At 40.6% G+C, this 69,925-nt stretch overlaps 2 protein-coding genes across 2 annotated transcripts; both read left to right on the forward strand.

The window, feature by feature from the left end:
- Nucleotides 1–2,013: 2,013 nt before the first annotated feature.
- plch1 (phospholipase C, eta 1) lies at nt 2,014–58,708 on the forward strand (the record flags this gene model as incomplete). Its single annotated transcript, XM_080024951.1, has 23 exons — nt 2,014–2,092; nt 21,552–21,698; nt 28,152–28,395; nt 28,972–29,101; nt 31,293–31,463; nt 34,490–34,583; nt 36,118–36,321; nt 36,993–37,113; nt 39,281–39,452; nt 44,060–44,167; nt 45,468–45,623; nt 46,365–46,427; nt 47,788–47,882; nt 49,373–49,470; nt 49,653–49,832; nt 50,316–50,423; nt 50,646–50,770; nt 50,903–50,987; nt 53,446–53,592; nt 53,959–54,038; nt 54,177–54,236; nt 54,726–55,116; nt 55,956–58,708. 23 exons carry the CDS (start codon nt 2,014–2,016, stop codon nt 58,706–58,708), a joined length of 5,811 nt encoding a protein of 1,936 aa, XP_079881077.1.
- A 2,028-nt stretch (nt 58,709–60,736) lies between these two features.
- LOC307248384 (extracellular calcium-sensing receptor-like) lies at nt 60,737–65,147 on the forward strand (the record flags this gene model as incomplete). Its single annotated transcript, XM_080024783.1, has 12 exons — nt 60,737–60,742; nt 60,940–61,202; nt 61,587–61,825; nt 61,951–62,042; nt 62,189–62,368; nt 62,496–62,618; nt 62,806–63,345; nt 63,463–63,672; nt 63,791–63,908; nt 63,998–64,191; nt 64,332–64,613; nt 64,725–65,147. 12 exons carry the CDS (start codon nt 60,737–60,739, stop codon nt 65,145–65,147), a joined length of 2,670 nt encoding a protein of 889 aa, XP_079880909.1.
- Between the last annotated feature and the right edge of the window lie 4,778 nt (nt 65,148–69,925).

Raw genomic sequence — 69,925 nt, forward strand, 5'->3', positions numbered from 1 at the left:
ACAAATTCCACCATCCAACACCTAAACTCACTATTGTAACTTTCTTCTTATTAATCCGTGCAGAAAATAATCTCTTGATGATGACAGGAAGTCCAGGAAGTCGCTGCTCCAACAAATAGTCCCGCAAATACCCTTCTTAAAAAACAATAATGGGCCAGTTTTACACCTCAGCATTTATAAGCATTTGTGAAGCTCGCTGACTTGCACATTCTGCTAACCTCTTCTTGCCGTGCGACTCCAGTGCTTATGGTGGATTCGTATAATCTAGCTGTATTGCGGCCTGACATGCCATTGAATCTTCTCAAATAATGTCTGAAGTCAGGTGCCTCTGCTCGGCTCCTATCTCTAATTTGGACTCTGTTATGAAAACAAACAGTCATCTAGAAACATTATTCTATAATTAAGCCACAAGGGGCCGTGCTATACTGTGGGCTCTGAGCAGTTAAGAACGAGATTTTCCATGCTTATAACTTGAACAAAAGACCTTCTGAACATTATGACATGAAGTCAAAGCTGCATTTGGCTCCCCATCAAAGCATCAGAAGGCACTTATTATAGTCTTAAAAGTCTTCTTTTTTTCAACTTGTCTCTGTTGCTGTTCATTAAACACCATCTTTAAGTAAATGTGATGCTTTTGGCATCTATGTTTTGTCATTGACTTTTAACTTTTAACTTTGTTTTTTTTCTGAGAAAGGACATTTTCTGCACCACTACCAACTTTAAAGTCACCACAGTACAGATGTAATACGTAATCAGTAATAATCAAGTTTTGCTGATTATACTTGGCACAGATGTAGTGTCATGAGTGTCAGAAAGCGTCCATATGGTCTGTCTGTCATACACACCACATATATTATAGGCGTCTGTGTTTTAAAGTGAGGTGATGGCAGGGTCACAGGAAAGTACTTTCACCTCAAAGATACTCGACCCTTGAGCTGTACGTGTTCCAACAGACAGACAGACAGCCATCCTCACCTCAGGTCAGCCGGCTCTGGTCTATAACAGAGGCTCCAAGGCTTTCGCAGGTCTATAATCTCCTGTCTCTGTGTGTGACTGTGTTAGGAGTGGGAAGCAGTAAATCACAAAGACGGATGAGCAACAGGTGGGGAAACACTAAGCGGTCAGACTAGTGGTCTGAGGGAAGCTCAGTGGGAAATTGGGGAATCCGGGAATAACTGAGAGGAGAAAGATAAATGAGAACACATGGAGTGTGATAGATGTATGGACATTCAACATTCAGAGTGGACTAAAAGGTGGACAATGAGAACTGGCTAGGTGAATGGGCCTGATAGGAAGACTCGCTTAGTAAAGAGCATGATCAAAAAATCTTTTCATGGTGGATATGTAAAGACAAAAGTATGGCCCTATAGGTAGCCAAACAGCTAAGCTTACATCAGTGACGGCTTGTATTGTAATGTAGTACGTCTGTCAGTCCGTCCGCCAAACCGGGCCATTGTGAAAGCAATATTTCATGAAGGCTTTGAGGGATTTTTCTTCAACGTCTGCCCAAATGTCGACTCTGAAACAAAGATTAACTGATCAGATTAAGGAGGTCATAGGTCCAAGGTCAAGGTCACTGTGACTTCAAATATCGTGAGCACAATATTTTAAGAATGCATTGAGGGACTTTAGTCAAATTTATCACAGACTTACTCTTGAACTCAAGGGTGAGATTTTGGAGGTCAAAGGTTACTGAAACCTTACATATTGTGAGGTTGCAGTGACCTTATACCATATTGTATCTTCTTAGGAGCTTTATCTTCTTCAACATGTTGCCTACCACCAATGTATACTTTCACCGTTTTGGTGCTGATGGTGAGATGTTTCTGTTATACACAACATGCATGCAATTTCTTTAACACATTATACTGTATATTTTATTAAAATACCTTTTTTGATTTTTTCAATTCTTGCAAAATGTTTAGAAACCCAGTTGAATTTTCTCCTCTTTTTATATACATATAGGTCATCCGGTTGTTAGTGGTTCTGTGCTGTGCCCCTCGTCTTCTCACCATGAGCGCCTGGGTGGTGAACAGGAAAGGAGAGCCACAGTACCGTCGACACTTCCTGACAGACAACAGCATCTTTCACGGTAAGTGATCGGACCCACACTCACACAACAGAGCAATATAATGGACAAGGTATACTGTAAAGAATGTTCTGTCTGATAACTGTATGTTATAGAAATGAACAGTAGAGGGAGACTCGTCTCCACTGTGCTTCAAACATTCAACATGCTGTGGACGGCACAGCCAAGACTCACTCTTGTGTCATCAATTATTATTGTTTTTCTGGTACAGATGATGAAATAAATGGTATGGTATTTTCCTCATCCAGCATGGTTATATGTGTATTTTTGCATCAACTTGATAACACTGACACACATGCGCACACCTTGTTATGCCAACACGTAATAATATTGCATATGATATAAACTAAAGGAAATGTGCAAAAGTGCATTCTTTCCCTTTTCATTCTCATTAAAGTAATAAAATAATCCAGACATGAAATGGGATCAATTTGGTGGCGGTGAGGCTGCACAGTGACCGATCGGCTGGGCCAACCGATGACAAATCTCTGATGTCGTTTTGCCTCTGTGTGGCTGTCAAACCTGCAGCATACAGACAACTTATAGCCTCAGCTCCACTTACTAGAGCCAGCATCCAGAGCGCGTGTGTGCTACACATCGTAAGAGTGTGTGCTTTCTGCTTACTGTAATAGAAATCAGGCTTGACTGCTTCCGTCCTCTGCTGTGGATGATGGATTGACCGGATTGATGCAGAGAGTAACAACAAGTGTCTGTTGCCCCCCTTCTGTCATGCTTAGAAAATAAAAGATCACATTGATGGGAATTTCACCCATTTTCTTCATTTGTAAACACATTTCTTCAAGCCAAAAGCTTAATCTGTTGAAAATAAATGTTAAAATATAAATGAATCGCCTAAAGGGCATGATTTGAGGATGTGTTTTCATAAAGACCCACGGTGAGCTTAAATCAACCTCCCAATCCATTTCTTGCAAGATAACATTTTCTGATTCTGATCTAGCCTACATTTATTATTGTAAGGCTGCTGTTCAGTTTTTCATATAGATAAAGTGAAGAGAAATATAACAAATATTTTGGGAATAAATAGCCTCTATAGCAGGGGTGGCCAACCAGTCAGAGACAAAGAGCCACATTTTTTACTGTGTTACTGCAAAGAGCCACATCGTTTTACACGGGTACACACAGTGGCGATTCCAGGAAATTTTGACTGGGGGTGGCCAAGGTGGGCCACAGAGTTAGAGTGGGGTGGCCATCGCACCCCTCAATGAATAGCATGTGATATGCTGTACAACCAATTCAAAGATGATTTATAATCCCAAATGCCCAAATCATGTTAGTATCCATTGTAATGTTTGTCAGAAAACTAAACCCCTGAAGGGGGGTCTGGGGGCATCCCCCCAGAAGATTTTTGTTGTGTTTTTAACATGTAATCTAAGCATTCTGGTTCATTCTGGCGAAGATAATAAAGGAAAAAGTCAATATTTATTTCAGCTCAGATGAATAGTAAAATTAGCAAAACAACATAACTTGCTAGCAGCCAGATGCCTAACAACTGCACAGAGGGACGGATGACCACTAGCTTTTGACCAAATATCTTGCTAAAAAAATAAACCTTTATTTATGAAAGTCTGCCCTTGCTAAGAACATGTTACACTCGTTAACTACAAACTTACATTTTTTTATTCAGATTTCAAAAATCTGCTGGGACACGTGTCTATACACATGCATGGGTGGCACGCATGTCACAAGCACACGTATGCTGTTTTCAAGACCTTTGCTGACCAGAGACCAGTTCTAGTGGCCACAGTCCTACCATTAATTTAGTAATTGAAAATTGAAAACTGATCTCATATCAGTGGATTGGAGTGTTTGTGTGGTGAACTTGGCAACTACCTATCAAAAAAAGTTAAGAAAGAAAAAAAAATACATATCATCTCTGAACTAGGATACATATCAGGAAAAAAATGTAATTAAAAAAATAAAATTAAAATAAAAAATAACATTTGAACTGGGGGGGGGGGGGCACTGGGGTGGCCAGTAAGATTTCAGGGGGGGGGGGGGGGGCGTTTTTATTTTCGCGGGGAGCTTGCACATGCATGCACAAGCATTATTTATAAAAAAAAACAAAAAAAAAACAGGGGGCCCCACACTAGGACTTGAAACGGGCCCCCAGATCGTTAAGGCCGCCCCTGTGATCATGACAGGACTGGACTCCTACAGTACTAAAGACGACAGGGCAGTCATTTTCAACAATGAACATTGTGTGCACTGCCTCACACACAAACTCTCAGTTCAACCAAGTCCACAAACAAAAATATAACAATTTAAAATAGCGTTTTTCTCTTACTATGCATGTTGCTTTGTGGGACTTACTTTTAGCATGGAGAGAGCTGAAGTGGCGCCGAAGATTTGAAGCCTTGAAATGCGCAAATGACACCTGGCATATAAGGCAGAATGGCCTGCCATAACGTTCAACAAAAAATATGAACTCTCCCACTCTGTTTCGGAGCAAACTTGACACAAATAGTTTACTCACGGAAAACCTCCCTCCAAGCTGAGCGGGCAGTTTTATGTTGCGTCCGCACCAAACGTTTGCGAACGTTATGTTGCGTCCTCAATAAAACATTTGCGAACAGGCATACACATAGGGCCTACACATTAATAAAATAAAAAATTAAATAATAGACAACATGTAAAACGAACGTAAGAGCCGCATGAAACGTTTGCGAACATGCACACACCTAGGCCCACACACAAAAAAAAAGTATATAAAAAAAATAAAAAATAAATTATAATCACATAATTTGATATGAACTGAAGAGCCGCACGAAGCTGGGCAAAGAGCCGCATGCGGCTCGCGAGCCGCGGGTTGGCCACCCCTGCTCTATAGCTTCACCAAATGTCATTTTCCATCGATCTATGTCTGTTTCATTCCTCCACATCCCTGACAGTTTCCTTTCTTGTCAGTCAGAACCATTTTGCGAGGAATATACGCCTCTTTTCTTCTCTTCAATGAATCTACACCACTCAGCCTCTTTCCCTTCCTCCCAGTTGTTTTCCAGTCTTGTTTAAATGACTGAGTGGCAGGTGGTTTTTGTTTGGCCGTGGAACATAAATCAGCGTAATAAAGGGGTTGAGAGGGGGTTTGAAACTGTCTGTGATCAGGCAGGTGTGGCTAAAGAGAGGTTTACACTTAAATCAGAGCAGAGTGAGCAAACACTGCTGGAAAGCCTCAAGTACTTGCTAATACACAGAGTGCACGAGGAAAACTCTAAAACACAAACACGCACACGCACACACACACGCACACACACACACACACACACACACACACACACACACACACACACACACACACACACACACACACACACACACACACACACACACACACACATATACACACACACACACAGGGAGCAGTGAACTTAGGGTGATCAGACATCTCTTTTTGTTCCTCAAGACACTAATCAATTTGGTAAACTCTGCCTCTGGCTCCCAGTGTTTAAACACAGCTTCTGAGTAGTATGTGATGTGTGTTTGTGTGTGTGTGCTTATGTGGACCAATGCACATGACTAATTTAGGAGCTCGAAACTGACAAAACTTTCATGAATGAATTGATACAACTTGGATGAGAGACCCTCGAGGCTGGACACACGCAATTCTAAAGCTAAAACCTACACGGTAATTAATGTTTACACATAACTTGCGCCCTATCCGTCTCTCTTTCTCCGTGTCTCTCTCTCTCTCTCGCTCCCTCCCTCTCTCCCTCCATCTCTCTCTCTGGGGACTCGGAGCGCCAGCAGAGAATCCCACATCTTCCACTTTTCCTGCGCTGTCTCTGAGGAGACATTGATATCTAAACTGCTGAGACAAACGGAGACATGATGTGGGTCATTGCGCTGGAATTCTAGCCCGATCCTACCAGACCATCGTAGGCTACTTCATTTTATTTGTCCAGAAGAAATTAAAATTGAGCGGAAGTATGTAGGCGGGCGGTGCCATGCTACTGGAATTCCTGCGCAGTGAGGACCCCCCCCCCCCCCCCTCATAATTCACCGATTAGCTGATAAAACAAAAAACAAAAAGAGATCAGTTTGAAATCGAATTCAGAACAGTCGCCAAACAGCTAATAGATTCGCGGGAAAAGCTTGATGGAATGTCCATATGGCCAACTCTGACGCTTAAGCCCTTGGTCTGCGCACTATTATCCACTCTGCCTATTGGCAACAACTCTCCGACTGTGGCTTTGCCTACTGGTGAGAGGAGAGCATGTGCGCGCAGGGGCTGTGGATGTGACGTGAGAGCATTGATGGTTTGTGAATCCACTTTGCAGACCAGTCAGAGCGGCACAGGCTGAGGAGCAGCTCTGTTCCTGGACTCATTGTCTTTGACAAACAAAAAAAGTGATATTTCATCATCATGGCACGGTTCATGTGGACTAGTCATGCATGTTTCGATGGCATTTCAATACATTCCAACTGGGAGATAAAATGATGTCCGAAACGCACGGAGGGACCCTGTGATAGCAAAAACTCCAGACAGTCCTAAATGGCAGAGCTTGAAGTTTGCAGAAATCTCAGTTTGGAGAAGGGTAAGTGGATCTTTTAAAAAAAAGACGCTTTTTGTTGTTTGGTTATTTCGTCCTTCAGTCCTGCATGGAAAGGAATACTCTGTGTGTTGCACGAATTCCTTTGGATGCCCATTAAGCCCATGCGTAATTTCTCTATTGCGCTTGTTGTTGTGGAAAATGTGCATCACCCACTCTGCTTCAAGCACTCCGGTAAGGAATCTGTATTTAAGATTGTCAGTTTGCACGATGGATTCTTTGTACAATAATTCACGTGTATCGACTTTTTATGGGTAGGCCTACAAAACCTCAGAATTAAATAGCCCTACACAATGTCAATCAGTCGATTTAGTGAACTTACAAACGATGACTGATTTTGTCAGTATACATGACATCCAAGGGCAGCATGTGGAGCGGCGGGAAACTGTCCCTGGTGCTGAAAAAGCCCCTCTAGATGTATCACTAGGGGGCAGAAAAGACTCTTGATGTGTGGATTTGACAGCACCCTGCCCTTAATACATTATAGAGCACGTAGGTGTGGACCTGCCACGTCCTGCGTCCTCCGCATTGTTCCCATAAATATAAACATCAAGACGATGGTTATATATGTTCTGTCACTGCAACACCTTGGTGACCACCCAGCCTTACCACATGCCATAGCTCAGTAACAGAGGTGGATTGAATTGTTGACAGGATCAACAGAAACACACAAGGAGGGCATGTTAACACCAGACAATGTGACCGAGCTGAGGTCGAGGTTTGTTGCCAATAAAAAATTGAAGCCTTGGCAACCCCGGGCTATTAGAGCAACCCTTTGGTCTCTCTCGTACTCTAACACAAATATGGCACATCCCTGGCACTTAGAGAGCTGGATGTGTCAAGCTGTCAATCTTCACCCCGGCAGCGCCTGTGTTTAAAAAAATATATATATATATCTGGGTGAGCGTTGGGGTGTGGGAGGGCCGGCCCCTGTTCGCTTCTCTGGAGCAGAGGGCTACTTCTTTATTCATTTTTTGGCAACACTTGTGCTAAGATGGGTCGCATGGCTCCACCAGCCCTTGCTGAGTGAGAAAAGGAGAGAAGATGATGGAGGGGGAAAAAGGTCTGGAGGAGCATGCATGGCTGCTAATCCCCTCCACATGGAGGAAATGGCTTTTCCATGTAAAAGGGGCTTTTCCTTGTGTGCCTCCCCTGAACTGATGATGATGAATCTCAGCACGTTCCCCCCTTTATGTCTCTGCCTCTTCCTTTTGGTCGCTCCAGGGCAGAGAAACTGCACACAGACACCAGGGGAGAAAGAACATGCTCAAATCCTCTCAGCTCTTCTCCTCTTTTTAGAACATTTCTTGGCATTTTTCGACGTGTCAAATTTAGGCAAACATGGAAATGAGCATCATTTTGGTATCGATACTAAAACAGAGTATTGAAACCTTTTCACTCTGCTCATATCCTTGCTAAAGGTCCTTCATAATCCAGGGAGCTTTTATCATGGATCTTTGATTTTTCAAGATGGACCATCCTTTACATTGCATTTCACTGATGATGAGTTACCTTATCTCCCTGCGCGTTGACTTAGTTGCTGGCAGATTGCGTTTGTTCTTGCATATGAAACAGTTTTCAGAACCAAAGTGAACATGAATATAAAACTGAAGCTGGACAGGTTTTAAGTGCATTTAGAGAGCTCTTTATATCCTTGTTGAAGCCATGAATGGACAGCTAATTATCTTTAACTAGTGGCTTTTATTTCATACCTCCATTCTCTAAGCAGGTAGTAAGCTCCTCTGAAACCTGGTCAGCTTAGTCAGCCAACACTTTGATGCTTCCTTTGTTTCCTTAAAATGTAGTACCAGGAAGGAAGTTGCATTTAATTTGATCATTAGATCAAGCATTGTGTATGGCGGTCCCTCATCCAGCTGGGAGCAAGTGTGAACATCGCAGGAACAGTCAAAATCAATGTATATCCAATGTGAACTACAGTCGCCCCAAACACACACACACACACACACACACACACACACACACACACACACACACACACACACACACACACACACACACACACACACACACACACACACACACACACACACACACACACACACACACAGGCTTTATAGTTCCCTCCTTTGATGTCGGTGCTGAACTCCCCCACTCGGGGAGCCCCCTGTAGCATCTTGGGGGAATGTATTATCATGCTGCAGTTGTCATGTGTTTATTCATATTCTGGTATCGCTCTGCACTGCTTTGCCTCTGACTTGAGCGCTCTGGATTAGGGGCAGTCAGTGACTGTGAGATAAGAGTGTGCATGTGTATTCCTTCTTTTTGCTGATCATTTCCTAAAAAATTTTGACACCAGTAGGAGGGTATACCAAAGTATTTTTGGCTTCTTCTTCCATATAGATTTTGTATAATTACTGTTACTAGAATCATTTACCCAAGTATTTGAATAATTAGAACTGAGTCAGGCCTTCTTGAAAGCAGGTGTTTACTTGCAAACAGCAAATGCAAGGGTCAAACAACATGTATCACAAGTGGGCTTACATGATTGAATACCAAGAAATGAACAGTGTACAGAGATTATATGTCCGAGAAATGTGTAGGCGTATACACTCGGTTTGTGTGTCCAGCCCGTTTTGCTGGCGAAAGCAGAAACATTTTTAATTAGGCAGATAACAGGATATGGGAAATTTAGGGAGTCTTTTCTCCTCAACTATTGTGCACATGAATGCGTCATACCTCTGTATGTGCCAAAATCTTATTAGGCAGTTTCTTCTTCAAGGCTAAACAACAACTTGTAGCAAAACACTTTGGAGTTCTTTAAGTTTACTGGGACAAAGTTCAATAGGCAGAAAGCATGTATTGTGCATTAAAATATTATACAATCATAAAGCAAACTAAATTCTGTTAACATTCCACCCTTTTTATAATATTTAATGCAACTTTTTGCAACACTTCAAAGCAAAAGGGCAAAGCATATGAGTAAATATATTTCAGTCAAGCAGAATAATATCAAGTACATCAACATCACAGTTGTGAAACTCAAGTTTGTGTACTGGTGCAACATCGTCTATGTACAGTTTCAGAGAGGACAGTCTTTGTAGAAGCCAGGGAACAGGAACCAAGATCGTCTTGATGGTCAACAAGTCCTTTTTGTGGCATTTTGACGCAAAGTGTCCTCCATATCACAGTCACTGGGGGAATGGTTAGGCATTACCATAACCTATTCAGATTGTTCTTCAGTGTCCAATTTGTCCTTATTGAAGCATGGTCAGCTTCGTCTTCTCCTTGCATCTGAAACAGAATGAATTTGAGCAGTAACATGTTCTCAAAAGAAATGCTCATCATTCTGCCAGGGTTGTTTCTAAAATATCATCCTATCCATTTTGCTTGCTCTAGATGTCATAATTAACGCACAACAACATTTTAGGATAGGTTTGATTTCATTCTTCAGTTCACATTTTTTTTTTTTTTTTTTTTTTGGAGTTCTTTAAGTTTACTGGGACAAAGTTCAACAGCCAGAAAGCATGTATTGTGCATTAAAATATTATACAATCATAAAGCAAACTAAATTCTGTTAACAATTACTTTGCATTAACTAGCTATTAATGCAGTGTGAAGGATTCCCTTTTTTATTTATGTTATTCATGTTCAGCCCGCAAAAACCAAATGTTGAAGATGTCCTCAGCTAAACAAATGGCCAAGAGTCATGGTAGTGGCTCTGTGTGAGGTTCTACTTTAGCTTACATTGGCACGCCTACAATAATAATGCTTGCTTGTTGATGTTGGAGATATAATTTGTACTATGTTCACTCTGTTGGGTTAGCTTGTTACCATTCACACAGCTGATGGGAATCTTAGTTTTTGGTATTTGGTCGCAAACAACAGTATTGATCAGGTTGAAAGTTTGAACTCATGATGGCAGTAATGAAAAGTCTTGAGAGGAAAGGTGTTACAATTGGTATTTGTGCACCAAATGTCATAGCAATCTATCCAATATGTGTTGAGATATTTCAGTAAGGAAAAAAAAACCTTATGATTGAAGATTGAAGTATTTAGACTTGTCATTCTATCCTGAATAAACATTACCATGCGAGACGCCACTTTCTTGGCCACCACACAGGTGGACCTGCCATTGTCCTACCATACTGACTGATTGCCCCTTTTATTTATCCAGAAGTCATCATCGGTCACAGAGCTATAAGGCTGACTAATTCAATTTCACAAGCTGTTAAATGTCCTGAGAGGAACAATGAAAGTGTAGAGACTAGATGATAACCTTACATTCAGGAACGTCTGGAAGAAGAAGATAGGAGGGGGATTACATGGTGTAATTTGAGGTTTATAATCTTTCATTTCCATTGGTGTAGTGATATTAAAAACCATGCTGTCCTTATCTGGAACTATGTTTTTCTATAGGCCTATTACTTGACATTTCTCCTGGATAATTCCAGTGTTTTTAACAGCATTCATATGCTGAAATGAATGGAATCCAGTGGTTGTCCGGAAGGTAGCATGTCAAACTGAAAATGTGGTGGGTGGTACACTGAAAAAGGTGACAAATTCTTACTCTCACTGGCAAACAACAGACCCCACAGGTACGACTTATTAACAATTAAGGTAAAATATTAAAGTCTAAAGAGATTTTTTTTACTGGTTTGCAATGGCTTGTAAACTAAATGTTATGGCCATGCCCATTTGTTTCAGTGCCTGAAGATTTGGCTCATGTTTGCATTTCTTACGTCGCATTTTATGGCACTAGAGCCCCCTGGGATTTCCATTTGAGTAAAATCATAGTACATTTTTTTATTGTGTGTTTTCTCTCAATAAGGGGGTCTTCTTAATTGCCCAATCCAGGACAAGAATATGTTGGTACACATAGTGGAATGTTGGCGACAGGGCGAGTAGGATTATCCCCAGGAGAGAAAATCCTTTGAAATGAAAGAGAGTACATGACTGACAGATGTGTAGACAGTCTCTCTCTCTCTCTCTCTCTCTTACACACACATACACACACACACACACACACACACACACACACACACACACACACACACACACACGCACACACAAACACACACACACACACACACACACACACACACACACACACACACACACACACACACACACACATTAACCCATTAAATCTTACTTTTAGCAGTGTAGAATTATCATGCATGTTATGTCATCGTTCTTATCCTCATATCCAACCACCGGACCCTAATGAGCCCAGCTGATATGCTTATGCAGGGACACACATCTGTCGCGCACTTTTCACAATCATTCCAGAAACCAACCAACAATACTGATGAGCTGATGAATGATGAAACTCAATCTGTACACTGTCGGGGAAGGATGTTTTTGGACAAACTGACAACAGCAAATCATCAGAGAGAGGTGCAAGTGGGAGTGGAGAGGATATGACCAACAGGAGACAGGTAGAAACGTGTGTGTGTGTGTTGGTGTGTTTTCAGAGGGAAGACGCTCAGTTGAAGGGGCCGCCACAGATCAGAAGACAGTACAAAGGAAGCATGAACAGCAGGAGTTTTGGGTTGCTTTATCGTTGGTTGGAGTGAGGAGGCTTTTTGTTTGAAGCCAATCGGGAAGGTCCGTCAAGTTTGATGTGAGCAAAACCAAAAGTTTTTTTTTCAAGCTACAGGTGGACCTGTGTTGCACACTAGGACTGGGCTAAGAAGGACCCCTACTGCCTCTTTATTTTCTGCTAAGGAAATGAGTTCTTGTTTTGGACCCAATGCATTTTCTCCGCATAAAGTCCGACCCACCTTTATTTATGGTACTGGTGAAAACTCGGCTGTGTTAACTGTTGCAACTCTCCTGGCACGTAACGTCTACCATATTGGTGGCATTGTGGCTGTACCACAGAAATGCAGGCTTACACAAATTGGTAAGTTAATGTGAATGTGTTTGTGACAGTTTATACACCATAACTTAGTGTGCCTCACAGAAGGAAACCCATTAAAACTGACACATATAGATGAGGTTTTCCACTTTTTAACACATATATTGACATATATTGTCCAGAAAACCAGACTGAATCTGTTTAAAAACATTACATATTGATCATATTGCTGGCTGGTGTCTATTTATAACACTCATGTTTATGTATCAGAATATCCCCAGGAGGATCGAATTGCTCATTTTCTGCTCTGAACCTGGAGAACGCTCGTCTTGATGAACTGTTGCTCATTACATGCAAGAGAGTTGTTTGTGTGTTGAATCCTGTGTGCTTAAGCAACAATTATATATATATATATGTTAGTCATTTCCTTTTCCGGGGCTAGTCAGTCAACCAGAACTGAAGAGCATATTGATTAAACTTCAGCGCACAGAACAAACCTTGAGGACATGAAAGTTGGCAGTAAGTGAAAAATGACAACACCACAACACCTGCATTCGGACAGTTTTATTTTGGTTTGAAAGCTCTTCTTGTTGTAATTAACTGTCGAATTGGCTAGTTAGGAGCCGGTGCCTTATGTCACATGAATACTGCATGAAGGATCAGGCAGATGCTGCTGAATATGAATTTAGGTAGTTATGAATAAATTATGATAAATCTGTGGACCCGTGGTGGTCCATTCCAGCCATTGCCCACTAACCAAATCTTAACCGAGATCTCATGCAGAGATATTCAATAATTGAGACATCACATCTAACTGATTATAAAACTCATAGAATTGAGGCTGCAAGAGTGGCCGAGAGGAATCATGCTGCGGTTAAAATATGACAGTTAAGATTGGAAATGATGAATGGAAACGGCGGTTGATTCTGTCATTTGCCCATCCTGTCCTGACCTTGTATTGTATGGATCTTAGTGAGCCAGGCTTTGTTCATCGGGTTATCACAGAGACATCTCTATCACCTACCCCATTATAATACGTTTGAATTGCCTGGGCCTCTGTGGCAAGACACAGCTTTGATCTGCTCTCTGCTTTGCACCGACAGAGATGATGAGTTTTTACACGGGCACACACACGTACACGCACAAACACACACATCAGTGATTGCATGGAAGCTAAAATGTAGAGGTTGCAACAAAAAAAATATGATTCACAATGTAGTTTTCTTGGTTTTGCCTTGCTGAAAAAACCCATTGTTTTACACTCAAGAGTATTTATGTAGGCTATGGCTGTTTTTATTTATTTAAAAAAAAAAAATATATATTCTGTTAGGTTGCACGGATAGCAGTGGCAAAGCACTGACATTGTAGCCTCAAAGTATGAAGCCTGGCACCATGGAATAACCTCCACAAAAATGCCAGTTGGGGTGAAGGACATTGGCGACCGCCCCCCCTCGTGGCTCAATGGTTGAAAAAGCGCACTAAAGTGCCCTCAAGAGTGGCGAAAACGAGAGGAAATGCCATATTGGCTGCCCTTTTCATGTGCAAAACATGATTAGGTGCCCTCTAGGGTGCCCCTTCATACAATAAATTATGATGATATGCCCTCTAGAACAAGAAAATTCGATGATGTGCCTTAATGAGTGCCCTTATAGTGCCCTTCTGCCCATCTGGTGCCCTTTTAGTGCCCCCTATAGTACCCTGATAGTCCCCTTCTGCCCGTCTGGTCCTTCTAGTACCCTGATAGTCCCCTTCTGCCCGTCTGGTCCTTCTAGTGCCCTGATAGTCCCCTTCTGCCCGTCTGGTGCCCTTCTAGTGCCCTTCTGCCCGTCTGGTGCACCCATGGTTGAAAAAGTGTTGCTAATATCTCTATGGTGGTGAAAATGAGAGAAAGTGCCTTATTGGCTGCCTTTTACACGTGAACAAAAATGAACGAGTGCCCTAGGTTGCCCCTCCATACAATAGGCCTAAATGATGATGATGTGCCCTCTGGAGCAAGAATATGGCAAACCGAAAAAAACATGTTGTGGTTAGCTAATGAGGTGTTCCTCTCTTTGGTAGCTGACGAACGGGGAATGCGAAAGAGGCGTTGCTTTCATGTGGCGTCGCTATGACAAATGGCTACATCGAGTGGTACTTAAATCTCCACTGGATAACGAAGCAGAAAGCGGATTAAGAGTATGTCAGTACCCATAGTGGAAAAGCGCAATTAGATGCCAAGTTAGAAAAACTTAATATTTTCAGTTTGCATAATCCGTTTAAAATGTTTTTACATTTTTTGAGCGTTCAAGATCATTCAAGTGTAGGTCATTTCATACAAGAGAAACAATAATGGTCAGCTATCACCTCAACATGAAGGAAAACTTCCTTCAATTTTTCCGTAGCTGGCTGTCAGCGGTCAAAGACTGTATGGTAGCGGCACATTGAATTTTTCACAGTCTAATTTTTACTTAAATGTTAGTAAAGATGAAAGTAGCAAGGCATCCTCCTTTCTTTGGCTAAAATGTGCACAATGATGTGAACAACTCATTTTGGTGTTTATAAAGTCGCTAGAACAAGGGGAAACAGTGTCTTTGAAGCTAATTTTTTTCTGGGGGAGGGGAGGACCCCTAGAACCCCCATTTAATTGTATGAGCCCAACAATTTTTTTTAAGTGCTACATGGAGATGTAACAAGTGCCCCGAATGTGACCTTAAAGGCAGGCTTTAAGGCTCCATTGGGGGAACAAAACACCATCAAGTTAGAAAAGCCACTATGTCCGCTGGTGGGGCCCCATGTTGTCCAGAATGTGCCCTTTTTATTTTTTCGCCCCTGCCCTTCAAACAGTCTGAGTCCGCCACTGTTTGAGGTGTGACACTTCACGGTCCTTATCCTGATGCCGAAATGTCAATGAGTAACAGGTAACTGGAGAAGATAAGAGGAAAAACACACGGACAACCATCAATAATGTGCACTCTATCAACTCGAAGAAACAGACAACAGACACTTGAACATATGTCAGTATTTCTGGAAGATGGCTTTGTGCTGGCTGTTGATTGAGAAAAACAGGGTGTTTTTCTGTATTACCTTTGAGCTTTTCATTGTGATATATTTGAGGTACTGTATATTGGACAGCCTCTCAGATAAAAAAAGAACACTTTGACATATATATACTCCAATGGAATTTGTGGGAGAATGGGCGTGTATACTATCTAGTGATGGTGAACAGCTTTTTTACACTTTGGGCCTGGTTTTTGCACATCAATCCAGGAGAAGTGTTGTTGGAAGCTTGTCTACCTTGAGGCATGGATTCTGCAGCAGAACATGCCTGTTCGCCGGAGCAGAGACTGTGGATATGATCAATACTAACCACAATTGACAGTGACCTCTATTGAATTTCAGCAGTGGCTATGAGAGATAAATAATGCAACTCGACCTTAGTTCTTGTTATGGATTAATTATTTTCCCAGGGTCTCTGTGTCTTCAGTTTCCCATTATTTTCTGTCGCTCTGAAGAGTTAGTCACTACCTGCTTATACTTTTTGAGTAGATTTAAATTAAAGCGGCAACGAGTAACATTTAAATATATCTTAAACAGCCTCATGTTTCCTCTCATAATCATAAATTACCTTTAACAGCAAACGAGACCATCAGTGCAAAGAAAGACGTTTTTATATAGTTTTTATTACTGCATTTGATCTGGTCGTACACCCAGTCCGATTTTCGGTTCACGCGTGCATGCTCTATGGTCACATATCCGCATTGGTCGCAGATTTCAGTGTGGCGCAGCAACGTGAATTGAGAAGCCTATGGCTCCAGGTGAGGGAAGGGGAGCGGGAGCCTTGTTTGAGACAGTTGTTTGTAGTCATAATGACTGATAACGGGGCTGAACCATCAAAGAAAAAAAAGAAAATGCAATGAAGAAAAGCAAAAAGGGAGAGTGATAGGCGGGCGGGAGGGCGTTGCCAGGCAACGTATACACAATTTCACGGAGCGAACCTAGACTGCAGTGTTTACTCCTAAATGAATGAGCGGTAGCCTACTAAAACACAGTTTACTTTGCCTCACCAGCATCATCAGATGACCATTATTCATCTGAAATAGTCATTATTTACAACAACATAAACACATTACCTCATCGTGATCCTAGACTACTAACTAACTGCCATCTCACGGACACGGACTCGTTCAGCTAAGTGAGAGGTGACAATGCAATCAGGTGTGTTTAGCACTTACTGGCATTAGTTGATGCTGTGTCACTAACCACTCTCTGGAAGCCGAAAAGAGTCCGGTTCCTCTTACACTTTCAACACACGGACACGCACCATATTGCTTCCTGATTATTTGATTCTTGCACTCCCAGCACGAGCTAGAAAACAGCTGGCGTCGTAAAAATACTACCGCTTTTGTTCAAAGGTGTCGCCAACGTGCCGACTTACTCGTAGTAGCTTTAAGTGTGTGTTCCTACAATGCGATGAATGATCACATCCTTTCTACGGTAAAATGACTTGAGGGCACAAGTTCCCTTACATTTTGATATAGTCTGTAGTGCAACACAAGTAATGTACTTTTTTATTTATCTATAATAATTATAATGAATTTATGTGGGTATATACAGGTATATACAGCTGGTCATGTCAGAACAGTAATCCCCGGCCTGTGCTTAACTATAGCCCCTTTTACACAGAGATTGCGGCATATTGACGGAACAACATCACTCCAATATGCCGGCTTTGCTTGCTTCTGTGTTATTTACACAGAACCAAGCAACGCCGGCCTGCTGGCGCATCAGTAGCCCCTTTTACACAGCGTTCCGGAATGAAAGAGGTGCTTGTAAACATTTAGCGCCGCGCCGGTCAGCTGCTTTACAACAACAACACTGGCCAGTGAATTGACAGCAGAAGTGCTGGAGCTTGCACTAAGAGGGCCGTATTTTACTGTCCCCACGATGTGCCGGTTGATCTCGCTACACGCTGAGTCCAACATCACTGGGACCAAACTGACAAAATCAATCCGCTCACTGCTTCACCTCTGTGTGTGTGTGTGTGTGTGTGTGTTTGTGTGACAGGTTGGCTGTGAGCGAGTCTCTTTGTGAGGGCAGAGATCTGCCAATCAGACGTCACGTTACTGTAGACAGTGTGACAGCTCCTGGCACCTCCTGATTGGTGGGCTTCCATGAGATGATTACTAATCACAAACACCCATGCTGGCTGATCTCCTCAGCTATATAAGCTGTAGGACTCAGCCACTTTAGGCCTCCCTTCCTTGATGTATGGTTTGTTTTGGTTTGGTTTAGTTAGTGCTGCTTTGCACATACATTACACTCTTCACTCACACAGACACCGCACCCATTACTGATTACTGACATTCACGCACCACTTAGTAGATTACTTTAAACTTGGTTTAAATAAATTATTATTTGGTTAAGCTAATTCTCTTGTGTGGTTTCCTCATTGTCCTTACCTTGAGCCGGGATGTGACAACAGAAATAAAGTATGGATATACGCTCAGACTTAGGATAATGATAGCGGCGGCGATCCGGTCGCAGCCTAGCTTAGCCTAGCCTAGCTTAGCCTAGCCTAGCTTTCCCATTGTACAACTTCCCCTGGGCAGAAATAGACTCATAAACTCTGCAAAATGAAGCGTGGGGGTTTGGATTGAGCAGCGGACTTTATGACCAGCTAGATTATATGCCGTTCCTTTTATTTGGTGATTTTTACGGGACATCAGGCCACCGTGGTTGTTAAACACACGTCCTTCAACTGCTATTATGGTCGCATGTTTAGAACGTAGACTATGGAACGTCAAACGCCCCCTGTTCCGCAACAACAAGCTGGCCGCATTTATACAGAGAAGCGGAACTGATTGTGTCGGGAATCTTACTACCCCCCGAGGTAGTAAAATTCCCGGAACAATCTCTCGCACCTTTCTTCCCTCGTTCCGCAACGGTCACATTTATACAGCAGGGCGGATGGCCGAAATTCCGGCATATTCCCGGCTTTCACTGGCTGTGTAAAAGGGGCTATTGATGTTGTAAAATATAAAAGGTTTTGCAATAATCCTACTCTAAACAGATCTATATATCACTTTAGAAAAAACTATTCCTATTGACAGTGAATTGCTGAAAACTGCATAAAATAGCAGTAAGCCGTACTGAAGCTCTTTCGGATTTGCACAACCCTGTAAGTTAGACCTTTGGTTTGGCTTCACTGTGAGCTGAACTGTCAGGATGCCGTGTCTCGGTAAAGCAATAGGGGAGAACGGGGTAATATGTCATACGGGTTGGTTGTCACAATCGTTATATCCCGGAACCAGAAGGCGCTGTCTGTGAAATTTTGGTATGTAAATATCCAGAATTGGGATCAGAGGTCACCTACATAGTCTCCCTCTGAGTTAGACTGCTGAATTTGAGGTGAGAGGACTGTTAGTGTTTTTCATGTCAAATTGAAAATATTTAGCTCCTCAGTATTTTTCTTCTAGGCTTTTACACAATGGGTTTCATAACAAAACACTTGTTACCCATAAAAAGTGTGAAGGGTAAACTATAGTTTAGATTGTGGTTAGCAAGCTAATTAGTTGTCAGATGGTTGTTGGCCTTGATGCTAGCAAGAAATTCAAGTTGGGGTTGGTCGTCACATTTGTTGGGGGGTTGGTTGTCACATGTTATCCAAAGGCTGCAGTCAGAAAAGGAACCCAATAACGAAATAAATTGTCAAGCTGTTTCCTCACTGACACCCCAGAGAAGGAAAGAATAGAGCAGGAAAAGGCAGCTAGCATGCAAAAGAAAAAAGGGAAACAAAATCAAAACAACCCAGTGCATCCCAAACTAGACCAGCTGCCAAGGCTACGGTAAATTATGTAGGCCTATTTGTCAACTTGACAATGCAATTAAACTTTCAAATTTAGTTCTGCTTGCTGCTTGCCTTCTTTTTAAGATTATTCACATTAAGATAACATTGTGACAAATAGTGTGTGACAACCGACCCCTTGATGGGGTTGGTTATCACAATGTGTAAGGGTGTCTTTGATGATTAATTTCTTCTTTATTACAATAAGATAGAAAAAGTGAGGGTTACACATTTCAAGCCAACACCTTAAGCTTCAATTTAATGTAGGAATGACTATTGAAAGATGTTTAGGTGATGAGCCATTCTCACTAGAGTAAAAAGTGTGCCTACTTACCCCGTTCTCCCCTATCTCTGTTAACCAATAGTGACGTCTGTTGGAGGGAAGGTCAGTTTAGAACCCAAGTTTGCTGTTTTATTTACGTGGCTTCTCGTTTCTCTTCAAGGTACTCCAACATGGCAGGTTGTGTTACCATTAATGCATTCATGATTTTTCTTAATGCTGCCCCTGGAGTGAGCATCTATCACTCCAACAACTCTCTGAATAGTAAATAGACATTTTGTGTCATTGCTAAGCCTATCCTCAGGGCAGAGAGCTGGTTAACAAGTACTCAGCGACTGCTATGTGTGTTTTAGATTGATGAGAGGTGTGACTTTAGCTGACATTGAAGATAACCCATGTCGTCTGAAATAGGCATTTTTATAAAAAAATGTTTTTTTACATTTATATTTACAAATGTCCTGCAACAACTAGAACATTTAGTATATTTCTCATTTCTCCATGGGGCTAACAGACTTTTGTTGTTTTAAAGCCGCAAGAATTGGTGGCGTTAAGCTCCCTCGACAGATTTTCCATGCTTGTTTTCTAACATGGATTTGATTTATGCAGAAAATAACATCTGTGATTGCAGGGTTTTATACATTTACATATTCAGTTGTAGGATACATATTTTACATCTTAACTATGCATCTTTTTGGAAAATATACGATGGAAATTTCATTGGTTCAAAAAGCTGCAAACACTTTTGCTCAGAATCTTTCATCTTTGAAAGCTATTTTAATGTGTGAATGTGGTCTATTTTTTTCATTGATCCAAAATGCTTGAAATGTGCAATGGGAACCCTGCTCAGTGCTAAATGCTATTAGCTAGATATTGGGTTTTAGGATTAAGATTTGAATTACCATTGCCATGTTAGGGATAAAGGTTTGTTGTCAACAACTGTGTTCACACACAAACTATAGTGTATCTGTGTATGCTGTTTCTTTTCCGTCCTTGTCTTATCCAGCTGAGCGCCGTATATCTCAGCCTCTGCTACTTTGACTTTGACAATTCCTATTTTTAACTGGTCTCTTGTGCCTCCTCCAACCTTACGCAAGTACAATATTTAATCACTGAAGTTGCCCTTTAATATAATGATGATGTCATTCCAATGGGGAATGTGTGATTACTCCTGAGTATTGAAGCAATGTTGTCCTCAATGGTTAGCTTATCAATAATCTCATTACAAATAGTCAATATCTACAGAAATGGAATTCCTCTCTTCTTTAGCAAAAGAAAACCATCTCTGGTTGAAACACTATCTATCATGAATTCTTATGACAATTCTGAGGAAATAGTTCCAATAAAATTTTTTCAAAATGAGGTTTATGGACATTGTGGAGTAGCAGTGAAACTGATTTGTGTTTTACATGAAGACTAAATTGCATTCACTCTGTTGTGTGGTGGAATATGCTGAACTCAGAAAGACAAACATCTCAAAACCCAAGTGCGTAAAACCAAAAATGTAAATAAAATATATTTATATATTTTATTTTATTTTTGGTTTGTTATTTAGGTGAACCAATATTTTAAATCTTCATGGCTTGTTTCAGCCGTTTACTCCACTGTGGGCAGCCTTTCATGGAACTCCTTTGTAGCTTCCCACCTGCCTGTGCATGATACCGAGATTTCTTTCCTTGAACAGCCCACAAGCTCTGTAGAACAGAAAAGACACACATTAGCTCTATCTCTCTATGAGGTGTCTATCTTGCTTCCCTCTCTCTGTTGCATTCAGCAGCAGGTCAGTTAGTAAGAGAGAAGCGGCCCTGTGTGTTCACACAGTAGCATCTCTGTTGCAGTTTGGACTCTGACTCGCATCAGCTGCTCGCTACGCCGCTAACTTCCTCTAAGGCCACACACCTGTTCCCTTTGTGTCTGTGTTTAGTGCTCAACTGACCCCAGTGTTTTGCTCTTCTGTGTTTTTTCTTCTGCAGTGGAGCGATGCATGAGTGTGATGCAGTCGGGGACCCAGATGGTGAAGCTGAAGGCAGGATCCAAAGGGCTTGTGAGGCTCTTCTACCTGGATGAACATCGCTCCTGCATTCGATGGAAGCCCTCACGCAAGAGTGAGAAGGCTAAAAGTGAGTATGCATGCACACATCTGCATAACCACACAGATCCAAGAGCCTTGTCCTGAGTTCACTTCTGCTGCTACAGTTTGTAAATGTAATTACACTTAATTGCCAGATTATTATTACAATCCTTCTATATCTTTAAATCATACATTATTAAAAACGACCAGTACCACCGCTCAAGCTGTATAAACAGTTGTTAAATGTCTATTTTTGTTGCTGGATGTAATTTAAAAAATCAAACATAAAATATATATTTAGTTATGAACTGATGGTTGGGAAAGTATTGGGTAAACAAAGATGTTATAGAGTTGCATCATTGGAATTGTAGATTCGAACAGGTTGACCTATACCAGGGACTAAAAATATGGATATACTGTAAATGCTTTTGCTGCTTTGATTTTGACCACTTTTAAGATTCGATTGTGTTTGTTCTCATCAAAAATGATCATGCAAAACAATATCAAACAACAACATCACTATAGGGGAGAACGGGGTAATCTGAGCCACTTTTTACATTTGCTCCCCTCTAAGCAAGCTAAAATGATTTATCACTCAAATTTACACATTTCCCATTAATTCAGGATGTTTCCTAGAAATGGGCATTAGCAGAATTCTTTCAAGACAAAGGGCAGTGAAAATATGATTGTTTTAAAAAAAGTTGTCATGTGGCTCACTTTACCCCAGAACTGAGCCAGACCAGGAAAATCAAGGGGGTAAAGTGAACCAGCTGGGGGTAAACCACTTTCCACTCTGAAACTACCACAACAACACATATTGTAACAGTTATAATCCTGAAAGCTAGCCACACATTCCAGAACTAATGTCGGACTAGTAAAAGAATGATGGGGTTTGGTCAATTAAGCAAAGCTAATTTTCTAAACACTTGAAAGTAACTCTGAACAAAATCAAATACAACATATTATAATTCAAAAGGTTTTAATAAGATTCAATTGAAAGATAGAACCAGTTAGATTAGAACACAGTCTGGGGGTCAGAACACAGGACCCTTAGAGCCAGCTTGTGTCTGGGGGTTAATACATAGGAAAATCAGAACCAGCGAGAACAGCCTGGGACTCAGAACACAGGAGAAGACCCAACTGGATTATAACATCAGCCTGTCATACTCTACAACTAGGCCTACATTCCAGGCCTGAAGGTTACAGGGAAAGATGAGAAGGTACTCTTTCCGTGTGGTTGCCCCAGGTCGTCTTCCTGGTGTATTTCCTTGGCATGATGGCTTTTCTACAATGTGTATGACATTAAAATAAAACACATGTCATGTAATATTACATTAAAATATGTTTAAGACTAAACTTAACTTGTGCCTCGTGGTGGGGGAAAGTGAGACAGTGGCTCACTTTCCCCCACAGCATTTGGCTCACTTTCCCCCACCACCACAATTTGACAAAAAACTACCTTTCTTAGCATTTCAGGCTAATCTTCAGTTATCACATGGTTTCATATGTTGGTAGTTCATCAACACGTATGATAGAAGTTTTTCTACGTGAATACATTTGCTTTGGCACAATAGTTGATTAAGTTGACAGCAAGAAAATTTACTTTTACATGCAAAATACCTATTTTGGTGAAAAAAACATGCTTACCACAGCACCAAGAGGTCCTCTCTTTCAGGGCCATGGGGAAATGAGAGGGGCTTGAAAACATATCTCACATGACCAAAAATGTTTTCCGTTGCCTAGATACAGGGGGTGGCTCACATTACCCGATGCCTCAGATTCCCCCTTTCTCCCCTATATATATATTTTTGATATGTTGAGGCACTTGCAGAGCTCGGTTAAGGTTAGGAAAATGGTGAACAAACATTTGTTGCCCTGTTGGATTTTGAAGTTGTAGAAAGCGATGTGTTTCCAGGACTCAACAAAAGCTTCGGTGAGAAGATCGTTATCACTCGTCATCAAAAGCTAAAAAAAAAACAGTTTATGAAAATGGAATATTAACTTACATAATAAAAACAATTTTTTATATCTAGATGCATTTAAGATTTTCTCTGCCTTTACCCTGCTATTTATTCCAGAATGTCTGATGAATTCCTAAGGTTTTAGGCAGCCGCACCGCTCTGGCTGTAAACAGATTATCATTTCATGGCCGAGCATCAGTGTCACCTTTTTACGTGACTGCTTTTATCTTCTAACCTATACTAAACTAAAGCATGCATCTGTCCACGTGCTTGTCATTACATGCTTATAAATGACAGCATGTGTGTTTATCGGTTTGCATACAATAAGCCTTTAAAGATCCTTTCTATTGACATTATTTAGAGAAATACAACAGCTGTCCATTTCTTTATCCAATCTGTGTGTGTTTATGTGTGTGTGTGTGTGTGTGTGTGTGTGTGTGTGTGTGTGTGTGTGTGTGTGTGCGTGATATCTGTCTTGGAAGGAATAAAATAGGTCTGCCATATATAGTCTCGGTCATAGCAGAATTTGAGAGAAGAGATTATGTAACGAGATGAGAGCACTGAGTGTCATGGTTAAATGGACATGGATTACATTGAAGTGGATTAGGATGAGGAAGGATGAAACTATCAGTTAAATAAAATCATCATATCATCATTAAAGGAATCATTAACTTCTTGTGTCTCTAGTTAACGATTCATTTGCTGACAATAGTAAAAAAATACAATATAGAACTACAGCGGCCTTATCCATTAAAACCGTAACCAAGTGCTGGACAATTTCCAATACAGGAAAAAAAGGAGAAGACAGAATCCTCAGTCAAGTGAAATATAAACTCAGATGACAGCACTTGCTTTGCCTTTCTCTATCATGTGTAAAAATAAACAGAAAAAAAGCGGCTCCTTTAAGCTTCAGAGTGCATCACGCTCTAATAAGATCAGAGTATACATTTTTCATTTTCATTTCATTTAACTTTTATTTATCCTCGAGAGACCAATTGAGGGGTGACCCTCATTTTCAATGGTGTCGAGTTCAAACAAACTCCAAGGAAAAACAACAATGCATACACAACATTCAATGCAAATACATCAAACACACAACAACAGGTGAAGAGAAGAAAAAACAAAAAACAAAAAAACAATTGAAACATTTACATAGTGGTGAAGAGTGGCAGCAATTAAAATGAAATTAAATGGGTGAAAGTACAATATAGCCTAATTAAAACAGTTACAGGTAGAGTTTGGCATATTTAAGATAGTTTGTTTAAATTGATTAAAGGATATGAAGGTATTTAGTTTAATTTGTTGCTGTAAGTTGTTCCAGGAGTCGGGGGCACTGAAGCTAAACGCTGTCTTTCCCAGCTCAGACCGGGCTTGTGGGACATAAAGCATGAGCATGTCAGTGGAGCGGGTCTGATAAAGCCCATCTGAAATTTGCAACATTTCTGTTAAATAACGAGGAGGCTTTCCGGTCAAGGCTTTGTAAATAAAAATATGCCAATGTGCATCATGTCTCTCTTTAAGGGAGTACCACCCAACCTTTTCATATAAAAGACAATGGTGTGTGTCATAAGCATCTCCTGTGATGAACCTTAAAGCAGAGTGAAAAACAGAGTCTAGGAGTTTAAGACATGAATGAGATGCATGCCGGTAAACCACATCACCGTAATCAAGGACAGACATAAAAACTGCCTCAATAATCCTTTTCCTACTAAATAAAGGGAAGGTGGTTTTGTTCCTATAAAAATAGCCAATTTTTTGTCGTAGTCGACAAACAAGATTTTTTATATGGAAATTAAAAGTGAGTTTATCATCTAACCAGATGCCGAGATATTTGTACTCTGTGACTCTTTCAATTAAAAATCCAATCTTTGTAAAAACATTAAAATCATTCAAATTTGTAGTTCTTGCTCTGGAGAAACACATATATTTGGTTTTGTCTGTATTTAGAACAAGCCTGAGGTCTACTAGACAGTCCTGCAGAGTATTAAAAGAGCTTTGTAGGTTCTCAATAGATTGGTGCACCAAATCGGAAATGCAATACAGTACTGTGTCGTCAGCGTATAGATGGGCGTGACAGTTTTTTTAGCGATGAAACAATGTTATTTATATAAATTGTGAAAAGAACTGGACCTAAAATTGAGCCCTGTGGGACACCATTTGTAACAGTTAAGAATTCAGATTGGTATCTTCCCAGTTTAACTGACTGCTGTCTATCAGAGAGATAATCCCTAAACCAACTACATGCAGACTGATCAAAGCCAATGTCATAAAGCCTCTGTAAAAGCAAATGGTGGTCAACAGTATCAAAGGCCTTTGAAAGATCAATAAAAAGTGCTGCACAGTGCTTTTTCTTGTCTAATGCTGCAACAATGTTGTCTACAACCAAAGTCACAGCAGAGACAGTACTATGGCCTGCCCTAAAACCAGATTGGAATGGGCTCAAAATGGAAGCACTAGTTAGAAATGTTTTTAACTGATTATTAATAAGTGATTCTAGAATTTTTGCCAGGCATGGGAGTTTGGAAATTGGCCTGTAGTTATTAAGATTATTTTTGTCACCACCTTTATGTAAAGGAATTACATGAGCTATTTTCCAAATTTTAGGAACTATTCCAGAGGAGATGGAAAGATTAAAAATATGGGTAATTTGTTTTGATATTATATGTGTCGAAAGCTTGATTGAAAACGGATCCAAATTGTCCTCTCCCATGTACTTCTTGGGGTTGATGGCGAGGAGCGCATCTACAACAACACTTGTGGGAAGAAGATCAAGGCTGAAAATAGGAGTTTGAGAGACAGGCGGTACGTTACTACTGGTGGTAGAAGGCGTATATCCTCCATTCTGAAAGAGTTGACCAGCAGCTACAAAATGTTTATTAAAAGCTAAGCCAATCTCTTTTTGATCATTGAGAGTGTGACCATTTAATTTGATCTGAGTGGGAACTGTGCTAGAATTGTTTTTATTATAGTTCACAGCTTTCCAAAATAGTGCAGGGTTAGAGTAGCAGTTTGAGATTAATTCAAGGTAGTATTCAGATTTGGCTTTCCTGACCATGGCTGTGCATTTATTCCTAAGGTGTCAAAAAATTGTCCAATTGGTATTATCTAATTGGTTTATTTATTTATCATTTATTTGTTGGGAAAGAGCAAAAGACTGTAGTAAATAAATTACCATATGTCATGCACTACATATTTACACACATACTCTATCCATCTCTTAAGTTTGTCTGTTAACTCTAATATAACAGGATGTTAAATATGTCTCATTCAGATTATTAATGGCCCTATCCAAGGCTTTTAATGGGTTTTCCCCAGAACAACAAACCATCGTGTTGATTAAAGGCCTACTTCACCGGTTGGAATATGAAGGTGTATTGAACTCGGAGATCCTATGAAGTATAAATGTACAAATTTTTTTTAAATCGGATCATCCTAGCCTGAGAAAAGGCAGAAAGAGTGTTTTATGGTCTCACTCAGTGCGTTTCCATGGCACAACTAGATTGGATTATCACATATATCGAACAAGACACTCGAACGGACCGTGTCACTTGTCTGAGTATACATGGCCTTTCAGGAATCGGATAAATGTCCGATGCATGGCTGTCTCCACTATGCTAGGTGGCGCTGTAGCCCTTTCAACCATGCTTTCAACAAGTGGTTTTAGAGCCACGTCCGCTTCTCTTCCGTCAATAACCCATGGTGTAGCTTATAACGCGCAGGCACACAAGCACAGAACGAGAAGTCCGATATGCGATGTCCGATCCCTGTAAACATGCAGAAGAAAGCCGACAATGAACGAATTATCTAGGTGTTCTTATCCGACTTCTCTTGTCCGTTATTGTGCCGATTTGTGTCCGAAGTAGATCGGATAAAGGTGTTTACATGCAGGTTAAAAGTCCTGTTGAAGTCACATCACAAAAAACTATGTAGATTTTCGGGAAGCTCTTTCTCTTATTTTGGCGATCCAGCACGTCCTGTCAACACTTGAGTGTGTGTGCTTCGGGCATCTCCGCTGCCTCCGCCTGTGCTTCGGCAATCTCCGCTCCCCTACCCCCTCCCCCCCTCCTGCAAACCCCACTCCGTTGTGATTGGTTACCTTCCTTCCGGAACACTTTCAGTGGCGGGAAGCGCGAGCATGGACCTATAAGGGCGCGAGGCAGACGCGAACAGGGAAGTGACAGCATTACCATACATGGAAACATCCGCGTGGTGACGTCACAAAGTTTTATGCGACGTCACAAATTATGAAAGGGTAGACCGCTTTGAAGACGTGACTTCTCGACTGGCTAGAATAGTGTTTAGTGCTCTGCACAGACACCCCAGACGGTCAGCAGGGAATATGTCGAAACGCATGTAAGTCATTATTTGATAATTTAGTATGGTTAAGCATGACTATGAATCATCATAACAACGTTTATAGGTCATAAAAGTCAAAAAGCATCATAGGTCCTCTTTAAGTGTATTTCATCTCTAAGCCTCTTTCCTTTGTAACCAAACTGTTCCTTCCTTTTCACATCCAACCCTGCCTCTCCTCTTGTCAGTCACCATTGATTCGCTGTACAAAGTGACGGAGGGCGGTCAATCGGACATCTTCCATCGGCATGCAGACGGCAGCTTGGACCACGCCTGCTGTTTCACAGTGTACCATGGGAACCACATGGAGTCCCTGGATCTGGTCACAACAAATTCAGAAGAAGCCAGAACCTGGATCACCGGCCTCCGCTACCTGATGGCTGGGATCAGCGACGAGGACTCGCTGGCCAAACGGCAGCGAACACACGACCAATATCCTTTGAAAGCAAAGAGCTTACACACAACTCACTGTTGGTCAAGGCAAGGCAAGGCATATTTATTTATACAGCGAAATTCAGACACAAGGCCATTCAAAATGCTTTACAGGGGCATACAATACATCAAGATTTAAGAGATAGTGAAAACAAAGAAAATACTTCAAGATTCAAAATGAGACTTTAAACATTTAGACAGTGATATAGATAGAATGGCTGCAATGAAAATTACGTGACTGACAATATCACATTTTCTATATAGTCTATTTAACTTAATAAGTCTTTCATAGTTTCAAACTAATTTTAAGATATTAGGGGAATCTGTATTCACAAAACCAAATAGGATGCATTTTGAAGCAATCTTTGCCTACATTAGACATCATTTAGGCCGATCACATCCGTTGTCTGTTCGAACTGAAGTCTCTTTCCACAAATTCCATCCCATTCTTGTAGGCTAAATGGATCTACAACAGCTAGTCAGAAACCAGCCCTAGAAATAATACTTAATCTAGGTGAAATACATTTACACATGATACACCCCTTGTTTTCCTTAATGTGTGTGTGTGTGTCTAACGTGGTTGAAGCAGACGTTTGAGGAGGCCGACAAAAACGGAGACGGTCTCCTGAACATTGAAGAGGTCTATCAACTTCTCCACAAGCTAAATGTCAATCTGCCCCGCAGGAAGGTTAAACAAATGTTTCAGGTCAGTGGTATATTCATTCCTTCCCCGTAAAATCCAATGCTTTATAAGTAATGCTCCTTAAGATAGAGGGTAATAGTGTTTGATACGTCTCAACCGAATGGAAAGCATACTGACTCAAAAAGACTGCTAATGTAGACATCACCACATCAGTTATTATTAATATAGATGATCATTCATCTATCAAGTTCCATTTTTAAATAAAAAAAGGTTTACTGTCATTTGAACACATACAATTCATTATCTATAAATATTTAAGACCACTGACATCACATTACTGTTGCATTTTTTATTGGTTCATGTGCATTTGTGGAATTTAAAGAAATGTGTGGGAAATATCTCATGTGTTCGTCCCTGAGAGAGACACTTTTAGAGGAATAGGATGAAGTTGTTCGAGGAAAGGGCTGCTTGAATTTTTTTAAAACAGAGGTCTCATCCAGTAATCTCAGAAATACACATGCATTGTCCACAGGCTTTTCTGCTGTGAGATATAGCGTGCAGTAGCATGTAACGGTGTTTAATGACCCCGACAATATTCCATTGCTCACTTTTCCTCTTTTATCTATTAACCCCAAAGACAAATTTGAAAATACAGTGAACACTAGCAAGGAAACTAGAAAGGCAGCCAACACTCAGGGCACTTAAGGGATAGATCAGATGGAACCATGAAGGATCGTTTTAGCATCAGCCCTACAACTATATACACCAACAGATTTGATTATAGGATGAAGAGAAATAGATTTTTATAACCCAAAGTCAACCCTAACCCTGGGCTATTTACATTGACCTCCACTCATTTCCTTAGGCTAGGGTCGCTATCTCCCACTAGAAAAGTCTTACATACATGAAACTTACCCCACCTATTAGCATCAGCCTACAACTATACACACCAAAGGATTTGATTATAGGATGAAGAAAAAATAGATTTTCATTACCCTAAGTCAACCCTAACCCTGGGCTATTTACATTGACCTCCACTCATTTCCTGAAGTGCTAGGGTTAGGCTAGGGTCGTTATATCCCACTAGGAAAGTCTTACATACATGAAACTTACCCCACATATTAGCATCAGGCCTACAACAATACACACCAAAGGATTTGATTATAGGATGAAGACAAATAGATTGTCCTAACCCTAAGTCAACCCTAACCCTGGGCTATTTATAATGACCTCCACTCATCTCCTGAAGTGCTAGGGTTAGGCTATAGGGTCGCTATCTCCCACTAGGAAAGTCTTACATACATGAAACTCACCCGACCTAATTAGGCTACAGGCAAATGAGGCAAAACCTCACTGTGATTTCCAAAAAAAAAAAAATTAAAAGTGAACCTGTGTCAAAATCTAGGCCTTAATAATGTAATCTTATATCGTGCCAAGTCTCCTCTTCTTCACTGGCGTCACTAGAGTATATTTCAAAGTGTTTTTATAATGGGCTGAACTCTCACACATAGGAAATTCATCTTTTTCCATTTAAGAATTGGCAGTCAACAGCGCTGACACCTGAATAGCTTGTGCTCAAAATACCTCCAATGTGTTTGTTTTCTGTCCGCGCATTTCTGATGAAGTCCGTCACAGTGATTTATCCTGCTGGTTTTGTGTAGATTGTGTCTGTGATCGAGTCCCCAATGCTCACAGCGAGCTCATAATGGGAGTGTGATGGAGACACTAGCTGGTATTATTAGATCAAGCACAGAGTGGAATAGGCTGGCCTCTAGTGAGATCCAGGTAATAAGAGACCCCAGCGAGCAGATGGAGCAAGGTGGTGGAATGGAATGAGCACAGAGTGATGCTGTGTGTGTGTGTCCTCGAGCAACATATCGCGAGACATGAGGTTAAAAAAATGTCAAAAATACTGGTACAGTTTGTGTGCTTGCCGGTGCATGTTTCTGTTGCAGCATGTATGAGAGCAATTTGTAAAAGAGAAAAAAAAGGAACATTGGCAAAAAATTCAGTGATTTTGAGAACGCATGTGGCGTAGTGGTAAGAGCAAATTCTGCTCAGCAATTATATCATATTTTCAACATAAGCAAAATTATATATCACCACTTGTGTTTAGTTCAGAACCACCCATCAAAAAGAGCATCCGATTTTTCGACCAGTCATTTTAGCAATCCCACGTCGAGGAGTCATTCAAGTCATGGCAATGTAATTAAGATGTGTCACTGAAGGCATATCACTTCCTTGACCCTCACAGGAAGCAGACACGGACGAGCAGCAGGGCACGCTGACATACGAGGAGTTCTCCGTCTTCTACAAGATGATGTCACTGAGACGCGACCTGTTCCTGCTCATGATGGCGTACAGTGACAGGAAGGACCACCTGACAGCAGAGGAGCTGGCCAACTTCCTGCGCCACGAACAGAAGGTGAATGGCTACAGGCTACTCAATAAAATGCTCAGTCAGCTACAGTCATATGAAAAAGTTTGGGAAACCCTCTCAGCCGGCATTATAATTGACTCTGCTTTCACACAAAAAAGATAAAAGTGGTATGTCTTTAATTTACCAGGAACAGCTAAGTACTGGGATGTTTTCCAAACAAAGATTTTTTGAAAAAAAGCAGTATTTAGTTTTATGAAATTAAATAAAATGTGAAAAACTGGCTGTGCAAAAATATGGGAACCCTTGTGGTCTTGCTGATTTTAATGCCTGTAACAGCATGTAAAACTGATGACTTTAAACACAAAATTGGTTGGATTATGTTGTTAAGCCTTGAACCTCATATAAAGGTCTGTTTAATCATGGTAAAAGGTATTTTAGGTGCCTAAATGCAAGTTCCACTTCTCTTTGACTCTCTGCAGAAGTGAGGCAGAATGCGATCATCAAAACAGCTCCCAAAAGATCTTAAAAACAAAGATTATTCATTGTCATGGTTTAGGGGAAGGCTACAAGAAGCTTTCCCAAAGGTTTGAATTGTCAATTTCTACTGTAAGGAACGTTGTCAGGGAATGGAAGGACAGGCACAATTGCAGTTAAACCCAGGTCTAGCAGACCAAGAAAAGTACAAGAGCGGCATATGCGGCGGATTGTGAGAATGGTTGCACACAACCCAAAGATCACCTCCAAAGACCGGCAAGAACATCTGGCTGCAGATTGTGTATCTGTACATGGTTCTACAATTCAGTGCAATTTGCACCAAAACATCTGTATGGCCGGGTGATGAGAAGGAAGCCCTTTCTGCGCCCACGCCACAGATACAGTTGCATGGAGTTTGCAAAAGCTCATTTAGACAAGCCAGCTTCATATTGGAAGAAAATGCTTTGGACTGATGAGACAAAAATTAAGTTATTTGGTCTTTATAAAAAGCAGATGTTTTGATGCAAATTGCGCTGAATTGTTGAACGATGTACAGATACACAATCTGCAGCCAGATGTTCTTGCAGGTCTTTGGAGGTGATCTGTGGGTTGTGTGCAACCATTCTCACAATCCTCCACCTATGCCGCTCCTGTTTTTTTCTTGGTCTGCCATGCCTGGGTTTAACTGCCACTATGCCTGTGTCCTTCCATTTCCTGACAACGTTCCCTACAGTCGAAATTGACAATTGAAACCTTTGGGAAAGCTTCTTGTAGCCTTCCCCTAAACCATGATAATGAACAATCTTTGTTTTTCAGATATTTTGGGAGCTGTTTTGATGATCCCATTCTGTCTCACTTCAGCAGAGAGTCAAAGAGAAGTGCAACTTGCATTTAGGCACCTAAAATACATTTTCTCATGATTAAACAGACATTTCTATGAGGTTCAAGGCTTAACAACATAATCCAACCAACTTTGTGTTTAAAGTCATCAGTTTTACATGCTGTTACAGGCATTAAAATCAACAAAACCACAAGGGTTCCTATATTTTTGCACAGCCAGTTTTTCACATTTTATTTTATTTCATACAACCAAATACTGCTTTTCAAAAAATCTTTGTTTGGAAAACATCCCAATACTTAGCTGTTCCTAGTAAATTAAAGACATACCACTTTTATATTTTTTTTGTGAAAGCAGAGTCAATTATAATGCCGGCTGAGAGGGGTTCCCAAACTTTTTCATGACTGTATGTTAAACCCAACGCATTTTTTTTGATGAGGTCTTCACAACGACTACAGTTGCATCTACATGAAAAATTAAATTACAATATCATGGAAGAGTTCCTTGAAAAGGAAGGGAAACTTCCATATATTCTATATTTATTAAACAGAGAGAATTATATCGGGCCTTTCTTTTGTTTGAATTTTTAGGGTTACAGCTGACAGCTCAAAATATTAGAATATCACATCAAACCAAACAAAAAAAAAGTATTGATAATACAGAAATGTCAACTGTCCCAAAAGTGTGTTGATTCTAGATTAATTTCACTTTATGTGTAATGCCTCCAGCCTGCGATGCTCTTCAACATTAATACTGTTTTCAGACATGCCAAATTGACATGGCTGACAGATAATTTAGGAGCAACTCAAATGTCTTGTAAAAATGTCAAATCATTCTGACTTTTTTCAAATCATTTCCTAAACCTTTAGGATTTCAAACAAGGGTTTACATTAGGGCTGTCAAGCGATTAAAAAAATTAATCTAATTAATTACAGGCTCTGTGATTAATTAATCTAAATTAATCGCATACTTATATGACAGTTTTATACCTGTTTATAAACAGCTGTATAGCCTACTACTGTTTGTTTCTCTCTCTCTCTCTCTCTCTCGCGCGCGCACGCGCTCGCTCTCCGTCTCTCGTAACTTCTGTCTCCTCCCCTCAGCCAGCTTTATACATGAACTAGCGCCGAATTTTCTCAAAAAAACAAGCAGACAAATGACGACTTTCCATCTCCCACAACAGACAGCGCTGCACTGCCACCATTTCGTAGCCTACTCATAGGCAAAAATATTGAGACACACACACACACACACACACACACACACACACACACACACACACACACACACACACACACACACTCGTTTAAGTGCGAGACAGCTAGCAAACAAAATTGGAGGAAGATTGAGAGATAGGCCTACTGTTTTGAACCTATAGCCTACATTGTTGCACCCACTAAATCAATAATGCACGGACACTGCGGAGAATTAAGTAAGATGTCTTCCTACCTTCATGTTTATTTGCCGAAGCATCCCATAAACCGTCCATAGAGCCCTCGAGTCGGCCCCTTTCCCCTGCTTCACTCTTTACATTTCTCCCTTTTACCCGCGCGCCCGGCCCGGCAACATGGACATATAAAAGCTACAGGTGCAGCTCCGCACCACTTTTGCACCGGGTCAAAGGGCATTATAGAAGTGCGATTAATCTGCGTTAATTTTTTTAATCGCGTTAATTTTTCTGTGATTAATTAATCGAAATTAACGCGTTAATTTGACAGCCCTAGTTTACATGTATTTTGTTCATAATTTTTCTTCATAGATGGCAGATGTGACTCCAGAGTATGTTGCAGAAATCATTGACAAGTTTGAGATGACTGACGAGAATAAACAGAGAGGCGTCTTGGGGATTGAAGGTATCTTTCTCCATTTCTTTGAGTCTTGTTCCTGTATCGATCAATGCACACAATCAGTTCAAATCGTCTTAAGTTACTATTTTACTTTTGCTCCTTCTGAAAACAGATCTCAAGTTCAGGTATTAACATAGATTTTGCCAGTAAGACTTTGTTCTAAGCTCAGATGGGTTGACTAGGCTCCACAAATTCACACTAGATGCAGCGAGTGTGCATTTTAAGTAATACCCCCATGTAACTGAAGGTTGAGCTTAAAGGAGAAACATGAGGATTGAGGAACCATGCGCTCAGAATGATGGGACTGGTAAAGATAAAATGCTTGTGACAATAATAAGAAGAGTGAGTATAGAAAGGGGAGGTGTGAGACTAATCGTGTTGTTGGATGCATGAAGGCTACCACTGTGTGTGTCTGACTGATCAGCCCAGCATGTCTGATGCACACCCCTGTAGGTCAGAAATGTGTATCCATGCATTGTGCACAGGTGTGACAGTAATGTATAAACAGATTCACATTAACATCTATTTACAGTGGGTTTTCTGCAGTATTTTATCTCTTCATATCTGTCTAACCATAAATAATACAGAGTATGGTCGTATGTATGGGGATTTAGGTTATAGGGTTGTCGCATAGAGCACTATTAAATTCTTGATTTATCCATGATGGTACCTTGATAAGATTACATTTCCAGTCTGATCTCTGCCCTCCCATAGCAAAAATCTTTTCAATATCCTTATTGAATGTTTTTCATTATTCCGCCTGAATTTCCATTTCCTTCATTGGCTATCTATTCTTTTCCATTTTCCCTTGCATTCTGGTTTATTCCCTGCTTTTGGTATCCCTGCCTCATTTTTTTATCCATCCTCTCTGGATGAAAGGACACTTTCTTCCCCCCCTCCAGTAGCCTTCTTTTCATGCTGTACCACCACCTTAAATAAAGTTGGCTGTGTGAAGATCATCCACCAGCAGCGTGGTTTCAAACCTCACTACTTTGAATGTGCTTGCCTTTCATCTTCTGGTATTTTCCTGGAGATCTAGCGGCTAATGAAGAGATATAAACTGTACACCATTAGCAGGCGCACGATATGATCTGTTGGCAGGTGATTTGAAATATAAATGTTTTTTTCTCACTTTTAGTTTTGGCAGGATCACTGCATGGAAAGTTTTAAAACCTTTTTCTTGTGTTCTACTATGACATCTGCAACCTAAGCTCTGTGTGTAGATGCCATTTTCAACCCTTTGCATGGTGCTATTTGGAGCTAAATGCTAGTGTCAGCATGCTTGTATGCGCACAATGATAATGCTAACATGCCGATGTTAAGCAGGTGTCATGTTTAGCATGTTCAACATCTTGCTTTATCATTATCTTTATTTAAAATTCTTTGCTTATTTGAATACACAGAGCTAGGCTTTTAGAATTATTAGTATATCCAAAACCAACCACCAACTCATTAAAACTAAGCAAACTTCCTTAACAATGCCTGTTTTGATCCTAAATATACTGTATATATTTTTTCCTTAAATTGTATTTCCTTTCAGGTTTTACGAGTTTGATGCGCAGTCCAACGTGTGACGTTTTCAACCCTTTGCATAATGAGGTGAATCAAGACATGGAGCAGCCTCTGTCTAACTACTTCATCGCCTCCTCTCATAACACGTATCTGACTGGGGATCAGCTTCTCTCCCACTCTAAGACAGACATGTATGCCTGGGTGCTACAGGCTGGCTGCCGCTGTGTAGAGGGTAAGTGTACATCAACATTAAAATATGCATGACATGCAATGCTAATGTGACTTTTTGACATCACAGTCGGAAAAAAACACAGATTAAATAATAGAATGAACATGGCTGAGTTACATTTAGCTGCTACAGTTTCAGGGTCTTAGTAGTGTGCATGCTGGCTCACTGTCTCACTGTCAGTAATTACTGGCATGTTTGAATTAATGAAAACACAGCCATCGTTAATGTTTTTAGTAACACTTGTGCCTCTGAACCTTTATACCTTTTTTTTGCTTAAAACGCATTAAAACAATCACTGTTATGAAGGTTTATGGAGGTTAATGGCTTAGCAATTTTCACCTTTTATGTTAATGTTTTTTGAATAAACCCCATTTTTTCTATGTTTGTTTATACAATTTGACAGGCTTGACAGATGTGGCAACACTGAAAAAAATTTGCATGTTATTGCTTGATTATTCAACGCCAGTGTTCATCTAGAGAATGTGAAATACAGTTGTATTTCACATTGTATAAGAGCTGAGTAGAAGAGCTGTGACATCAGTTTCAAAGAAATTATACTTTGCTACCTTTAAATATGAAAACAAAAATAAAACTGTGAATTGAAACAGAAAAATTCATCTCATGATTCAGTTTTTTTTTATTCATGCATCATTTCTTTGTTTCGTTTCCTGCAGTGGACTGTTGGGACGGTCCTGAGGGAGAGCCGATGGTCCAACACGGCTACACTCTGACCTCCAAGATACCGTTCAAGTTTGTCATCGAGACCATCAATAAATATGCCTTCATAAATAACCAGTGAGTCCAAGCTCCCTATAGTGTGTGTGTGTGTGTGTCCGTGTGATGTCAGTGTTTGTGACATTTTATGGAAAGAAAATACTTTCTCCTTTGTACTGTGGAAGGAAAAATGGTCCAGAATGCCAAATAGAAATCAGATTTTTAATTTTTCTCTTTCAGTTTACTCACACATACATCTTTCAGAAACATTATACTGGTTGACAATCTGTAGTGGAAATAATTGTATTACGTGAACGATAATCATCCCAAATTTCTCCTATGTGAGGATCACAAACAGACTGTATCATTGATTGTGCACTGTCCTCTTCTGTTGAATTGTGTTTTTTTACGGTCCACTGTGGGATGAGATTTAATGGCATCAGCCCACTCTTAAAAGGCTGTTCCACCCTTATCTAAAAAACCACAGAACTTGCTGCATTTTCCTTAAAAAAACTAGACCCAAACTAGCATTTCTTGTTCCACTGTGATGGAATATCTATGCAGTGAGGCAAGGTTTCCCCGCAAAGCTTAATAAGGAAGTTGTAACATTTAAACATAGATTATGTTAGAGAACACTGGGATTCCTGGCATGCAATTTGCACCTATTACTGCAGCCATCTGCTTAGCAGCATTTCCTGAATCCACAACAAAGTGGTGAATGATGCAGTTTCCTGCTGCTATATTGGCACACTTTCATGTTGATTGCAGCTACTTATGATAACAGTGCCTGTGTTATAAAACCCATTTATTTCATTGTACAGACAGTAGTGACGTATATTCAATGTATGTAATTATACTATAGGGATAAGTATTTGGCTATAGCTTGTTTTAAGTTTTACTAAAAGTATTATGGTTGAGCATCTATTATTTATAAAACATGTCAGCAAGATATTTATCAATTAATATCTTAAAATAGTACTAGCTATTGTGTAAATTCACATTTCTTTATGGCAAATACTGATTTTAAAGAGTTACCAGCAGCCAATTTGCTTAGCTTTCAGCAATAACCCCATAGATCCACAGAGAGTAAACAAATCAGATGTAAACTGTAAATACGTGAGCTTTACTTTCATTACTATCATTTAATAGAGAAATCAATATAAAACAAAACATATGGTTGCCCAACATAGCGCCAAAGCTAATTCTGACAAAGTTTGACTGTTCCTCAATGATTTCAGGCAACATAGCTTTTTTTTCTCTCTTAAGGCTAGCTTTGTATTTTTCTGTGAATTAATTAAAGACCAGATGTCCAATTTAAGCTCTAAATAGAACACATTCACACATGCTGATAGAAAAACCTTTACATTTTAATGAATTTATACAATACTAATTAGTCAAATTTGAATAAAGCTGACAGCGGGTAAACATTTTTTTGAACTTCTTTATCTCCCTCTCTCCCCTACTTTTAACCTTTTACATTCAGCTGATATTTTATCATTATTGCCACCTGTTACTATGAATAATGTCCCCTGGGCTGTATTGAAATGGCGCAAGTGTCTGCTCCCCCACCACACACACGCACACACACACCTACACGCACACATTACACAGCTCAATGAGCCGCCTAACCAGCTCACCTGAGAGGTGCTCCCGGATAACATTGTCTAAATGAAATGACAATGGAACTTACTGTCTCTTTTTGTTTTAGTTTGTCTGTGTGTGGGTGAGTCATTTTGTACTTTGGCGATCGGAGTCTGAGTAGAGAGTGAGGCTAGATCCCCTGAGGGAGAGCTGTCAGTCTGACAAACCTGACATTTGAGCCGTGCTGCTGTGTGGCCACAAGTCATATCAGCTTTTTTAAATGAAAACACAGACACACATAGACACACACACACACACACACACACACAGACAGACACAGAGACACACACACACACACACACACACACACACACACACACACACACACACACACACACACACACACACACACACACACACACACACACACACACACACACACACACGCACACGTTTATAAACCTGTATTTTTAAAATCTTTTTACTTCCCCGCTTTTCTGGTGGTTTGAGGTGTGAAATGGAAGTACAGTTTTAGATGTGATCACCCTCAAGCCAGCAGATCTTTCTCCCTTCCAGTTCATTGGCCGCATTTAAGGCAGATACATTTCTTTAAATACAATTTCTGGAAACCTAAGTGTGTATGTTGCTTTCTTTTTTTTTCTTTCAGGTTCCCGGTCATTCTGTCCATAGAGAACCACTGCAGCATTCAGCAGCAGAAAAAGATTGCTCAGTACCTGCGGGAAATCTTTGCAGACAAACTGGATGTGGGAGATGTACTGAGCAGGGACTCAACAACATTGCCCAGTCCTCACAGCCTGCAGGGCAAGATACTCATCAAAGTAAGAGTAAATCTATGGCTGGATGGATGTTGTTTTCACATGAATAAATTGCTTAATTAAAATATGGCCGGTCAGTTAGTGCACTTGTGTGGATCAAAGCATCTGCAGCTGCATCACAAGTCTCTGTTTCCTTCCCCTTGATTCAGTGAAGTAAGCGCAGCTTTTGTGATCCCTTCATATTTAACTTTGTGTGTGTGTTGGGGATGGGGAGTGGAGAAGGCACTGTAAGGAAGATCATTATTGCCCATAAACAGACGAATAGAAGTGAGAAAGACAGGTTTGAACTAGGTCATCGTATTAATCATAAAGGGGGAGCCGAGAGTAGTACGATACTGTGGCATATGATAACGTGAGCCTGGGATTGTCATAATTATTATCATTTTTTAAAAATTTTACAACACACAAAGAGAAGCCCCCCTACAAACACAATTTGCGTGACAACTCTTTTGGGTCTTCCTAAAATTGCTTTCAGTCACAACATTTCTGCAAGTAACCACAATGAATAAATGAATATTTTACAAACATATTTAGAAACCCATGAAAAATATAAACTGCTACCCTGCGGAGTTTAAACAGAATCCTTTATTCCTCAAATCCCTGGTCTAAAACTCAAACAGGCTGTGACAACAGCATTTTTGTTTTGAATAATTCTCATTAAAAAAAACTGGGAATCTAGAGAGGCTCAACATGACAATTTCCCCCAAATGATTACCAACAAATAATTCAGTTTTTCATTGACTTCAAATGATGCCACCTCAGGTAGCACACACATTAAACACATCCTCGAAACATCCCTGACACACATTGAGACTATTACATTGGTCCAAAGGTACTGGATCATAGACGTGTGCACTCTTGCTTAATGTCAGTGCAGTGTATCTTTCTCTCCAGAGAAAAACAGCAGCAGTGGTTGTTCATTTAAATTACACACAAGGGAGGTCAGGTTGGATGGATGACTGTAAAAAGTTTGTGTCATTTTTTCTCTTTAAACCGGTCATTGTAGGTTTGATTGAAACAAAACATCGTTTTATCTTCTGAGCCGAGTTCAGTGATTCACTCAAACAGAATCAAAACAACTTTTCTCTGAACAAAAACTAAACACAGTTTAATGCTTGATATGTATCTTGTCCCATAATTCTCTTCTCCAGCTCAACATACACATCATAGACTTTTAATTGATTGTAAGAACTGATGACATGTTTCAGAACTCAACTAAAGAAAACTGTAGCATTGGTTGCTTGGTGTCTCAAAAAAATCTGTAATCGGATCTGTAATACTGGATGGATGAAATAATTTTGTTACGCTCTATATTTTTTATATTTTAGCCAAACCCCTCCAAAATCCCTGAAATGTTTATTTTGTATCAAAATCAATCAATCATTGTTGATACTTATCTTATAAACATAGAGTAAATGTTCCTTATTTGGTGTAGAAACAATGCTGAATGGGCATGTCTGTATTTTGTCAGCTCAGCTTGTGTGAAAGGAATGGATAAGCACTTTAAACTTTGGACACATTTAGTTTTAATAAGGCCGTAAGTATTGAAGAAAATCTCTGCACACCTGAATATGTGACAGCTGCGTCGGAGGACCTGACAAAGGTCTGTTGAAACTGAAACATTGCTTTTCTCAGAATAAATGTGCCAGCAAAAAATTATATAGTGTACAGGAGTTCACATTGTGAGGTCATAAGGAAAGAGAAAAAATATTTAAAGATACAGCTGGTACATTTTGAAGTTATAATTATATATATGTAATACACAAAAAGGTTAACCATAAAAACAATGTTTCCCCAGACTTAACCAAGTAGTCTTAGTCTTACCAAACATATGTACTGTTTATAAATGAACAAACGTATATACTGTATAACATTACTTAAGTTCTCTTAGCCACTTGATAATTTCTACGTCAAAATGAGCTTCTCGTTTTGAAGCACCTGTTGTCGTATTCCCAAAAGTAAGATCTGTAAGAAAAGGTTGATATGATCATCCTCAAAAGGAATCAGGGTTCAACATAACTTTTTTTTCCTACTGGCCCGCCGGGCCAGTGGATCCGAGTTTTACTGGCCCCTTGTATATTTTCACTGGCCCTGCGCACACACTTTTTTTTTCTTCATAATTTAGTGTCAATAATTATAATACCTGTATTAGAAAAATAAAGAAAGATAACCAGATCTAAAGGGAATATCTATACTGTAACAGTAGGCTATAGATATTCCCTTTAGATTTGGTTATTTTTCTTTTAGTTAATTATATGAAATGTTGATATTGCTCATACACATAATATAAAACCAGGCAAACATATTGAATTAGAAGCCTACAACTGAAAGTATGTTGAAAGAGTCGGCCAGTATTTTAAAGTCCAGTAGTTTGAAGGTTGTTTTTATTCTTGAATTTGGGCAGTTTAATGAATAGTTCACCTGCAGAAGTCATGTTCAAACATAAAAAATAAATAAGAGATGAAGGTCTGATCATTCTTTGTGGTGTGGTAGGCTGTTTTTATTACTTTCTCTATATATGCATTAGGGATGTGAATGTGTCGACCGAATGACCGGTTTTCCACTTTCGCTCAAGTTGACTTTAAAAATAGAATAGAAATCCGAAAATCAGTGGGTTATGCCGTTTTTTTAATGGGAGATTTCACCGTGTATGTGAGTTCACGTCTGGTCGTGAGCGCGCTGCAGCAGTGTCACTTCTCCATGAAGTGTCAGCTTCACATAGGCCTATAAGAGTCCGGTGTGGGACCATTTTTTCAAACTATTGATAAAAAACAATGCAGTGCAAAATATGCAGCATAAGTTAAACGCTCGTCTAAGACTATGACGTTAAATCACCTTAGAAACACACAATGCCTTCGTCCGATCACAGCAGCGTTTCACCGTGTGATCTCGCCAGCGAGTGAGCCGCCGCGCAGATGAACTGTGGTTTGTGGCTAAAATAATAACCGGGGATATTCTCCCCGTTAGCGATTTCAATGGGAAAGACTTCCGCGATCTGATTGAATGTCTCGAGCCTGAAAACACAGTGCCAAAGTGCGCGACTATAGGAACTGTACAGTGAGCGGAGTCCCTCCGTTCGTTTCTGTCTACAACCGACACAATCACCGGAGACGCATTCACAGCGTTTAAATAACGCCTCTCATTTGTATTACCATTGGGGCTTGGATGCAAATATTGTAACATTACGGCGGCAGATAAAGGAAAAGCGCAGTTATCATTTTCTGCGCCTCAACCTCTGCTGTGGGAAGAAAGAAAGGGGGCAGAGTAAGTCGATTGATTTGTCGACTCGCAGGCGGACGGTAGGCAGCTCTGCCAACGGTGCCTGTCAAAACGCCCACGCATCGGTTGTCCACTGGCCTTTCATTAAAAAATATATTTTATATTAGGTTTATTATATTGAGTCTTAAATAAACACTGCTTTCATTACGACTCAGAACGCGCATTTCAATGAACCATGATGTAGTCTACAAAAAGATACTGAACTGTGATTGGCCAGTCACTGGCCCGGGCGGGACAGTGACTGGCCAATCAACTTGCCCTGCATATGATTTTACTGGCCCCGGGCCATCGGGCTATACGTTATGTCGAACCCTGCAGGAATACAACTTTTTTTTAAAACATCAGCTGTCACTTTAACAGCCTCGGGCAAAAGAGATCCTCATCCACTAGCACAGGAGGTGTTATCCAGACAAAGAAACAGAGAGAGACAGAGCATCTGGACAAGCAAAAGCTTTCATCTTTTTCTTATTGGATTTTCTACACCAGAACCAGATAAAATTGACTGCATTGTTACCCGAGTAAAGGGAGCTCTGGCTTTGTCCCTTTCCCGGCCAGATGTATGAAAGGTGGCAGAGCGTTATTGATTTTCTACTAAGTCCTCTTCTCTAGCAGTTTTCCTCAGTCTCTTCCCTCCCCCCACACTTCCCCTGGTTTAAGAGCCTTTCACCCCAGTGGAGCGAGACACCACACAGTCCAATACAATAGCGTAAAGGGGTTTTCGACAGTCACATTAACGCCACAGAGAGGGCATAGTTAAAACAAGTGCGATGATGTCGGCCATTGTGAGAGACCCGAAGTACTGGGGGAAGTTTAAGAGTCATTGATTTGGGTTAGTAGAAGTCTTGAAAATCCTGACTCCCACTCAAACCTTCAGAGTGGCTCACTAATGGGCTCCCACTCTGCTGAAAGGGCTGCTCAGTGAGCCTCTCTCTGAGAATCTCTGCAGCTAATGTGTGTGTGTTTCTGCGTGTGCACAAGTGTGTGTTGTGCTCTCTTGTGTGCTTAGATGAGGCAGTGCTGGCTTTCATTCTGCTCATAAATACTCCTAAATGAGCCACATAGCAGATTTTTAAAAGAGAATTCTTGCGTGTACAGACTTGTGTGAGTAAAATATTGGTTTCTGCCATGTTTGGCCTATGTTGGAGGTGCAACCTTTGTGGGCGTTCTATTGTATAAAACAGACATGATTTGTGCTGCATTTGAGACATATAGGCATGGGTTGCTCACATATGTTGAGCGCTGTCCTATTAATACACCATTTTGAAATGAATGAGTGTACCAGGCAGGCTCCCCCACTATATAACTCTCTGTCCTTCCTTTTCTCTACCCAGGGGAAACGTCTGCCAGCCTATCTGTCCACCGACGCAGAGGAAGGGGAGGTGTCGGACGATGACAGCGCCGATGAGATTGAGGAAGACTTCAAACTCAAGAGCAGTAATGTGAGAGAGAGGAACGTAGATGTTAATGTGCACACAAACAAGCATGACCTGAAATCACCGCCACCAAACAGACACCTTACTTTCCATTAAATGAGTCCTGTTTGATTTGAATAAATTTTTCTTTTCTTTTTTACTCCAGCCAAATCTAATTTATTCTTGTCTTTTTATTATTATTATTGCCATCACAAGCTATAATGCTGTAAGACAATTATGTGTATTGGCAAAATAACCAATCGCTCAGGAAGAAGTTTTCCATTTGAATCAGTGCAAAGCAGCTGTAACTAACACGCTGTCATTCACCTGTGATAAAGCCCTCCTTTCTGGTTTTCTTTATGCCATTGAAATCAGAACAGAAACATTTTCCTCCAACCAATTTAAACAATATTTTTTTTAAAACTCTATTTTTTCAGAGAATAAAAACCTTCCTACAGGGACAGCAAGGAGACTCGAGATAATGGGATCTTAATGAGATTGTTGTGCTTGACATAATGGCTTCAGTAATTGGCTTGTAAAGCTGTACCGATCATTGCAGTAATGTTTTGGAATAAGCAATGCTTAATGGTGCAGACATAAGTATAACGTCAATGCAAGCCTACAAATAAAACACCCAGTTTGAATTTCATGGCTTCTTGCCTGTGGAAATCACTCCTTATCTTGCTTTGTGCCATTTCTGTCCTCACACTAAATCCTGTGCACTTATTCCATGATTTAGCAGTACAAGGGTCCTCCTCCTTCAACACATTTAAAGCAGGAAAACACTCAGTTATTTTCCAGATGGTTCATTTGTGTGAGAATGTGGCATCATTCTTCCAAATTAGGCTGGAGGCATAAAGCCGCAGATGCCTTTTTGATGATCATTGCCGTTTAAAGAGGTGTTGGCAGTTTTCCACTGATGAGACGTTTTGTATGCAGCTCATTTAACCGGTGTGCCTTCACAGCCTTCACCACTAACATTGCATTATTAGAGCGGTACAAGCTATCATCCAGTGGTGACATGCAGCCTGTGGAAAAAACATGACTTGTAAAGTGTTGTTTACGTTTTACTGTATATAAATATGATATACAATATTTATATTTTTTAATATTGTGTAATCCGCTTTGGTCTGACAATGCATATTCAATGCAAATTCATTGACAGTGATGCTGCTGGTCAACAGTTGGTTGGTGGCTGGGCCTGGTTTCTGGTGCTTTATATCAGTGACAATCGGCATTTGTCCTTTCTCTTTGTGCCTCTCGCTTCTTTGCCTCGCTCACCCTCTCCCTCCCTTTCCTCATCACTGTCATCTGATCTTACACACAGGGCAACGGTCACCACCAGGTGGAGTCTCACATCAGGAAGAAGCTGGACTCTCTGCTGAAGGAGTCTCGGATCGGAGACAGCGAAGACAACGACAGTTTCAGCATCCGAGCTCTCCTTCGAGCCACGCACCAGGGCCTTCAGAAGAACCTGCGGCAGGTAACGGCCACAACAAGGCAATGTGTAGAGCCGCATATAGAGCAGAGAAATGCACTTCAACACATGAAGAGAAGAACGAGACAAGAGAGGGCGGGGAATAAGAGTAGGCAATGGTATTAGTCATGAAGGGAATTAGAGAAAATATAGTGGTAGACTAGTTACTGCACCACTCTCGTGTCAAACACACCTAATGAACAACATATAACTTGACAGCCAAGAAGGCCACTCTAAAGAGACTGTTGTGTTCCCGCATAGGTGGCGTTTCCTCCAAAGGATGTCAAAACACACCGAAAGTGAAAACTAAATGTCTGCAGTGTTACTTAATATTTCATTTCCCTGCTTGCCTCTTGTGCTATTTATAGAAGCTTCCGTTCCACGACAGCCATTTTAATGTAGTGGGTGTTATGCATCAGGGTATCCTATGCTCTTTATTCTGCTCCTGCTTTGTTGGTGATCCCCTTCACCCGATTCTGTCATTAGAGCTTTTTTTCTCTCCTCTTTATAACTATAATTAAATTCCTCTTTTTTTTATTTATCACCAACTCTTTTCTTCTGCTGCGTTGTGCTTTATTGGCTGATGTCTGTTGCAGGCCCTCCAGCTACTGAGCTTAAGGATTTAATTTTCTCACTGGGAGCTAATGTAGTTTTATTTATTTTACATGAATGTCAATAAAGTGCAAGCAATATATATATATATATGTGTGTGAAGCATTTTTGAATATGTTCTCTTTGTCTCCATAGAACTCCAAAGGAGTTCTGAAGAAATCCCAAAGCAGGTCCTTCATTGCAACGCTCAAACAGAAGGTGAGGGACATGGGTACTTTTTATTTTTATTTAGCTTGATTCAATATATATATGTGAGGACTCAAACGGAAATATCAGGTTAAAATACTACTCCAAACCAAAATAATCGCAGAACCCGTTAATTCTCTTCTGTCAGTCCAATTCTATTGGTCTATTTACCTGACACTGTTATACCTGACCTATTTGGGCCTAAAAACAACAAACTGGCCTTAAAGAACAAACACAGTCTTTTACCTAAAAATAATAAATTAATAGGCAGGTCACATTACATTTAAATGGAAAACGTCACATATTTTCCTTGGCTGCTCAATGAGAATACTCTATCAGCTAGTCACTTTAAGAGCCAATTGTACTGGAAAAGCCACAATATACAATTGGGGGTCTTTAGATTTTGGCTTAGTGTGTCAGGGCCCTTAGACGACCACAGTGAAAGATTCACAACTTTTTTCCGTGGAACACAACAAGTAATTGAAGTGAATGCATTAGCTGGGCCATGTGTTTCAAATGGAGGCAATTTGCATTCAAACGGTTGCAACGGGATGGATTCTCCAGACAAAAGAAAAACTGTAACACCAAAAGATCTGGCCCAAGAAATAGTCCAGCACATTAAACCACCACGTAAAACTACAACTTGCAGTGTAACAAACCTATTAGTTTTTGAACGATTACCTAATTTCTAGGCCTGGTTATTTTCCAACTCAGTATAGTTTTTCTTTGTTCATTTGCTTCTTTTAACCTTCCTCTAACTCCTCCTCTGTTTACACACTCTAAGCTCCTCTTTATTCTTTTATGTCTCCGTCTTTGCATATGCATCCTCCCCCGCATGGGTGTGTGTGTGTGTGTGTGTGTATGTGTGTGTGTGTGTGTGTATATATACAAGTCCATGCATGGGTGCATGTAATCTGTTGGCAAGCAGCCTAAACCCTGTTATTACTGTGAGCCCTCCTCCCCTCCTCAACTCCACTGTAGCTCTTATGATGCTGCTTATCTCGGAAAAAGAGCACACTTCACCAAATACACTCTCGCTGTAATTACATATGCTATACCTAGAACGCCCACCACATGCACAATCCGATATTCAAACTGCTACTGCTACTACAATAACACTCCCCATGAATCACACAGAGACACATACAATTTGGTAAGGACACATTATATCAACTACCCTATCCCACTATAGAACTCGTAAACTGCGATTGGGTGAGTGTGGGCGGTACCATGTCCGATGTGTATTTATAACATTTATCAGGATTTCAAGTGAAGACAAAGATCAAGCCACACTTTTATGATTTCCAAACGCTTGGAAAAGTGTAACTTGTGTGTTTGTTTATGTATTGCTGTGTGTGTCTCCATTATCCAGAGGCACTCCAAATCCAGGCTGTCATGCCAAAGCGTGGACAAGGAAGAGGACAGTCAGGAAAGGTCTGGGAGGGAGGCCGAAGGACACTTCCACAGGTGAGCTTTGACACTGGCTTCACCACAACACTGACAATCCCTGACAACTGAGAGCTGTGACAGCCGCTGACTGCTGGGTGCATTGAGCCGTCTAGTGCATCAGTAGTCAACCGCTACAGCTTCTTCAGCAGTCATTCATGTTTGTGTGAGGAGAGAGAAAGATGGTCCACCACTCAGCACTGGAGGAGAAGCCTGATTGGTTTTGATTGCTCCTCCTTTTGATGTGCCATCTATTATCTTTCAGTAAATAAAGTCAGGAGTGCTAGGTTCATTTTGCATGCCCTGCTGCTCCACTATGACTTCCTTCTCAGATCATATTTGAAAAAAAAGAGAAGATTTTTACAAAGTGAGTCACTTAACGGAACTAACTCCGAAGTGCAAAAGACCCGAGAGGAATTTATTTGAGTCCAAGACCAGAGGCAACACATATGGTTTCCTCACGCAGCCCAAATACTTGGTAGCAGTGTTTATTTCATAAAATAAAATAAAATAAAACCGTGGTAGCTTCTCTTATTCAATATTTTCTATAAAGAAATTGTTTTATGGGTTTAAAAAAAGTATTCGTTGGAGTAACACACAGTAAATGCAACATGAATTACTCACATAAGTCTCGAGATATAAACTCCATTGCCATGACTCAAGGACCTCTGAAAGATTCCCAAATCAGAATTAAAATTTTCAATAGGCATTGTCAGACCAAAGCGGATTATACATAATTTTTCCTAATTCAAAGTATTATCAAAAAAAATAAAATTGCGATCATTGTTGTCTAAAGCATGAATATGTGTATCCCAATTGTCTTTTCATACATTATTTGTTCACTTTGGTCTTGTTTCCTCTTTCTCTGAGAATGAGCATTGGGAAGAAGTATGGAAATTCTGCTGTGTTCCTCTCCCTCATTCGCTTTCTGTGTAAAAAGCCTTTGTCTCTCTTTGTTCTCCTTGTCTATGTTCCTGGTTGCATATTCATTAATGTCCTCGGTAACTGTCACAGTGCACATTCCTGAAAGCGTGTTTTTGAGTGGCTGTGAGACTGACTTTCTTTGTGCAAGACTGTGAGTGCATGACTGTGTGTGTGTGTGTGTGTGTGTGTGTGTGTGTTCATTAATGCATGTCCTCGGTAACTGTCACAGTGCAGCAAAACAAGCACACATTCACACACACACACACACACACACACACACGTGTGTGTGTGTAGTTGTATCTGTGTGTGAATGTGTGCTTGTTTTGCTGCACTGCATGGGCTCTGGTCCCTATCAAGCTTTTTGCCTTTGATGCTCTTTCCTGCGGTTTGCAAGCTGCTTCACTGATGGACAATCCTCTCTTCCCTACTATTCATTTGCCAATGTAAAACACCCACAAACTTTTGAGTATCTGCATGTCTCACTTTAGCTCCTTTATATCTTGCCTCATGTATCTTAACATGATCTCAATCCCACTCTCTCTCCCCTGTCTTCTTTCGCAATTGCCTTCTGTCGTCATCTGTTTTAGGGGTGGACGAAAGAGGAAGACGATGAAACTGAGTCGAGATCTTTCAAACCTGGTGGTGTTCACCAACTCTGTCGCCTCACAAGAGTGCCTGAATGAAGGTAAAACACCAATGCTGCGACACTTTCACACACACACACACACACACACACACACACACACACACACACACACACACACACACACACACACACACACACACACACACACACACACACACACACACACACACACACACACACACACACAGTGTGTCTCATGTGTAACCCATGTTTTTCTTCAGGTACTCCAGGTGACGTTTTGTCGTTCAGCGAGACCAGAGCCCAGTCTCTGGTCAATCACAGAGCCGAACAGTTCCTGTCCTTTAACCAGAGGCAGCTGTCTCGGATTTATCCCTCGGCCTATCGCATCGACTCGTCAAATTTCAACCCTCAATTCTACTGGAACGTCGGCTGTCAGTTGGGTAAGATATTTGAATGTCACTCCAACTTTGTATGCAGGTTGTCTGTTAATGAAAGCATGAGGTGCCCTTTCTTTAGCAGTGTACCTGCCATTACACATGGACTGACACTGCATATACGATGCATACACACAAATAAACAGAAGTCCTGTGTGGCCTGCACAGCAAACTTATTTTACACGTTTCCTAGTGGTCATATGTGTAGAGACTACAGACCAATGAGTATTAAGTGTATAAGATATGAGTGTAAACTATATGTATTAATAAATGCATAAATCAATAAGCAAAAAAGGAAGATATGCAAACGAGAGAGGGTTGGAACCAAATATTTTAAAATCTGTGCAAAAATGAACAGCGTCACGAAAACCCAACTTCCAAGGAATCTCTGCTAGTCCTAGTGTATACATTTCAAAGACTTCAATTAGATCATTTTTAAAGGAGCTGTGAGTCAGTCCTTGTCTTTCTCTTTTTCTTTCTTTTTCTCAGTCGCTCTCAACTACCAGACGGAGGGCAGGATGATGCAGCTCAACAGAGCCAAGTTCATGGTGAATGGAGGTGTTGGCTACGTCCTCAAGCCCCCGCCCATGTGTAAAGGTACTGCAGCAAACTGATGGTGACTGGCAACAAAAGTCTCCATTATCCTATCAATTATGGAAATAAGAGTATAATCTGTTATTTTTACACTTGCATATACATTTTAAGTATAAACATACAGATCAACTTGAACACAAAGAACAATCAGAGAGGGTTGGATTTTAGGAATGAGTGAAGAAATCAATTACAGATCTTGCTCTGCTGTATTGCTTTCCCTTCAAGGCTCCTTCAACCCATTCAGCGATGACCCGCTTCCAGTTTACCCCAAGAAGCAACTCATTCTCAAGATCATTAGCGGACAGCAGTTGCCCAAACCACCAGACTCCATGCTGGGCGACCGTGGAGAGGTACAGACACACCACAACACATTCACTGTGTGCTCACATTCTGTCTTTTTCTTTCTCTCTCTCATTATCTAATTTTTAAACATCATACAAACAATTTAAAACAGAATTTTTCTTCCTTTTTTCCTCCATCAGATAATTGATCCATTTGTGGAAGTCGAGATCATCGGCCTGCCAGTTGATTGCTGCAAGGAACAGACACGAGTTGTTGATGACAACGGTTAGACACGCATTCATTTCACGCCAGAGAAACAATAAACATGTTATCTTGCACAACAGAAAATAACTTAAAGCGGCTATAATTGATATTGTACGAACAAAGTGTCAAACGACAATGTGGACACAATGGCCCTCATTTATCAATTTTGCGTGGAAACTGGTGCAGATTCTGGCGCAAATACCTCCCTACGCCAGGTATCGCGTGGGATTTATCAAACAGGCGTATCTCGCCAATCGTAGCGTACGCCAGGCCATATATTGATAAATGCGGCGGATGGAAACGAGTGTATCACGCCCCTATATTTTCTCAGTTTAGAGGCCTCGCCCAGAGGTTTTACGACATGGATATGCGCAATACGGCACTTCCCTGAAGTAGAAATTGACAGAATAACAGCGAAAGTAGAAAAAAAAGAGTTTCATTTCGGAGCATTAGCCTACAAGCAGCATCAAAGAACGACAGAAGGCAGCAGTTAGGAAGGAAATAACTGCTGCGGTCAACAGCGTTGGTGTTGACTCAAAATCGCCACTAAAAAAAGCGTGTTGCTGTTCTGAAATGCAACCAACTGGGGGTGCGGGGCTGCGGGCATAATATAAGTGGTGGAGGAGAAAAAGACGCACCAACTGTCCGATAATGGTCCCCATAAAATAAATACACGTCTGCAGAGATTTGAATGATTAGAATGTATTGGCCCTTTTAGATAGCACTATTCAAAAGGGTTTTAAAAACTAAAAATAACACATTTTGCGTTTGTATGACAGCATGCGCTTGGCACGAGTGGTCAGCCCGGCCGTCAGCTGCACAAGCCGACCCGGCAGCGATCAGCTGTGAGAGCGCCCACCGTCCTGCTCCACCAGCAGCGTGCCGGTTAACGGTGGAAATTAATCGCTCGCTTTAGCATCAATGACACATTAAAAGAGGAACTAACATCTACAAAGTGCGTCAAATAAATAAAATGTTAAGCTGAATGTTGTGCCGTGTATTTTTTTGTATCATAAAGAGCAGTGTAGGCCTACTACATATTTAATACTTAGGCTAACATTTTGAATGAATGCAGCCCCCGTGCCTCAGTGTCCCCCCAGCTGCTCCAGACGGAGATAACTGCCGCAGTCCCATGCAGCGCTCCTAAGTGGCCGGTGTGTGCACTATTGAATCAGTGCTCCTACTCAGTTGCGCACCATAAGCTGCACAATTTTAAGTGATTAATATCTTTATTTCGGTCTGAGCAAACACTGCATTTGTATTATCTTCTTATAATTGTCCAACAAAGTCATCGGCTACCCGGCACAGCCTGCACTGCGAGTCCATGCTGTTTACAAAATTGCGTACACGAGCTGAGAGCTGGCGTGGGATTTGAGCGTATCCTACGCTCACGTCCATATTGATAAATGCCGAGATTTGCGTGGAAATGTACGTACACCCATTTTTCTGGTCTACGCAAAATTGATAAATGAGGGCCAGTGTGACTACAACTCTACCATTTTGGTTCACTCCCAAAGCTCTCTTAGGCTCATTTTTGTACACATCCTGCTGCTGTGTTTGTGACAAAGCTGCAGAACATACGTTCAATATTTAACATATTTAACTAGTTGTGAAATTAATAAATTAACCATGACTGAATTTGATTTAATTGCCTATGAATAGAACTGAGAGGTAATGTTATTGGTAACACACAAGCCTTTTCTTACTATCAACAAGTCAAAATTTCTGCTGTGAAAATTGCTTATTGATGAAAACTTTAAATGGATTCAAATCTGTTGATTAAAAACACCCAGTGCAATCTAATCCAGCTCTTAGGCTATGATATTTTACAAGGACTTAAGCAAGGACTTAATTCCTATCTGTTCCATTTTCATATGCCTTGATTTTATATTATCACATGTAATTGTTGTTTTTCAACAATGCAAACCTTTGCCTTAAACTGTATCACTTATCTATTATATGTTGCTTTTGCATCTCACCCCCTGAAAAGTGTCATACCAAATATAGGTATACTACACTATACATGCTATAGAAAATACCTTCCCATATGGCACACAAAAAAAATTAAAATACCATAATGGCATCTCACCTATGTTGATTCTAACAATTATTGCCATAATTGCTCAAAATTGCTCTTTTTTTTAAAGACGAAAAGGTGATATTGGGACGACAGATGGGTTGTGGTGCGCTGCTAGGATCAAAAGTCAGATACAATAATTATAGGAACACAGGAAGCAGAGCAACGGGGTCTTGTTGTGTCACCCTTTACATATCTCCACAGATGAGGGCAACCCACAGAGAGGGGGGAAAGGGTATGGAGTCTTAACACAATTATAAGAATAGTGCTGATCCATAAGTCACTTCATTTTCCACATCAAAACTACAACCTTTTTAATATTTTATTTATTTAAATTGAACATATTATGATTGAATGAGATTCTGATGAAACTGATCATACATATGTGTGTATTTTCTCCAGGTTTTAATCCAGTATGGGAGGAGACTCTGTCCTTTACCCTTCACATGGCTGAAGTGGTTTTAGTGCGTTTCCTTGTCTGGGACCACGACCCAATCGGACGGGACTTTATTGGTCAACGGACCGTTGCCTTCAGCAGCCTGATGCCTGGTCTGTGCAGAATTCTTTAGTGTTTTAACACATATGTCACTGCAAATTATAATCTTTACAACAGTAATTGACACACAGACTCACCCGCACTTTTCCCTTATGGCTTTGACAAATTGTATAGCTACGGGGGTACATTATCTTTAGTCTTGTGAACCATGTTCTGTAGGATTTGTGTAATAGAAGACCTTTTGCTCTAAAGATTATTTTTCTTCTCCATAACCATTCCTGTTGTCCCTGAACTTCTGATGCCCTCTCCTCATGCAACCAGTACACAAACAGACCCATGACAGATGATATCGTTCTTTGGCTCACCCTGTCACTCACTCTGTCGCTCACATGCTTTTCTTTCCTCATCTGCTATAACAGGCTACAGACATGTTTACTTGGAGGGGCTGACTGAGGCTTCCATCTTTGTGCATGTGTCAGTGCATGATGTCTATGGGAAGGTAAGTCTTGCATTGTAGATTTCCCTCTGTGAGAGCCTCTTTTGTCAACTGGGATTATATTTTGGAAGTTAGCAGAAAAACTGTCTAGATAACTCAATTCATTTAAAGTCTGCTCCTTCGATCCTTTGTCTTTTTTAGTGGAGCCCTCTAGTCCTGAACCCCAGCTTTACCATAATGCACTTTCTAGGATCTAACAAGGTATCCTGATGATTCTGTGTGGTGCTGCATGAAACAGTATTGCATGATGCAAAAGTGCAGTTTGCGTGTTTAGCCTTAATTACACTCATTTGCCTCTTTCATAAACCACTGAGTCATACAGTTTGCTTGCCAGGTCATTTTTATCCAGAAAAATCTTTTTTCCCACTGTTGTCCCATTTTCAACTAAAAGAAATGCCATGAAAGCACGCAACATAATCCACATCAGCTTCTTGCGTAGTGTTTTCTTGTGAATTTAAGGAGTAAGGGTGCCATCTATAGGCAATGCATATAAAAACATGCAATGTGAACATTTCCTGTACACCTAGTTCAATAGATGGCATACCTTATCATTGTTTTGATGAAAAGTAATACCTAAACTTGAGTGTTGAGTCTATGTGAGTGTATGTTAGATGCACATTTCCTCTCCTATTTGTTATCGATTTTTTTCCCTTTCTTATTTCCTTCCCATTCATTTCCTCCTGCTCTCAGGGCCATCAGCTGCGAGGTATCCGGGGTCTGTTTAACCGTTCGTCCAAATCCTCTGTGGATACAAACTGCGCTGGCCTTCGTAAACGCTCCATCAGTGATCACCTCCTGCGACGCACAGCTAGCGCCCCAGCTAAGGGACGGAAAAAGACCAAGATGGTGCTCTCTGAGTCAGTGGCTTCCATATCGGACCAAAATAATTGCATAGGTGGAGCAGGAGCAGGTGACGAGGGCATGTCAGAGAAGGACGGGAGGGTGGGGAGGCGTCACCAGTCCCGAACCCCCCTCACCCACAGACCTATCTCTATGCCATTAGACAGGCTTCTGCATGGGCAGCTGTCCCTCTGCTCCCCAGACAAGGAAAAGCAAGATATGGGTGCAGACTCTGTCATCGGTGGGTATTTTTCATTTCTTCCCGGTCAAACAATGAAGTGTATTGTGGAACTATGCAAATTACACCCAATATGTATAAATTCTAGTTTAATGAACATCATTTTTTTCATGATTAATTATAAAATACCCACAGCAATCTGTTTTATTAAAAACAGTATATGGGAACAGTTAAACTGTGTTCAAATAAATATTTAAACTGTGTGACAAAAGTGCTTCTTTTTGTAATAAAATGCTTAGATTCTAAAAGAAACATGTGTTGACTACTTTTGATTTTTGTAGGATCAAATATGTCCAATCTCTCTCCTTAAATTCTAACTGCTACAACTATTTAACACTCACGTACAGTAACCATGTGAACTGACAGACTACACCCTTCTCTCCATGATACCTAAACATGCCTTTTCTTTCCCATCTTTATTTGTTGTGCTTCTTTATAGTAGAGAACTGACTAGGATATTCCTGCAGGTAATCTAAAATACCTATTGTCTGAAGGTTGTATTTTTCAAAAACGTACTGAGAATTGCGTCCACCCAGTGTATTGTGTTCCAAGTGGTCTGAGAAATATATTGGTGTCATTTGATCCCATTTTATCATCTCTTTCCTAATGTGATGTATGCAAACATGGATTATTCCTTTTTTCTTTTTTACCTCCACAGCCCCATTTCCCAGCTTCCTTTCATAGTTGTACTTGGTGATCCATTTGTCTTCGTATTGCTATTGCCTTGAATTGTCTGGACTGTTAATCGTTGTTATTTAATCATTGGCTGGCTTGGTTGTCTTCATTAAATATTTGTACAAAAGCCTATCTTCATTGATTTTTCTTTTCATTTATTTCCACAGGAGCTTGCCCTTTCAACAGGCCCAGGTCTTCCTCTTTGGATCCTTACATCGAATCATCATTCTCTTTTGAACCACGCAGCTCATCCCATTCTAAGACATACATCAACAGAAACGAAGAACATGACCAATCAGAGGAGACTTCCTATCTGGTTATTGGTGTGGGACAAGCAAACAAGGAAGAAGATTATGCCAATTACCAGTCTGAAGGTAACAGAATCAACAAATCAAAGATTGACTCCACAGCAACAGAGAAAAGCTGTTTCATATCGCCTAGTACCAAAAACAGCAAGGTGACATCAGATAAACCAGAAACATCATCAAAACACAACACAACATTCACAGTTGCACATTCGGTCTCGTCATCCTCCTCCTCTGCCCCCTCCTCTGTAGCCCCTCTATCCCCCGTCAGCATGACCTGTGAGCTGAAGAGTCCTGGCTCTTTACATGACAGCACCATCTCCAGACTCATTGACGATATGTCCTTGTGCAACGAGCAAGACACACGTGGCTCTATTTCCGCACTGATTGGGCAATTTGAAAGCAGTGTTGATCAAAACAACACAACATTATCTCAAGATCATACCCCTTTCCGTCACTCGAACCTCAGGCCTACCACCCCAAAAGCACTGCAAGATTTAAGGTATCCTCTCAAGACCAACACTGCATCTTCTATCAAGGAAGACCTAATCAGTCCCCAAAAAGTAGCTCAAAAAACAAATCATGCAATGAATGGAACCCTTTCACCGCGTACGATTCCCCAAGAAGGCCCCCTCTCCAGCCCAGAAACCGCTGAGATTGAAGAGGTCTACACCATTCTGGATGAGGAGGTGCTGTCGCCTGTATCAGCGTACAACCTGAAGAAACAGACTGTTCATTTTCAGGCAGACACTATGGAGAGCAAGCCCTCCAGCAGTTTGGGGTACTCTCCAGCAAAGGTGGTTCAGGGCATAGGAAAAGGGCAGAATGTGGACTGGGATGATATGCACACAAAGAGGGGCGCTGGAGACGAAATTGAAGAGGCAGAAGAGAGTATATACGAAGAAGTGTATGATCCCCCAGCACCAATATCAGAGCTGGAGCAGGATACTTCCAAAAGGTACACAGGCAACACTGTAAAAAATAACTGTTTCCAGTTTCTCCACCAGACCAGTCCAGGTGGACATGCTTTTGCGGAAGTGGAGATTAATGTCGATGAGGATCCATTGGAGACAATGCTGCCCCTGTCAAAACATGGCAACCATTGGGATGGGCTCATGAGTCCAACCAAACGCCATGCTATTTACCAAAACCACGAGTCCACTCCCAACTACTCCAAACAAAAACAGTCTTCATCATACCGTGATACTCAACAACAGTATCCATCACACGCATCTCATGTAGCATATTCACAGTGTCCCTCCCCAATGCATCAACCTCCCTATCAGCTGTCTAACCACCGGCAACACCAGAACAACTCCCAGACTTCCCCCATCTATAGACCCAACAGCTCTAGTCACTCCAACCCGAGTCCACTGCGTCAGAACAGCTACCCTGTTCCTCTGAGCAATTGTGAGGCCTTTAACAACAGCAGAGACTTCGGCAGTTCCTACACACAACAGAGGACCTATAGTGGCAGCCACATCCTAAACAGGTGTCATCAAGATAGACTAGGCTATAACGTCAAGGAAAGGGAGCAAGTAAGGTGCTTCCACAATGGGTACTCATCTTCTGAATGCCTCCCTGGCCAATCTGCAGTGTCTACAAACATCTGTAGAGACAGAGGCCTGTATTCCCCTTCTTCAGACTGCGATGCAGTGTACAGCCTTCCGGACTATGACTGGTTTGCTCCCTCGTCAGAGGCTCCAGCTCCTCGAAACACTCAGGCACACTGCCAAAGTACACCACAATATAACGCTCCGAAGCAGCCTTCAAACGAGAAGGTTTCCCTCATTAATACAAGGCAAAAATCACAGCCCGAATCCAGACTTTCCCTCCATTCAAATTTAGACCCTTTATCAACAAAACCCAATTCTGGTATCATAGACTCCACAGCCCCTAGCCCATGTAAGTCCAAGTCCCTGGGAGACCTGACTTCTGAAGACATATCATGCAACTTCCAGAGCAAATACCACATTATTAGTCGCAGTTTTATCACCCCCCATATGAGAAAGCAAAAGAGGAACGTCGCTATGGGGGAAGTAACTTTCCAATCACAGTCTTGTGATCCACTTACAGAACAGCTACGTAAGCTAGTCAGTCTGGACGGGGATGACAGCGACGGAGATAGGCCCCAGCCACCACAGTTGCAACAGGAAGCAACATCTTCCCTCTCACAGCCACAGGCAACAAGCATAGCTCCTGACGTTCCCAGGGATTTGGAGGATTCCCCTCCACCCCTTACCCGTCGCCTATCTTCTCGGAGCCAAAGCCGAGTGCGTCACATCAACAGTCGTGCCCGTGAAAGACAGCAAGAGGCTCTTAAGCCTCGGCCCGGTGTGGTGATCAATAGCACCGCTGGCATTGGTGGGGTAGTGTTAAGGAATAAACCAGCCTCACAGAATCCTCCTGCTAACAGACACTCCACTGGTTCTTACATAGCAGGCTACTTTGGCCAGCTGGAGGACAGGGGACTTCCTGAAGGTGCTTGTACGTCATTACGTTTTGGAAATGGAGATCATTATGGCGATCGGTACTATACCGATAACTCTTTTCAACCTGCTGACTCCAACCACTCTGCTTCAGAGCCTGAGGTCTACTTTCTGCTTAGACTGTAGCTCTGATAATAACCTTAACTGAGATTGAAGTTCAAGGAGTGATAATTGATGATGTTCATTTTCAACAAAAACCAGGAGAGCAAGGAAATAATCAATTGCCATTGTTTGCTCCAATGTTTACAGATCAATTTCCCTTATAACAGATCAATAAATCATATTCTGGGCTATTTCTAGAGAAAGATATCATTTGTACAACATCACATATCGTGGTCATGGTTGGATCTGACGGCATGAATTTCTTGTTTTATTTGTAAACTATTCTAAAGAGTATGATCTTATTTGGCTGGCATCGTATTGTCTATATTCTGCTCATTGTGTCAATGTACATGGGAACCTTGATTCCGTCAAAAAGGCTTCTTAGACTGACTGTACAGATACTTGTTATCTCTGTTCCTGTGATGTACTGTCCAAACTGTGCACATTGATTATGGCTAGAAAAAGAAATAATCTTAAGCAGTGAGGGAATGTCTTTCTTGTATTGTTTGAATGAGCGATAAAATCAAACAGCTACTTCTAATTGATGTAATTTATCTTTTCAAAGATAAAATGTAAGTCTTCCTTCTCTTTTTGGTGGTATTTGTTTATTTGTGTTGTGTGTAAATATTCCTGTTATTGTTTTTACCAATTCTGACCGTACATTTATGTTCGTGCATGTTACCTGTGGACATGTCAGGCATGACTATGCATCAATTTATAAAGTAGATGTTGCATTACCCAACATTTGCACAGAACAAGTAGTTGCATGGGATATAACAGAGGACCCAGGCTTGTTCGTATTAGGTGCAATACAATACATAAACTTCCATGTTAAAACTTGTTGCTCTCTATGATTTGTAGAAATTGAAAACATGATTGCAATTTTCAAAGATTTGCATTTGAAATGTTTTTTATTTTTATAATTGCTTTGATACAGATTGCAAAAATGATCTCTTGTTGGTTATGATTATTTTTCTTTATACAACTCCATGAGCGGAAAAAAACAAAACGGTTGACAACAAGGCTGAGGAGGGAAGGGTGACAAATCATCAGATTATTTTATTGTTTCAGTGTTACACCATATTTTTTTCTTTATATTGTTGCTCATAGGAGGATTGTGAGCATTTTCCTACCGATGCAATAAAATATCGAAATATTAGAATTTTTGTTTGTATCCTTTTTAATTCAAAATACTAGATAGTAACAGCTAATGAATACATTATGCAGCTCCAGCTGAAAATCAGTTCATTGTAAGTCAGCCTCATCTTTCCCCTTATGGCACCTTGAACTTAATGGGATGTAATTGCTTGTGAAATTACTGTGTAATAGAGCTAAGAAATTGCACACCTGTTGCTCTGGTCTTACAATTCCCCATACTCATTCCAACCTGCACTGCCAGACTTTGTTAGCTTCATGGTTCAATCGCAGAACAATAATCCATGGAAATTGAATAGAGAATGATATTTACAGTGTGATGAATGCTTGCATGTTTAATCTTAACTTTTATAAGAGTACAGCAGTCTACACAAACTTTTGACAGACTTATCCTGAGGTACAGTCCCTCAGTTACCTTTGGGTCATTCACATGATATCATACAGTATTATATATGTAGGAAACATGCTGCACACACACACGCACGCACATACGCAAGCACGCACACACACACACACGCACACACACACACACACACACACACACACACACACACACACACACACACACACACACACACACCTCTACCTCAAGCTTCATACGCAATAATGACCTGCTATATTAAATTGTTTTTCCACCATCACTCTGGAGAGGAACAATTTTGGGTTGTTTGCTTCTTGCGTTTGTCTTGTGTCGTCAGTTTTAAATCCTTGCAAAACATTTTTTTTAAATAAATACTCACATCCACACCTAACAAGTGCGGCGTGGGAGGGGGGGTATGTTTAGTCGAGATACCATTTACAGAGTTAACAACTTAACTTCTGACAGGAGCTTTTTAATCAAGAGAAACATGTTTATGTTTTTGTTTCTATTGTCCATTCTTTTTGCAGGCAACTGACATGAAGGTATGATGTTACATTTGAACAAGTGAACAAGACTTTGGCACCTTATCCTTTCTTTGTTTTAATGCGCTCTATTTTCCGGTTTGATGAAGCATGTTTTCATGTGAATTGTGTTTTACAGCCTGAAGTTGTTGCACTTCTGTTCAATGCTAATTTAAACATTCATGTAACATGTAACTGTAACTGTGTTAAATGTCCAGGATATCTTCATCCATGTCTCGGTTACTTTGGCTCCTCAGTGGCTCTCCTCAGCCCTGTCCCTGTTGCTTCTAAGTGCAGTGGGGAGAGAGTTGGGGCTGGAGGTGGCTCAGGCCACAGAATGCTCATGGTTGGGCGCACCAAGCGACAAGAGCCTCTCCCAGGATGGAGATGTAATTATCGGCGGACTCTTTAATCTCTATTACATACCTTCAGCTGTTGAGCAGGGCTTCACCGAGCGGCCTCGTTATGAACCATGCACGGGGTAAAACTTCATTTCAACATGTATTGTTTTGTTGAATGTATGGTACTTACAATGACAGCACATTAACTGTGTTTTCATGCTTAACTGTTTTTGTTGAAATACATCTACATAATTTAATTCTACTAAATGTTGACACTAGAAGATTATGCAATGTTTATAGCTCTCACAATGTTTCATTATAGTTATATTCTAAATAAATATGTTGTATATTTAGCATAATTATTTCAACATATTTTGCAGTAAAACATTTACTTATGGGTATAAGTACACATTTGTTGTTTGTATATTTATGTCCATGATGATGATTATTATTTATTTTTTATATGTTCATGATTGATATTTGTTTTATTTATTCATTACTCCTTTCATCTCCTGTGGTCTCAGTTTAGATCTAACTACGTTAAAATATATGTATGCTATGGCATTTGCGGTGGAGGAAATCAATCGTAACAGCACCCTGCTACCAGGAGTGAAGCTGGGCTACCGTATACTTGATGGCTGTGCCCGATACCCCTGGGCTCTGCAAGCTGGGCTGTCGTTGGTCGGAGGAGGCACACACCGCTGCAGCTTACCAGCCTCTACACCTCGTTCTGAAGCTTATGAACAACCCGGAGAGACAACAGGTGTGGCATGATATAATTTAGTAATGAGTTGACATTTGCTGTTTTCATGATGACAAATACAATTGATTATATCAAATACATAGGATTGTTCTGTTTTGATGTAAGTTGAATTATGTTATCAGCAGGTGGTAAGCCTGTGCCTCTGCTCATTGGTGCTGGCTCATCTACAACAGCAATGATGTTATCCAGGATCCTCGGCCCTCTGTCTGTGCCAATTGTGAGTTTAGAAAGTTTTGTGGGTGGGCTTTTCTCACAGAGGCATCAAAAGGCTGATCCGATTTCTAAAACCTTTTATTGAAAAATAAAATGACTTTATTGCTGAAAAGCAGTGTCAAAATAAAATCAATTTTTTTTTTTACTCAGATCAGTTACATGGCCAGCTGCCCCTGTCTCAGTGACAGGCCCAAGTTTCCTAACTTCTTCAGAACAATCCCCAGCGATATTTACCAAGCAAGGGCCATGGCACATCTAGCCATACGCTTCGGCTGGAGTTGGACTGGAGCAGTGGTAGTAAATAATGATTATGGTCAAGTGGCGGTACAGGTGAATGTTTTTGCTGTTTACTGTTAATTGCCTAAAAAGTGTCTAATGAATCTCCTTTATTTGTATAAGAAGATAAAATACAGGTATATGTATGAAAATAATTATTGTTTTTATCTTCATATTTCAGGAATTTCAAAAAGAAATTCAGGGGAAAGGGGTATGTTTGGAATTCATAGAGACTTTTCATAGAGAAACTATTGAGAGTGATGCCAGACGTGTTGCACAGACAATTCAAGGTTCCACTGCGAGGGTGATTCTGATCTTTGCCTGGTACAAAGATGTACAGAAAATATTTCTGGAACTGGTCAAGATAAATGTGAGAAAAATGACATGGACATTTGTATAGACTACTGGGTTCATCATTTATGAATCAAATCAAAATGTCTGCCATTTTTCTTTTTGTGATTTAATTTTTCTGAAATGTTCTCTTGCTGAAGGTGACTGACAGACAATTTTTGGCAAGTGAGGCTTGGAGCACCAGTGATGATCTTCTCCAAGATCCTTCAATCTCTAGGGTTGCAAGTGGCGTTCTTGGTGTGGCCATCCGAAGTTCAACCATACCTGGATTCGAAAATTATCTCAGAAGTTTGAACCCAATTCATTGTCCTGACGATACGTTTTTGGAAGTGTTCTGGGAAAATGAGTTTGGATGCAGTCCTAGAGCTGCGCATGCAACAACTCTCTCTTCATATTTCTCTTCACCCCTCAAATCAAGATCTGACTATCTGTCAAATGTTTCCACTTCGCCTCCTGCCAAAGGGTCTCTTCAGAAAGCTTTTCTTCCACCCTGCAGTGGGACAGAGTCCCTGGAGGGAGTGAATCATCCCTTTACTGACACCTCCCAGCTAAGGGTGGCATATAATGTCTACCTCGCTGTTTATGCTGCTGCCCATGCCTTGCACAGCCTTCTCTCCTGCCCCGATAGAGGCAACTCTGTTGGGGAATGTACCTCTCCAGAAAACATCAAACCCTTTACGGTAAATGTGACTATCCTATCAGCAAATGTGATTGTTCTTAAAGTTTTGATGAACTGAATATTATTGATGCTGATTTTTCAAAATTTCAATAGCTTCAATATAATTTGGTGCTTTCAGCTGTTGCAGCACCTGAACAAAGTGAACATCTCCACACCACAAGGGGAAATGTTTTATTTCAGAGGTGCGGACATTCCAGCAAAGTACGACCTTGTCAACTGGCAGAACAGCCCTGAGGGGCCACTCAAACTTGTCTTGATCGGTCGGGTGGACGGGTTTGACCTCCACCTGAATGAGTCAGCTATTCAGTGGAGCACGGGATCCAATCAGGTAGTCGTCCGATCATCAAGTTGTATCAAGGCTACACACAAATTTGCTGTTGAAATGAATAACTTATTATTCTATTCAAGATTATGCCTTTTAGGGTATTGCATGGCTTTCTATTCAGGTGCCTGTTTCAGTGTGCAGTGAGAGCTGTCCTCCAGGCACCCGAAAGGCCAACAGGAAAAGGGACTGCTGCTTTGACTGTGTCCCATGTGCTAAAGGGGAGATGAGCAACAAAACTGGTAAAGAAAACCTGAAACTCATGCATCGCAACCTTAATTTTCCCGGTGTTTGATTTTCCTTCCTTCTCTCCTCTTGTTTCCTCTGCTAGGTTCCCTTCACTGTGAGCGTTGTCCATCTGAGTTCTGGTCCAATGCTAACCAAACTGCCTGCATCCCTCGCCAGCTGGACTTCCTTTCCTTCAATGAAACCTTGGGCATCACCCTGACAACCGCAGCTTTGTCAGGTGCCACCCTGACAACAGCTGTGTTTGTGGTGTTTCTTTACAATCGTCGAACACCCATGGTAGGAGCCACAGTAATGCAACAGAGAGTTTCTTTTATGCGTTTAAAATCATTTCACATTTTTATTCCTTACGTTGTCTATAGAAATGTAGTATTGTTTAAATGGCCACTTCTTTTTCTGTTCATCTGATTCACTTGAAGGTGCGAGCTAACAATTCAGAGCTGAGCTTCTTGCTTCTACTGTCGCTGAAGCTATGCTTCCTGTGCTCACTGGTGTTCATCGGTCGCCCTGCGGTCTGGTCCTGTCAGTTCCGGCAGGCAGCTTTTGGCATCAGCTTTGTACTTTGTGTTTCCTGCCTCCTTGTCAAAACTCTAGTTGTTTTGGCAGCGTTCCGCTCAGCTCGGCCTGGTGCTAAAGCCTTGGTGAAGTGGTTTGGTCCCAGCCAACAGAGAGGAAGTGTCTGCCTATTCACCTGTATTCAGGTATGAATATTTCTATAAATGATGAGAACATTTTATTATACTGTATATGAGCAGCTAGACATGATATTAAATAATTAACAGTGAAATATGTTTTATGCACTTTTCCTACAGGTTATCATCTGTGCCCTATGGCTGTCACTCAGCCCCCTAGTGCCCCAACGCGATCTGGGTTTCCAAGGGTCAAAGGTCACCCTGGAGTGTGCCATGACCTCTGTGGTGGGCTTCTCTCTGGTTCTGGGTTACATTGGCCTGCTGGCCTGCACCTGCCTCCTCTTGGCTTTTCTCGCTCGGAAACTCCCTGACAACTTCAATGAGGCCAAACTGATCACCTTCAGCATGTTGATATTCTGTGCTGTCTGGGTAGCTTTTGTTCCTGCTTATGTTAGCTCTCCTGGGAAGTATGCAGTTGCTGTGGAGATTTTTGCAATCCTGGCCTCAAGCTATGGTTTACTGTTCTGTATTTTCGCCCCTAAATGTTTCATCATTCTGTTGAGGCCTGAGAAAAACACCAAGAAACACCTGATGGCCAGGTAGTTTTTTACTGGCTTAAATGTGAACATGTTACTCTTCATCATATTTGTCCTTGCCCCAGCCAACTATCATGTTTTCATGTGTATGTGTCATTTTAATTCCTTTCATCTTAAAACTACTGGTAGTTGAAGTATTTATCTGTATAAAGTGTACAAATGGCTTGCAGCCACACATAGTTCTAACAAGAATATATGTTTAGAAATCATAAATGTAAAAATATTCATTAACCATTAAAGACAAATACACATTTAAATGACATGCTGCCTACTACAAATGTAATGTTTTCCTTTTCTATGTTTTGATTAAATACTATCTATATATCTGAATTTAACAAAACTCTCCGTCAATTTCTCAAAGAACAGAATATTACAATAATAATAACATTACCAGTAACAATAATTTACCTGCATCAGTAGGAAAATGCTAAGTCTAAGGACAGACAGGATCAGAAGACAGAAATGTATCTGAAAGATGAAACATTATTATTAAGCTTTATTGCGGTACTTTTATTATTAGTACATCACTCATCAACAAGGTGTTTCAAATGTTTATACATTTAGAGACAAAAGCGATAGTAAAATATAAAAAAATAAAACACCAAAGTTAACACAAAATAAAACGCCAAAGTAAGTGTTGATAAGTCAATACTTGTTATCCTGTACACTGACAAGAAAAATATTGTTTTGTTTAAATTGCACTGTATATTCACTGTACTGAATAAGGACCACTAGATGGAAGCATTATACCATTCAATGGCGCTCTAATTTTTCTATTCTCATCCGTCAACAAGGTTTCTTCACTGTTGGACTTTCATGTGCATCTATAATCGGTTTGTGCAGCTGAACAAAACCTTGTTCATTTCCTACTGTTAATTGAACTATGTGCTCTAATAGTAGTATACAATTTCTTCTCTATAGTTCATATACACTAACCCTAGCACGCTGCAAGATAATCTACTCTGTTGCTTAATATTTAGATCTGTGCTATCGTAATGTCAATTATTTATGAATAAGGCAAAATGTGCCCTTGTGTTAAAATGAAACAATTTATGCACTGGTTATTGTCCATCAGAAAATAAAATGGATCAAGTAATTACTTAGAACTGAGAAGGACAGGTAATTGCAACTTTATATAATGTAGTTTAAATGAGCAACAAACACATTGTGCAAATATATTTTCCTTTCTAATGTACAGTCATATGAAAAAGTTTGGGAACCCCTCTCAGCCGGCATTATAATTGACTCTGCTTTCACAAAAAAAATATAAAAGTGGTATGTCTTTAATTTACCAGGAACAGCTAAGTACTGGGATGTTTTCCAAACAAAGATTTTTTGAAAAGCAGTATTTGGTTGTATGAAATAAAATAAAATGTGAAAAACTGGCTGTGCAAAAATGTGGGTACCCTTGTGTTTTTGTTGATTTTAATGCCTGTAACAGCATGTAAAACTGATGACTTTAAACACAAACTTGGTTGGATTATGTTGTTAATCCTTGAACCTCATAGAAATGTCTGTTTAATCATGAGAAAATGTATTTTAGGTGCCTAAATGCAAGTTGCACTTCTCTTTGACTCTCTGCTGAAGTGAGACAGAATGGGATCATCAAAACAGCTCCCAAAAGATCTGAAAAACAAAGATTGTTCATTGTCATGGTTTAGGGGAAGGCTACAAGAAGCTTTCCCAAAGGTTTCAATTGTCAATTTCGACTGTAGGGAACGTTGTCAGGAAATGGAAGGACACAGGCATAGTGGCAGTTAAACCCAGGCATGGCAGACCAATAAAAAAACAGGAGCGGCATATGGTGGAGGATTGTGAGAATGGTTGCACACAACCCACAGATCACCTCCAAAGACCTGCAAGAACATCTGGCTGCAGATGGTGCATCTCTACATCGTTTAACAATTCAGCGCAATTTGCACCAAAACATCTGCTTTTTATAAAGACCAAATAACTTAATTTTTGTCTCATCAGTCCAAAGCATTTTCTTCCAATATGAAGCTGGCTTGTCTAAATGACCTTTTGCATACTCCATGCAACTGTATCTGTGGCGTGGGCGCAGAAAGGGCTTCCTTCTCATCACCCGGCCAAAAAGATGTTTTGGTGCAAATTGCACTGAATTGTAGAACCATGTACAGATACACAATCTGCAGCCAGATGTTCTTGCAGGTCTTTGGAGGTGATCTTTGGGTTGTGTGCAACCATTCTCACAATCCGCCGCATATGCCGCTCTTGTACTTTTCTTGGTCTGCTAGACCTGGGTTTAACTGCAACTGTGCCTGTGTCCTTCCATTCCCTGACAACGTTCCTTACAGTAGAAATTGACAATTGAAACCTTTGGGAAAGCTTCTTGTAGCCTTCCCCTAAACCATGACAATGAACAATCTTTGTTTTTCAGATCTTTTGGGAGCTGTTTTGATGATCCCATTCTGTCTCACTTCAGCAGAGAGTCAAAGAGAAGTGCAACTTGCATTTAGGCACCTACAATACATTTTCTCATGATTAAACAGACAATTCTATGAGGTTCAAGGCTTAACAACATAATCCAACCAACTTTGTGTTTAAAATCATCAGTTTTACATGCTGTTACAGGCATTAAAATCAACAAAACCACAAGGGTTCCCATATTTTTGCACAGCCAGTTTTTCACATTTTATTTTATTTCATACAACCAAATACTGCTTTTCAAAAAATCTTTGTTTGGAAAACATCCCAGTACTTAGCTGTTCCTGGTAAATTAAAAACATACCACTTTTATATTTTTTTTGTGAAAGCAGAGTCAATTATAATGCCGGCTGAGAGGGGTTCCCAAACTTTTTCATATGATTGTATATGTTAAACCCACAAAAAAAAAAAAAATAATTACTTTAAGCAGCCTTCCTGGGCCTTCTGGATCTTCTACAGTTTCAGTGGCCTGCCCTAATGTTTTTTTTTCTTGCAAATGCTACTGCTGACTGATGATTTTTCCACTTTTGTGAACTCGCAACCAGCATGTCTGTTTCATGCCATCTTCTAGGAATCGTTTCAAAAGAATATCTAACATCAATTTTTAATTTAAAGTATATCATGATCATCCGTGCAACAGAGGCCTGTTTCAGGTAGCTGGTTTTACATAATCTGAGTTGAATCCTGCGCTCTGAGTTGGTCAACTCAGAGCGCAGGGTTGACAAGCAACTCCAGGTTTTCGGTTTCAGAACAGTGGATCAGCGTTGGGTCAATCAACTCTGAGCGTGTTCACTCTGGGTGGAGCGTGTGCGTAAAAACCATCGTCAATGGATCGCTGATAACATGATTCACCGTGGAAACAGGAGAAACAAATGATTGATCCTCCCACTTCTCCACTTCTCAAAAAAAAAAAAAAAACACCGCTCCTCCCACTAGAGTTAGAAATATTAACGAATGAATTTATGGAGAAGAATGAATGGGGATATTGTCGCATAACATGATCTAATCATATCATGATCTAATCTCCTCGGCAATTCAGAAAAAAACAGAGCAAACATTTTTAGTCAAGAGAATCATTTTGCTTCCGTATGAGAAGCCATTGTCTATTTTAAAAAGTTACGCATATCAGCAGTAAAGTATTAAGCTGGCGCGGCACAGCATTGCTGACAGTGTTTTATCGCTGTATAATATGTTGGCAAGCTATAGCCTAATACTGTGCAGTAAACAGACATATTAGGTGACAGTTTCCATTTAAGAGCCTGAATTATTACCAGATCCATTTTCCTCAAGTGATAACAGTTCAAATTGTTATATCATTTTTATATTCATAGGCTATTAGGCTATTTAACGAGGCTCGTCTGTGACTTTAGGAATCCACCTGACATAAATCTGTTCAGTGGCACAGACATTAAAAAGCATACAATACAAATAGGTTTATTAATCTGAATGTAGAGCATGTCACGATGTGTAAGGTGGCCGCCTATATGAACGGACCGAGGGCTGAGAACAAGGCTACTGATCAGATAAATGATCGGTCAAACGTAAAATCATCAGTAAATGATAAAAACATCCCGATGGAGATTTCTATGGAGTGATTTTGCTTCAAACTGTACAGGGACGCGTGTGACAGTGACACTCTTTCTTCAGTCGGAGCTGCAGCGTAAAGTGAAAACAAACTCAGGGTAGGTCTAACCACCTCCCGAGCAGGTTAGACCCATGGCGTATGTTGCCGCAGTAACTGACTCTTGGTTGCGCTGAACCTGCTACCTGAAACGGAAAACCCAGAGTTTCCACTAACTCAGAGCAAACAAACTCTGGGTTGCCTCAAAACCAGCTACCTGAAACATGGGCCTCAGGAGCTGACCTCTCCTTTGAGCCTCAAAACAAGTAAATCTTTCCACCTGCTCCCCTTGACTACCAGTGTTTGAACTTAGCTAACCTGGATGAGCTAACTTAATTTATATCACAAATGCATTTACTGTACAAATGAGGCAAAGAGCTGACATTTGAAAATGTTTAACTACACCTTTAATGATGATAGTGTCCGGCTATGATCAGCAAAACCTTGCAAAACAAAAGTCAACATGCACATATTTTTATTTTCCACCCTCGGTGCCACCTCTCTGATGGCGTGTAACGGGTAATTGCTCGTAAAATGAACAATGATGGAGGTGCTGAGTTCTACACCTGCGACTCATCAGTGCTCCCCGCTTAGCCTGCTGAACTCATTTTGATGTAACTCAATGATTATGAGAATAACTTGATTATTTACAGCATACAAATTATGTTAACTCACTTCTGATTGGTCCATGCCTCAACCAGCATCCTTGGCTGTTGTCT

Source organism: Ammodytes marinus (assembly GCF_949987685.1).
Source record: "Ammodytes marinus genome assembly, chromosome: 3".
NCBI lineage: Eukaryota > Metazoa > Chordata > Actinopteri > Uranoscopiformes > Ammodytidae > Ammodytes > Ammodytes marinus.